Source organism: Haemaphysalis longicornis, unplaced genomic scaffold (genome assembly GCF_048455015.1).
Source record: "Haemaphysalis longicornis isolate Haplotype H1 unplaced genomic scaffold, Haemaphysalis longicornis Haplotype H1 scaffold_12, whole genome shotgun sequence".
Classification (NCBI taxonomy): domain Eukaryota; kingdom Metazoa; phylum Arthropoda; class Arachnida; order Ixodida; family Ixodidae; genus Haemaphysalis; species Haemaphysalis longicornis.
This window is the reverse complement of record NW_027526225.1, coordinates 67,850,238-67,922,326: the sequence shown is the minus strand read 5'-3', so window position 1 is coordinate 67,922,326 and position 72,089 is coordinate 67,850,238. Positions and strand designations below refer to the sequence as shown.

General features: G+C 47.7%; 1 long non-coding RNA gene across 1 annotated transcript; it reads right to left on the bottom strand.

The window, feature by feature from the left end:
* Positions 1-27,075: 27,075 nt before the first annotated feature.
* On the bottom strand, positions 27,076-71,128 carry LOC144162003 (uncharacterized). The gene is made up of 5 exons (XR_013320560.1): positions 70,924-71,128; positions 58,891-59,042; positions 39,718-39,827; positions 27,899-27,982; positions 27,076-27,236 (listed from the first exon to the last, which is right to left on the bottom strand). It is a non-coding gene; the product is annotated as an uncharacterized LOC144162003 (long non-coding RNA).
* Positions 71,129-72,089: the final 961 nt, after the last annotated feature.

Genomic DNA, 72,089 nt, shown 5'->3' with positions numbered 1-72,089 from the left:
TTCAAACTACTTGCTGCTCGGTGCTATCGAAACCCTTCGTCCGCTATCAGATACGAAATTTCCTAGAACTACTTCAGCCTGCTTACGTGATTTGAAGGCGAAAGCTTGGCGATTCTTAATAACAACTAATACATTGTACTTGCGATACTTATTAACAACTGATAATTGTACTTGCGGTAATTCTTAATTGATATATTTCACTTGCGTATTTTTCCTCGCTTTTATTTTTTTGTCTTTCAGCATGAATTTTGGCATTCGACGGGCTTCTTTTCTGCTATACCGCGTTTGCGTCAGTTTCTTCTCTTTCATTTCGTAGTGAACTCGCCAGCAAGAAGACTAGCACACAGCACAGCCTCCCTATAATCGTGGTTCTGCGCAGCTGGTGTGCACCTGTCATCGTCATGTGCCATCACGTTCACGTGTCACGCATTATTCTACAACTTTTATTTTCCAATTCACAGTTGTGTGAACTTTCAAAACGCAGTCCATTCGCTCCTCAAAGCTCTCAATTGCGGGTAAGTCACCCGTTTAGCCATGTGCTACTCAGAAAGGAATAGTAACAACCACAGCTCTTCAAATTTGTTTTCTTTATTTCACTTTGCTCTTCACAGCATTTGTTCGACGAAGCTCTCCACAGTCGTTGGTTTTTTTTATGGACTCTATACCTTCACTTTTCTTCTCAATCATCCCTTCACAAGGTTGTCATGATCCGCTTCTAGCCAGACGACAAAGAGGCTAGACAAAACCCGTTGAAATGCGTAAAGATCGCCTCCGATAATAGATGCACACGCCATTGATTATATACTGTCCTGCGAGTAAGAATGGTGTGACATGAAACACCTCAAGAAAACCATCGGCCGCGCTGGAGATAAATGAAGTGCATGGTCATGCAACCCCACATCGGAAAGTTTTGCTAGTAGACGATAACGGAAGTACGTGCGGCCACTCAATGTAAACCTTCGTTCCATCGAGCGGTCGTGACCGTGGTCACGAGTGAAGCGTACGCTCTGGCTGTAGACAGATAAACGCATGGTAGAACCTGCGGAAGCCATGTCCGGCCAACCACCTAAAAAGGGGGAAAAACTTGTCTGCAGTAATCCTGTAGCGCACACACCGGCTGACTGTCGACTGAGGGCGGTCGCTGGTGCGGTCACTACCAACGCTTCGTGGAAGGTGTCCATTGCGTAAACCCACAGTGCACGCAACACTTGCTCCTCGGCAGTTAATTCGTACAGTCATGTGCTGCGTATGGGTATGCGCACCTCTTACTGTACCATTTCAAAGGTACTAGTTATTTCTGGATTCTAAAAGGCAAAAAAATGGCGCATCTTGCAATAGTGGTGCAAGGCTGGAGAAACAGCATAGCTGGGAGAACACCTAGCTTGTTTCTCCCTTGGATCCCCTCGCAGTGGGGGGACACACACACTGGAACAGCGTTGTAAAATCCGGCTAAACTTGCCATCACCCCTCAGCGGTCATCCTAGCTTAGCAAGAACATTGCCAAGCTTAGCAAACATTACAAAACTTAGCAACACCAGCAGAAACTATGTCGACTCCCAGCTCCGCTCTTCTTTTTTTGCAACACAACACCTATTTCACAACGTTTCAACAATCTGCAGAAAGCCAGGCATGTTGCACTCGGTAAACACCTTTTTCGCCACATGACTATTGTCTTTTTAATTTTGAAGGTTCAATTTGGTGTTTCACGTGCCAAAGCTAAACTTGGGACATGAGGTGCACCGCATATGGAAACGACCGATCATTGCATACGAGCAATTATTTTTTTTCGCATTTGAAATTTTTTGCGAGTAGAGGAGTATATGATGGGATGTCTTGTTCTTTACATTGCTATTATGCATCCAAGCGTGGCCTTATTCAATGAACAGCTGAACACCTTTTCCACACCCTTTCAACACCCTAAGAAAAACGAAGGGTGTTGAAGTTGATCAACACCTTTTTTTCACACAAAAAGGGTGTATTGCTAGGAAAAGGGTGTTGAGATTCAAGATAAAGGGCGTAAAGGCCTCCCAACACCCTTTTTCCACTTAAGCTACATCCTTTTTGGCTAAAAGGGTGTAAAAAAAGTTTAGTGTGCTGAAGACTACCTAGCCACGCCACCTCTGCCCAACTGTTTCAGTGTTCTGCTCTTGCGGTGTGCTGTTTTGTCGCGTGCTGTTTTGTCGCCCTGCTCTTCATCCGCACGCGCTTTTTCACTGTGCTATTCTGTCACTGTGCGTTTCTGTCGCGAGCGCTTTTGACGCTGTGCTCTTATGTTACGTGCTGTTTTGTCGCATTCCCTATGAAAGCCGTGCTGTTAGGTCGGTGCTCTTTTGTCGCGTGCCCTTTCGTCGCGTGCTGTTCTGTCGGTATACCGGCCAGGCGACGCCCCAGCCAGCCGCCAGCTGCAGCAGCCTGTTGTCAACCAGGGATGTCCGCAGCAGCAGCAGCCTGCAGCTACCCAGAAACGCCAACAGCAGCCATGCCAGCCAGCCAGGCGACCATGTTCTCAGCCGTCTGCACAGCCAGCGGTGGAGCAGCTGCGGGCCCATCTGGGCCCGGACATTGTAGTGTGCGGAGATTTTAACGCACACAACCCGGCCTGGGGTAGCCCCCGCACCACCCGCAGGGGACGAGAGCTGCTGGATTCTGGCACAGCCTGTGGCCTGCTCGTGGCCAACACAGGCACCCTGGTCCCTCGGGCACTGTTCAGCTGTTCCATATTGACGTTACACTGGTGTCCCAGTGGTGTGTCTACACCTGGGAAACAGCCACGAGCAGCTGGCGGTCGGACCACTACCCCATTCTGTTCACGCCTAGTAGCAACCGCAGGTGAGCAGACACCAGGGTTTATGTCGTCCTCAACTGGAACAACTACCGTAAATAGGTGGCAAAGTGTCTGGAGGACTCAGAGACTGATTTCCTGGCAGCTGTCGGGCGGAGCGCCAACAAGGCCACGGTGCGGGGGGAGGTACCCCTCTGCACTGCACTACCGGACCTGGAGTTCCTGAGACTCCGGGTAAGGGGCAAACAGCTACTACGGCGGGCCATCCGGAGCAGGCGTCCGGAAGACTGGACGGCGTACCGGCAGGTGGATGCGCAGGGCAGGAGGACAGCCAAGTAGAAGCGGAGGCAGAGCTGGGAGATGCACTGCTCCTCTATGGACTCGCGTAGGGACCCAGCCAAAGCCTTGAGATTCTTCCGGGCCTTGCTCCAGCCTGCCGTCACAAACCGGTACCCTCTGCTGGCCTCCGCAATTTTCTTGGGCATCACCAAGGAGGCCTTGGAAGAGCGGCTAGACAACCAGTTCACCCCGGCTTCACCTGCCACTGCGGCCCAGCTGCACGTGCTGGCGTCCCCCTAGGACACGCAAGTGGTGGCCATTTGCGGTGCCGACATCACACTCCGGGAGCTGCGGGGAGCCCTGGGCCAATGCCCCAAGCGACGGAGCGCCCCTGGCATTGACGGGGTGACTTACCAGATGCTCCGGAACCTGGACTTCCACCCACCTGTGTGACGCTGTACTGGGGGTCGCATAATACTTCCCCATGGGCCGCCGATTTCGGAAGAGCAGGTTGCCGAGAAGATAACAAACACAGTCAGTGAGAATCGCAAGAAATATTTGTTTCGCAGACGTTGTATGCGGCTATTTTATGTTATGTGAATATTTAGCCTTCTTGCACACCCGCAGTGTTTATGGCAGGCCTGGATGACTGGAAAAAGTGGCAACAAGAAGCTGCCTCATCATTCGCAGCTGCAAGTTGCACCTCGTCGTATTGTGAGCTCCCAATTGGCGACCAGCCATCCAATGTTTCATCCGTGTAGCGGGGCTCTTGCAGATGGATGCAACGATGGCGCCCCATTTTTCCACTACGCGGATTGTAGCGCGCAGATGTAAAAGACATGACACCACGCAACGGGTGGAATAGAGTTTATTTGACGCACGCAGCTGTATGATTAAAATTCCTTGTGCTTCATAACCTTGCTTATCCAGCTCCTGCTAGCATTAAAACGGAAGCCGGGAACATTCATAGTACGTTTAATTTGAAGTGCCTTGACCGTAATATTAGACTTTACGGGTCATTGTTCATTTTTTGCTCATTTATGAGTTCCACCTAGAATTCTTTGAGTTCTCAAAAACATCCGTGATCAGGGCAAGTGATGCATTTTATGAAATAATGGCCCTATTTAGGAATGACACAGAAAGGGCCAACACAAGATGGGGTTGCCTTCCTACACAAGTCATGTGTGTTAGTGCTTGTGTGAGATAACGTTTTTGGGCCTTCTCTTTTTGGGGGGGATTTTCGATCCCACTTTTTGCTTAACTTACGTGTTTTCCTAATAAACCTTCAGTTGTTAGACAGCGCTAGTGCCTTTCCTACTCTTCATGTTCTTTATTCCTTTGCGCTGAGCATCATGAACGTGCAGCTTTCTTTTCTTCGCAAGTAATTTAAAATAAAAGTGTTCCCAGTGTGCCATGTTGCCGGACTTTCTGCGCACGCCAGCCGCTGGGTGCAAGAGCGAGTGTGTGGCAGTGAGCTATGAAATAGAAGAACAGCGCAACACAGACCACACAGAAGAAAAAGAAAGTGACAACCACGAGCTATTTGTAATCATGCACCAACTCGCCCAAGCCTTAACCCTTGCGAGCTATGAAAGCGCTTTTTGTTTCCGATAGGCTCCGGACAGTGAAGTTTGCCGGGCGACCGCAGCGCCAGCCGTGGAAGACCCGCGCAACCCTGGGTTTGTCCCGCCGCGCAGACCGCCTTCAGCGCCGTGAACGGAACTTTGCAAAAACGTTTGTCGTAACGTTATTTGCGTGTATACCTACTACACACTGCAACAAAATTATGCAGAAATGTATTATAGTAGGCGGAAGCCTCCAAATAAAACGGGGCGCCGATAAAGTGCTGTCGCCTTGCTGCCGAGCCTTACATAGGTTTACCCAACTGGAGACGTGTTGAAAGCTTAGGATTCTTTCACGGATTCTGCTTTCTTTTTTATCGCAGATACCAAGCGTGCTTATTGAATCTTGAAAAGCCCACACTAAGCGAAGGGATTACATGCTGCCGTGGTGTACGAGCAGCTTGTTAGTAGGGTGGCTAGCAGGCGGTAAATACACATAAGTGCGCATTAAATTTGGTAACAAAGAGGGCCCTCAAACACAGGTATACCAGCTTAGTTTATCACCAAGCAGTTCTACTCTGCTTCATCTATAATTTTACGTACTTATATCGCCGTAATAAATACATATAAACACATATAGGGTGGATACTAAAATGTTTGGCGAGCGATTGTATATCATAACATCACCACCTCTTCTTGCAAAAGAAACAATGAAATTGTTGTCTAAGACACTGAAAAGAAAAGAAAAAGAGAGATGATACGCGTCGCAATCAAAGTGCGAACTATATAAACGCAGGACGAAATTTTTGCGCTCGGGGAGTAGGAGGACGAGGACAAACTTTATTTATCTTATCCGTTGTGATTCCGGTCACTCAAAACCAATTAGGGGTGTCTTCAGGGAATTACATTTTTCTCCTGTGACTTTTGGTGCAAAGGTGTCAGCGGTAATGAAAGCGCTTTTATTTATTACTAAGAAAGGTCTCACGCCGGACCCGTTGCCGTGGAGAGAAAAAAATACCCGAATATGAATATTCTGTCATTTCTTCCGATGCGCCTATTATATGTTCTGCCTACCCCCCCCCCCCCCCCCCGCCCATTCCCCCTCCGTGCCCGATAGAATTTCTTGTGATAGCCTTCTCGTGAAGAGTTTCTTTTTGGGAGCGTGTTATTATGCAGCTGGCGTTGTGGGCTACACCTTGAAAGACCAAAAGTTTCTTGGCGGAGCGGGCACTTATCAGCGGCAGCACTTTCGCTATACACAAGCAAATGTGAATTTCATACTGTTACATGTATAGAGAATCACATTCGGATCAAATACCCATATGTAACACCGTGGTCCAGTTAATAGTTCTGCAGTCGCAAGTGCACTTGCATGGCTGGAATACCTCGCGCGGAAACTTCGCCCAACGTCTGATATAATTGCAGACAAACCCTCTTCTTTTGTGGATTGAACATATAAATCACGTTTTCTTTCAAAACAAAACATGCTGACCTTCAAAAAGTTTCGCCCGCAGGCAGGCTGTACAAGCGTTTCTCTTCTAGACATCACGCCTATATGCGGCCTTTATATGCCCCCCCATACGCGAATTCAACCGAATAAATTCTTCTTAATTCACCTGCACTATGTGGCAGGGTTACTGTGCAATCTCGTGCTTCAAAAGGAGCGACAATATGCTTTGTCCGCGCTGCAAAAAGAGGAGTACCCCCAGCCAGGGAGGTAACGGCTTCGCGGGGACCGACCCAGTGTTGCGCATATCTGCCGAAGGGGGCGCTGGGTGCATGGTGCATAAACATGCATGGTGGCAGATCACGGGAGAAATGGTTAGAGGTTCGCGGTCAACCAGAAAAAGAAAAAACTGAAGTATATGCCTTTACAGAAATTTTTCTTCGAGATTTAGAAGAGCCCCCAGCAATACATGAATATATATGGCAAGGCTGTAACAGAACGGTAAGTACTAGAAGGGGGGGAGGGGTCGGCATACCTATTCAACAAAGAGCCAATTGGCAAAGAGTAAACGAAAACTGCGAAGAACATATGTGATTTAAGGGCACGATAGCGGGAACAGAAACGCTGGTGGGAGTCGCCTATCTGTGGTCAGGTGATGACAGGAAGGTTAGAGAAAAGAATGAAAAACTGGTCGGATGCATTAAGCGGGACCTCGATCAGTTAAGACAATCGGGAGAAGTGATTCTAGTGGGAGACATGAATGCCCACAATGAGGACCTGGACGGATACACAGGCCCCAACGGCAAACTCGTACTAGATATGTGTGAAGAACATAATCTCATTGTAGTAAACAGAGAGAATAAATGTGAGGCACAAATTACTTGGGAACGAGGGGAAAAGCAGTCCAGTATAGACTACAGCCTCCTTTCAGAAGGGGTGTATGTAAGGTTGACTCTAATGGAAATAGATGAAATAGGTGCCCGCAGCTTAGGAAGTGACCATGAGCGGATAACATTGACTTTTGGAAAAATGGAAGGTCAAAACGAGAAAACGGTGGTACACTACTTGAAATTAAACGATCAGCAAATGGCTAATATTGCCAAAATCCTGGAGACGGAAATCGAGAGACAACCTACGAAATATTGAGAATACAGCGAACTGATTGGCTTCGTTCAAGGAAAGATAAGGAACGCGAAAGAACGCAACTACTGGAAAGGAAAAAGAAAACCTAGAAGCTGGTGGAACAAGGAAATCAAGGAAGCTATAACACAAAGGCAGCAAGCATCGAGAGAGCACAGGGAGGCCAAGCGAGTGGGAATGCAAACAGAGGAAATAACTTTGAAGTGGAATTGGTACCCCCTTAAAAAGCTGGAAGTACAAAAACTTGTACAGCAAAAACTTAAATGAGAAAGTGAGCGATGGGTCTCGAATATATGGGCGCACCTATAAAGGCACGTCGAGAATGTTTTGGAATCATGTAAAGGAACTAAGGAAAAAGACCGAAGGAGTACAACGTCGTGTCATAAACGGCGAAGGCGAGGTACTAAAAGGGGAAGAAGGGGTATTTCAGATACGCTCAATGATACAAGAGAAGTTCAGAAGAACGGAGAGAGGACTACTGCATGTATAGAGTGGGCAAACTGAGGTGCGTACAGATAGAGAGCTAAAGTTGGAGAATTTAAACTGGAAAAAAGCCGAAGAAAATGTTAAAGCTAATATGGCAACAGGGACGGATGAAATTCCTATACCGCTGGTCAACCTACTGTGTCCAAAAAGCAAGGCACAACTGATTCGAGCAACCGAAAAAGTGATAAATACTAAGCAAGTACCGGAAAATTGGCGTAAGCGCAGGATGAAGATGATATATGAAGGTAAAGGAGACAGGGCTGATGCCAATTCGTACAGGCCTATTACATTTACCTCAGTGGCATACAGGCTGTCAATGCAAGCCATAAAAGTGGAACTACAGGCGTGGATAGAGGGGAACAGCATACTGGGAGAACTACAAAATGGTTTCGGCCGGTACAGACGCTTAGAGAACAATTTATTTGTCCTAACCCAATGCATAGAGGTGTCAATGGCTCCAGAGAGACCACTATGGATAGCATTTCTCGATATAAAAGGAGCCTACGACAACGTAGATAGAGAACTTCTATGGAGCATACTTGAGCGGGAGGGATTATTCCAGGACTTTATACAGCTGTTGCAGGGAATTTACAATGAGAGCGAGGTGCAAATTACCTGGGAGGACCAAAAGTGCACGGAACCGGTAGTCACAAATAGAGTATTAAAGCTGGGTTGTCCTCTGTCGCCATTGCTGTTCATGCTGTACATGGCTAGACTAGAACGAAAGCTTGAAGGCAGTAAAATGGGTTTCAATGTATGTTATAGCCGCAAAGGACAGGAAGTGGAGCAACATATCCCGGTACTGATATATGCAGATGACATAGTACTACTAGTAGATAGCAAACAGTGTCTGCAACAGCTCACAGATATCTGCGGGGAAGAAGCCACTGAACTGGGGTTAGAGTTTAGCAAAGCAAAGTCGGGAGTTCTAGTTTTAATTGACAACACCCGTAACGAATCGGTATTCGTTCAAAAAGCAGCAATACCGTGGATAACGAAATACAAATATCTGGGCATATGGTTAAACGAAGGTCTGGCGTATCTAAAAACTCATGAGGAGCATTTAAGAATGAAAGGCAGAAGAAACGCCTCCTGCATGAAGCGCAGAGCACTGTGGGGATATAACAGATATAAAGTAGTGAGAGGAATCTGGAAGGGAGTAATGGTACCAGTACTCACCTTTTCAAATGCATGTGTGTGTCAAATCAGAGATTCAATCAGGGCTAGAAGTAAATCAGAGGGCCGTACGTCGATTGGAATTAGGAGCGCACAGTAAAACAACAAATGAGGCAGTGCAGGGAGACATGGGATGGGCATCCTTCTAAGTGAGAGAAGCACAGAGCAAAATATGTTTTGAAGAACGACTTAGAAATATGGATGATCGGAGATTGGCGGCCAAAGTGTTACGGTATCTTAACATGAAAAGCGTGGACACACAATGGAGGAAAAGAACCAGAAGGCTCAGGACAAAGTATATGAAACCTGCAAGTTCAGGGGAAGCTACCAAGGCAATAAAAAATGAAGTGAAATAAACAGAGACAACGACCTGGAAAAAGAAGATGGATGCGAAAAAGTCCTTAGATATCTACAGGATCGGGAAGCAGGGGATCACTAGGGAAAAATTATTCAATAATACCAAAGCCAGTGCATTGCTTTTGGAAGCCCGGGCGGGTAGCTTGCGGACAAAAACGCTTATCCGCGAGCCGGTACAGGAAGAACTATGCGCAGACTGCGGAAATGAGCCAGAAACCATGCGACATATTGAAACGGAGTGCAAAAGTATCCGTCCAGTCCTCAGTGATGGAGCCATCCAGCTTCCGGAAGCCCGTGGCTTTAAGGTTAGCAGAAACGTGAATTGGACAGCAGTAGAGGTTAGTAAAAGAAGGTTAGAATGTTGGTGGGAAAAGAGCAGAGAACAATCTGGAAAGACATGCGAACAATGAAGTCAGTCTAGCATAAAAATTTCGTAAAAGTATCTTATTTTTATTTTGACACAATTTTTCTTATTTAGGTCGCGGGTTCGATTCCCGGCCGCGGCGGCCGCTTTTCTGATGGAGGCGAAAAGCAAAAAGCCCGTGTGTACGAGATTTCGGCGCACGATAAAGATCCCCAGGTGGTCAAAATTAATCCGGAGCCCTCCACTACGGCGCGCCTCATCGCCTGCGTTGCGTCGGCGCGTTAAACCCCACAATCAATCAATCAATTTTTCTTATTTATTTTGTTTGTATCTTTTTTTTGGCGAGGTGATTATACAGTGGCGTTGCGACTAAGGCCGCTGTGCAACGCCACCCCGTTACAAAGGGGAAGCCACTAAGCATCATCATCATCATCCGTGTCGCCCTCTGGGCGCTGTCCGGCGCCTATAGACGGTTAGGATAGATGGAGGAGGTGTTCGCAGAGAAAGCCGAAGGGGGAGCTTTGTCGAGCATTTACAGTATGAGTGAGCTCCTACATGAACCGTTGTGCTTCCCTAGCCACCAACAGGCGCCGGCGGGGCGGTGTCGCCACCCCTGCCTTTACAACACCACGGCAGCCAGGCGTCTCGCGTCGGAGCTCGGAGAGGCAGCGATGAGGCCGCGGCGGCGATCCGCAGTTACCTTTCCGTCGGCTCTCCTGCTTCGGCTGGCCTCCCGAACTAATCACGACGATGCCTTCTAAAGTTTATTCTCTCTCATCTGTGTCTGAAGGGTGGTGGCGCACAGTTTATCCTGCACGACTGCGCGCTGCGAGCACGTGCACACCTCAGTAGACCGCCGACGGAGTCCCGGGAAAACGCGTCCGTGTGTCTAGAAAGGGGGAGTTGGGGGGTGGAGGATAGGGGGAAGAAAAGGCGGGGACAGACGGCCCGTCACCCCATATGCATAAGCAAGCGCTGTTTCGAATGTGCGTCCGCGTCGCCGACGGCGATACAAAAAAAACAAAAAAGTAAAGGGTGGGGGAAAGCAGGCGCCGTCATGTTGGCGTCACCGAGGTACAAAAAAAAAAGCTTTAAGAAGTGGTCGGATTCAGACGACGGATACCAATGGCATAGAACCGCGGTTACGCGGAGAATCGAGCCAAACTTCGGGCATAATTGTAGTAGGCGCGTTGGTCATAAATTTATCGTGCTTGTAATCAGTTGAGCCACGTTAATAACACTGTTCTGTTGTTAAATTCGAGTCCTTCATTTATGCAGGAAAAACAGCTCAAAAAAAGACAAGGACAGAGAGAGATACACGACAGAGACTGCGCTGGACTATCAACCGGTTTATTTCCAAAGAGAGACAATATATACGGCCGTCCAACCTAAGGTTTAACTGCGCCAAGGGCACAGCTTTGAGTGCGCCAACAAACCACTTCTGCCTTTCAGCTCGGCGCACTCAGAGATCGTTAAACAAGCTATAGCCTTGATGTGCTTCAAGAACGCTCTTGGCAAAACTTGCCCACACTGCCTCATGGACGCGTTCAGCCAACAAGCCCAAAGCCTGCTGAGTGCCTGATACCCTCAGCGCCTCCTGGTGTCCGGCGCAGCTGGCAAGAATTCGCGCCGAGCCACAAACCTGTATTTCCGCGCAGAGCGTAGACAGAGGATATCAGTGATGCCCTACGTACACACGATTTCACATAATTTGAAAAAAGTGGCCAGAAGTATGATTGGCACGTTGTCCTCTCTGCCCCTCACAAGCTTTCTAAGCTCTGCAAAATGACTGACCCGGAGGCAACACCACCAAAATGGCTGCGGGACAAAACGTCTGGGACATTTAGTTGAATGTGCAGAAGGGGTCATCTACCGAATTCTCTTAACATGCGGAAAAGTGTACTTCGGCCAGAGCAGAAGATGCGTCAACGATAGGCTAAGAGAGCACGCGAACAATTAAATATTTCGCGGGAGGGGAAAGAAAGAGGAGAAAAAGGGGAAAGAACACTGGCAAGCCAGTGTTCGAATTCCAAGGACTATTTGCCAAAATTAAAACACATTTCCATCATTACAAAGTGCAAATCACGGTTCTCATGGGAAATTATCGAATGAGAACGGAGCATCAACTCTATCACTTTGTCTAAGAAAGAACTAAAGCTTCTACGCATGCGCCGATAAACCGTAGGTTGGACGGCCATATTTTGTCTCTCTTTGGAAATAAAACCAGTTGATTGTTCAGCGCAGTCTCTGTCGTGTATCTTTCTCTGTCCTTGTCTTTTTTTTGCACTGTTTTGCCTAGATTATGTACCAACACGCCCAGTTTTCTACGTTAATTCTTCATTTATCTAGCCGGTGTAGCAGCTCACATGGGTTGTGTAGATATTTTATCTACAAAAGATGCGTCGCGTCCTATCTCGCGTGGTCATCAATAGGCCGTGATTTTATTTTTCGGTATGATGGTGTCGACGTTCGAGTGGGTTCTGATTTTTACAAGTACTAATGTATTGATTTTGTTATGAGCGGCGTTCATCGTTTTCCCTGTCTGCAGTACAAATAGAACAAATAATTTCGGCATGAATTGCGTACTTATATGAGCTAAATTTTACCTTTCTCATGAATGGTGTCTCACGTTTTCACTAGTATGTATTCAGTTAATATAAGCGCATTTCTTGATACGGCACTTTCAAGGCGGTAATCTTCGCTGGAGTATTTTACGAAAGGAACAAATTCTCGCAAATTCGCCTAAAACCATTAATCATAAATTTTCCTTATTGTCTACGCTATTTCGCTGAGAGCCTACAAAACATAAGAAACACTGAAAATTTTGACAGCGGTGGCAAGCATAAAAGAAATAATCCAGTTCGGAAGAAAAGCTCAGAAAAGTTGTTGCCATCTGTCAGAATTCTGGCTAGCGTGTCTAAATAATCATATCACGAAGGGCGCTATCCACGCCACTAAATTTGCGGAGTCACTTCGTTCCAGACGGCCCCCCAAACAGTTTATTGCAAGAGTAATCCCAGCTGAAAAGGGCACAGAGTCGATATGTCCAGCCAAACACCGCCACAAAAGGATAGAAAACGGCAGAGTGGAGGAAGGCTACTGGAAGGCTTGGCCTTGATTGCTTGGCAGAGACAAGGCGAGGGAGAGGGCCGTCGCCGTGCGGTCGCGCAAGGACGGAACCGCCTGACTTTAGCGCCGACGTCCTCATGGAGACGAGATGGCTCTCATCCGCCTCCTTCCTTCCTCCCCCGTCGTCCCCCTCCGTAAATGACGCCAGCCTTCCACAGAGCAAAGCCGCAGCTTGATCCTAAACTACACCGTCATGCGCCCTCACGGGCCCCGAGATGCGGTCATGTCGAAAGTTGATACGAAAGGGGCGAATGGGAGTCATCGGACACACACAGGCACACGTACGCGCACGCCCGAACACACTCGCATGCACTCACGCACGCACACAAATACGCACGCAGCGCCCACGAACAGACGCACGCACGCACGCACGCACAAAAACGAACATGCACGCACGCACACACACGAAAGCACACTAACGCGCGCGCTCGCACACACCTACAAACTCGCCCGTGCGTACGCACTCATTCACTCACTCACCCACGTACTCACACATTGCGCTATCCGATTGCTGAGAAAGCGTACTATTCCTCACACCACACTGTGGTCCGAGTACCTTTAGGCTAGTCTGTACGCCATTGGCATGCGCACGACGATCTACATACGGCGCACAAAATATGAGGAGCACTGACTGCGAAGAACTTTTCCGTGCATTAGCGCAGCAAGCATGACGGGGACTACAGTGTACGGGCTGACCACAACGTGTAATACGAAAATGAAGCAGCAGCAGTAATGTCGCGTTCATAGCTATAGTTGACGAGCCAGCTCGGCCAGAATGGAAAAGCATAATGCGGGAGCCCAGGTCACAATTTCAAGTTCGGCAGCAAATTCACAAGCGTATAGGAAAATGACCGTCGATTGCAAAATACCAGCGCGGACAGGGCCTATTTTATCTTTCGTGATCTGAAGATATGAAATATGTATTTCGCAAACTGCGCGGAACAGTAAAGATTCGAACTCTCCGATTCGATAAGGCGAATGAGGAGTCAGACATAAAGTACGATTCTTGTGAAACGTACGATTCTTGTGAACTGCATGAACGGATGCGCCACCTTCAGCGGGAGACAGGGAACTAAACGAAGGGTGCAGACGGTGAGTCATAATGACAAATGCTAGGTCAGGTCCTTGTGAAGGTGAGCTACTTTGCTTGCTGCACGTTGCGAAGGGTGAGCACATCGGCATGTATGAATCAATGCAACATTCATGCAGCAAAACCCAACGTAAAAGTTTTGGTGAGTTTTGCAACGAAACAGCAGCGATGAAGTTTTCAGGTGTGTCAAAAACAGGGACAAGCAGCAAATCGCATGCCTCAAGTAAACCACCATAACTGCCGTATAAAGGATGTGTGGCGTGAGGTGTGCGTGAAAGCGAAATATCATAACAGAGCGCCGCCGTTACAAGTAATGAAATTTAGTGATACGTAATACGCCAAAGCCTCGAAAATGGGCTACTTGTTCCACAACACGCAATTCGCCCATCCGAATCGCATCCCCATACTAATACACGAAGCTATGAAAATCTGCACATCTTTGTAAACGAGTATCGGTACTCACATTTTGTGCTCCATAATAGACTATGCATTGACTGCAGTAGCAAGCCGGACAAGTATGTACAGCAAGAACTACGACACTATACCTTCCATCCTAATGCTTCAATACTAATGCTTCCTAATGCTTCCATCGCAGCGCTAAGCGGTAGTAAAGTGCATTCGCTTTGTAGCGACGACGTTACCGACACCAATTCCAACACAAAACGCTGCGAGCCAGAAACATCATTCGGTGAGAGTGCGTGCAACAGCCCCTCAATGAGTCATCACAATGTAGAGTATCAGTGCATTATGGCGCCAGACGTCCAGCCAAATCGTATGCCTAAATCAACAGGTCACCCGAGAGTTGATTCCACGGTGGCCCATAACATGAGGGCAGTAGCGGCATATTTTCGAAGCTAAAGGCAATGGATCAATTAATTAGTGGCTGTGCGTACGAGCGAATATCGCCAGCAGCGATTACCACAGCGAGCGTCTCCTACTACGAATGACAACAGCCAGTGGGGCTCACCGCGGTAAGCTTCGCCCATCGCGCAAGAAGCGTAAGTGCACTCGCCTTACATGAGTGGTGTGCGGGGCTCACCACGAGTGTCGTTCGCACTAACTCGCACTCGCGCTCACCAGGCTGAAACGATGGCGAGGCTCACTCACCACTCACTCGTGAGTGGTGAGGGGGTTGTGAATGCACTCATGAGTGAGCCTGTCGACCTATGTAAGTGGGTATTCTTGGCTTGACGAACGTGCGCAGGGGAGGCTGGGCGGTCGCCGCGAGGCACAATTCAGGCACTTGCTTTCGTTTAAAGGCCGCGACAGTTTCATTGACGAATGGTAGTAGTAAATGGTGGGCCAGGTCAACGGAAGAGATGCGGAGATGGAGCTGCCGGGAATGCGTGAGAATAGGTTGGCTCGGGGTTATTTCTAAAAGGCTTTTTAGAAAACCTTCCTTGACGTTGTAGTTGGGATTGAGAGCTGTGGTTAAATAACAGCTGGAGGGCAGTAGGATGAGCATATAAGCATTGAAATTTTTTATGTAAAAGCTGACATTTTGGTCGCGCATTTTGAAATTTATAGAAATTTATAGGTGATGAAAGCAAACGGAGGGGCTAATTCCAAAAACATGCCGTGTTTTTTGCTGAAGTTGAGGGGGAGGGTGGAGCGCTCACCGTTGTTGATTCCTTGCGTTTCTTGTGTTTTTACTCGGTTGTTGAGTGTGCCTACTTAAGTATGTCTAAGCATGGCAGACGTCATGCTTTCAATGCGTTCTGTTGATTTGTTTGTTCTCATAGATGCTTAAATTCCACGCAAGAATCGGAGCGGAGAAAGGACGGACGGAAAGGCCGGGAAGCTAACCTGGTGTAGAGTGCGATTTGTTACCCTGCACTGGGGGAATGGGGTTCAGGGGTACCGTCGAATTTGAAGTAAAGAAGGGGGTGGAGGGGTAGAGTGAGAATGGCCGTGGCAGGCTCGTGCGGCCCAGCTTATATGTCAGTGACGGTCATGAATTCTCATCTGCATACCACCATAAAAAATTATATACCAAACCGAGAACTCCACTGCTGGAGAAAAGATTGACATAGCCTTGGCAATTGCACACACAGTGTACCCATCAACCATCATACATAGTGTGAATCAAAAACGGCCATATATAACTACAGTTCCAGTCGATATGTCCAGCTCCTTAAAGTGACACTCAAGTGATTTGTAAACATTGCGTGATTACTAGCGCAAATTGCAGCCTGCAATCTGTAGGCCATGTTTTGACCTCTGTTTTAGCGTTTACGCGACTTTATTTAGAAAAAAAAATAATTTGAAAGTGCTGTCCTCCTCTCCGCATCCTCGATGCCGATTGCCCCGTCCCTCAGACAGAATCAGTCGACTCGGCATTTAGTCGGCCGGCCGCCGACGGGTCGTCGACATTCGTTCGCTCTGTTAAAACGAAGCCACGAAACGTTTATTGTACCTGGAATAATGTGCCTTTGTGTGCTAGTTTGCAGACTGTACCAAAGCTCTAAGTCAAAGTAGCTCCGCACATGCGACGCCTCGCTGACTGGTACGATAGCATAAAAATCTAAGGCCAATAAAGGCTGGAAGAAGAGTCAGCGAAGTTAATATACGCACTAAGAAAATAAAATCAACCGAAACTTTTATTTACAGCGTAAAACAAAGGACCAGGAAGAACTTTTTGCGCTGGGTGAACTAGCACAGCCGTCAGCAGCACGCCCACGCATTTTGCGATCGCTTTTCGGCCTAAGGAAAGCAGTTTACAGAGATGACATACTTGTGAGAATTTGGGGAACGCTAATGGGGCGAGAGTTATTCAAGAAATATTCGTCTCATACGTGTGCTACACGAGCGTTTGGAAGGACATTTCAGTCGAATAACCTTCGAAATTTGAAATGCCATTCGAACTGGAAGCAGTTTCGCCGATCTGTACGAAAATTCTCAAAGGCGGTTGAAAGTTTCAGCATTCACCTGCCATGTTTCAGTGTCGTCATTGCTGCCCTGTTTCGTTATTGACAAAAAATTAGTTTTAGGGTTAAATTGAGCAAAAAACCATTAGCGCTCAAATCGACAACAATCTGCAAGCGCACACCAAACATGTGCTGATAGCCAGTTTTTTTTTTTTTTTTTTTTTGTTCCTTTGTTTCACAGCGATGGTGTTGAGTGTACATTTTTGCCTTGTGATCGTAGAGTGAGCGGTAGAACACAAACCAAGTGAGAAATTAGGAAGATTGTGCACTTTAAACCACAATTTTTACTCGTAAATATTATTTGTAATTATGGCATGCAGAAGCTTCTCCAGATAGTACGACTGTTCGCGTTTCAAAGCCCTTTGAGAACCTCAAAGGTCGTGGGTAGTGCTCGTTTGACTCAAATGGCATTTCAACTAAACGCCTTCGAAACGCTCGTGTAGCACGGGTATAAGCTGCTTGATATGCTAAAAGTAAATAAAAATGTAAACAGACTACACAGCATATACTTCACACAGCATATACTTTACTCCGCATATATATACTACGGCAAGAAGGCTTGGTTGAAGGCGAGAAGGCCCTTCATTCGGCAAGCACCAGCCCGAACCCGAGAACAGACCTCGAACGATGATGATGGTCATGAAGCGTCGCGCCTTCAAACGATGATGTACTGATGATGAACTGGTGAGGTAAGAAGACGAAGATGCCCTGATGGCATATAAAAGGAGGGAAAACCATGAAGGAAGCCCGGCGCTTACAATAGTAACTAGCCTTACAATAGTCACTGGCGCTTACAATCGTTTTATTACCTACAGTGCTGACTAATGGCCGCGTAAACGCGTACGTTTTCTTGAAATTGAACGTAACCACGTCCCTTATGCTGTATTCTTGCTCCTCGGTCTCCATGCTATAGGGCCTAGTAGAATGGCTGTAAGAAAGAGTGACGAGAACGCCAGGCCAGTGGTTTCTTACTTTGCAGAAATTGTTAGCAAACTTAGGGAAATGTACTAGTACGTCAAACAAGAATACAGCGATGATGTTTTGTCACTTATGAGTGTATTAAGAGTAATTCAGGCCCACAAATTTTAACTGCCAACTAAAAGTTCGGCAGCGTTGTAGCCAACCTTAATGATTTTTGTGGTGTGTGACGCCAAGCCACGCTGAAAATAGAAAACAGGAAGTAATGGTTGTGTACGACAATTGACTACACGTAGTAGTGAACAAATAACAAGGCCAAGCTGGTGTTACGGCTGGCCGCTTTATGTATTGGATGTTTTCTACCACGTTTAGTTGATGGTATTTTTTCTTGTATGTACCATGTGTTGTTTTCTGTCGTAGTCCGGAAATAAAAAAATGCGTATGGCCGAGTGGTGTGAAGTATTAAGTCCGTTGTTATGCCAGTTATGCAATATTTATGCAATATGTTGTTATGCAATATTTTTTGTACTGAAGTCACCATTTTTCGCTGTAAGATGCGCTGCTCCACGCGTGAGTTGCAGAACGCGTGCGGACTGAGGACTGGCAAGTTCTCGTTGGCGTGTGTTGCCATAAGCATCGACTTCTTGCGGGCACAGTCCTGAATCAGCTGACTCATGGCCTGGTCCGAACATGCCTCTCACGATACAGGCACGAGCAAGGAAAGCTCGAAAAATGGGGAACGTCCATCGCATTTAACCGTCTGCAGTCACGCGGAGGGCGCTCGTCTACTGCGTACGCCTCGGCTAGTGGTCGTTACGATTCCAAACCGTGCAGGCACGCTTACCTGGCGCATTTTACAGCCGACAACATGGCAGAAGCGCGTATGCCGATTACTGAGATATCAAAAATGTCCAGACAACGATAACGTCTGGTGCAAAGCATGTTGTTTCAGAGAAAGGAAAACGAAACTGGTTTGAATTCTAATCTTGGACATCATCCAATCACAGTAACACCTCGTATAGACGTCACAGCTTTAGTTGATGCGGCCGCCACAGAACGCGCATGGTATTTTTCTTCTTTCAGGTTTTATAAATTCAATACTGCTTTGTCGACCGAATAAACGATGAAAATCGTGTTTATATTAACTAATCTACGCAGTGCAACCAAACGCAGCTGCTTGAAAAAATTGCCTCGGTGTCCCTTTAAGGACCTCACTCAGGAAAAACAATTATCATCGAAAGGGTAACCGCTCACACTAAGCAGTCAGCAATGCGGGAGCACAGGAGTAGGATGAAGGTGCAGTCACCATGGGACTCAATGCTGACTCTAACTGGCACGAGGATCCCCCTCTCATGTCCAACAAACACAGCCTTCCCACCTACTCGTGTATCCTTGCCCATCATCGATATATAAGAGAGCATTGCCTTCCACCACGTGCCTCAATAGCACGCCAACAGCCACCACATACTGCAGACTGCAAACTCAGTGCCACCTCACTTCAAGACTTGCAGTAAAACACCACAACTCAGCCGTAATGCATTTTCATATTACACAATCTCAACTCCCTATTTCAACACATCCTATGGGAAGCCTATCCATCAAGTTGGAGCGCAAGCGCCTACACACCATCATCACCCTCATTACCTCGCCATCGCCATGGTAGACCCCTTTCTATAATACTGTGCCGCCTATTGCAGGACATCGCATTGTCCCGGAGTGATTCGCTGCGCACGTAGACTAGCATAGAGACCGTTGCAGAGCTTGGGGTATCACAAATAGAATTGTGTCACTTTCTTCCTCTTTCTCTTCTCTTTCTTTCTGCCTCTTGGGGCTCGCCAATGGGTCTACTCAATTACTCCTAGTCTTGTGAGCGGGTTGTCGACTTCCTTCGAGACTGGTTACGTTTCTGGTCAACTGCACTAAATTTTAGCTTAATTTTGACTCTGGTCTTCCAGCTGCTTCCGTTCCTGCTAGAGTGCCTAGACTTGCTTCTCTTACGTCGAGGTGGCATGTCGACCGATCCTCCGACCTGTGGGTTGGGTCCGGTCTCGCATGGACTACGCGTTGACTATCTATCTCGTTGCTGCTGCTTTCAATGCTTTGTGGCATGAGGTGTCATGCATTGTTCCGGACGTCCTTTGGCACCCGTGAAGAGGTATATACTCTCTACAGCGCCTCTCTTCGAGTGCCACACTCGTGGTGTCTGTACCAACTGCTGTTGCCATGCTGTCTAAAGGTCAAGAATATGGAGCATTTTTAGTTTCTTCCTGCTAAACAAGACTGGAACAGGCTTGGTACATTGAAATCTATTAGGGGTACTTCTCTGCGTGAGAGTTCCTCTTTTAACTCACAAGAAAAACTCAGCAGAAGCATGCGCCAATCTAGAAATAGCCGCTCCAAAAGGGCACGAGTGTGAGCTGGCGTGCCCACTATAAAAATTTAGAAATTTCGCATTTGAAGGGATGCCTACAAATTAGTTTTTAGAATTGAATGCAGGGTGATGGTGCCTCTTAAATCGTCCGCTTATGCTTACATCACCGTGCAATACCTGCCCAATTGTATCATAACGAGACAATAAATCGAAAAAAACTGTTGTCATGCGAGCTGCTTCCTTTTGGGTATTCACAAGTTGATTCGTGAGTAGAAACAGCGGAACAGCAGTACCCAGCGAAAGCAGAACAAGAGCGCGCCACGCAGAGAAAAGTCAATCAAGGAAAGAAAACACCGCTGTACGCTCAAGGAAGTTTTCGTGCATTACACTACAGTTGCAATAGTGCAAGAGTGTGCAGGGCTAATGCGTTACGAAGTGTTCAGGCCGACATTGCTCTCTTGTCTTATTCCATTCGTGTGCTCTCAAATATTCAGGTAAAAGGTGCTCTCAGGTGCTCTCAAATATTCTGGTTTGATCTCAAATATTCTACTATGCCTTATGAGGTGCAGCAAAAAATAGTCCTCGATGGCATGCAACCCTTTAATGCCGACAAATGGCGGAGAACTAGGCCTACAGGGACCTCAAGGTGGAGTATTTTCCGCTTTTTACAGAAAAAAAGGCCTCGACTGTCTGCCCTCACAGTTCGTACATCGTGCCTGGTACTCGAATGAAGGTGGCACCGGATGGCTCGAACTAAAGTCCCGTCATCGGCTTCTTGGCAAAAAGCCGATGGAAGGATTTACCCCAAGCGTAGTCATTCTGTACGGGATTATTGTTTCCGCTTGGCTGTTTCCCTATCTTATCGGGCAGCCAACAAGCATTATTCAGCGCTACCTTGACAAACCTGGGGTTTCTTCCACTACACCACGCCATACGTGATATTTGTAACCAGCACCATGTAGTATAAATTTCCGAATAGTTCTCGCCGCCGGATATGCTACCCGCGGGCGCCCCGGGGCTGGTAGGTCCACCACTTGGGTCGCGTGTCGGCGTGACACACGGGACTGGACGTGGTGAGTTAGGCCTACCGTCCATACCCGCGGCCCCAGTTGGATACTCCCTGCCACCACCAGCAGGCTTCTCGTCACCTGTGCTGCCTGTGTCCCCTCACGTAATGCCTCCTGTAACTACTCCTAGCGCTCTACCGGCCGTACCCGCGGCCCCATGCTGGATACTCCCTGCAGCCGCCAGCAAGCTTGTCGCCATCTGTGCTGCCTCTGTCGCCTCACGTTATGCCTCGTGCAACTACCCCTGGTGCGGTGAGCGTTTTTCCCACGGCTGAACTCCCAAAGGGGTACTCCTCCCACTGACTGGTGGGAACACCGACTGTAGCTAACGTGTTGCAGACACAGCCCAAAGATGTTCGGGAGGCCGTTACCCAGGAAGATCCTATGATTGACTCTGAGTCAATCTCCTCTGACACTTCTGGAACCATTATTTATTCATACTCCGAAGGTGAAGCAATGGAAGCTGAAGGGCGTAATAAATTTCAGCTCGTGAAAGGCAAGCGATGTCGACGAGGGTCGAAAGGTTCTCTGTCAACCGCGGACGACAACACCCGAGGGAACATGCCGAGACACGGCCTTACTCGGATTCTAAAACCCAACGATCTCGCCAAGATCATCAGACGCTTCAATCCACTATCGCTAAAGGCTTCCTTTGAACTCTTAGCTCCTGATGGCCTGTTGCAGCTGCGGCTTAACTATAGGCTGAATCTTCTGGAGGTCGACACGAGAAATGTTGACGCTAGCATGTCTATTGAAAATCACTGCTGAGGCCTATGAGCCGTGTCCGGACACCTGCACCGCTGGTGTCATCAGAGGGGTGCCAGTGGATATTTCCGACGCTGAAATAAGAGAACCTACTTCAGAGAACACCTGTGAAAACTGCACGTCGTCTAGGAAGGACATCCCAGGCCATACTCGTCGTCTTCAACACCGACACAAAGCCTGAGCATGTGATCCTTGGCTATACGCGGTACACAGTGTACGACTACACTGAAAAACCAAAATATTGTTTTCGATGCCAGCGGTTCGGGCGCATCGCTGGAACATGCAACCGGAAAGTCCGCTGCGCTCACGGGGAAGGTGATCACGATCGTGCTGATTGCAAGGCTGAAGAACTTCGATGCCCCAACTGTCGACAGACACATGAGGCTGCTTCCGCCTCTTGTCCGACTCTCTGTCAAGAGGAGAACATATACAGGTTCAGAAACCTAAATAAAGTTTATTACAAGGTGGAAAAAGCGGCTGTCATTCATAGCAAAAGTTCCACGCACCATGGTACCAAGAAGTCCCAGCTCAAGAAACAGGATCAAACACCTAAGGTGTTTACAGTTGATGACTTTTCCGACTTCCCATCGCTTCCATATCAGCTATCACACGCCAGTGGAGCCGCAATCCCATCATCTGCCTCTAGTTCAGATCCTGCTTCGCAGGCCTCAACACCGCCCCGAATGGTGTGGAGAGGTCCTCGCCGAGCCCAAGCGAGCCAGAAGCAACAGCTCCCCACTCATACCTCAAGCTCTTCATGGCAAGTGCTGCAGGACGCTGTGCGGTCGTTCCTGGATACTTTCACGTGTCCCGTAGTCCGCGCGATCATAACATTACTCGATGTCGTTGCTCCCCTCATACAACACTGGCATTGAGCACCGACACGACATTGCGCCTACCAAATATCCGGAATCAGGCGACCACACTTCAGTGGAATGCCTGTGGGCTACACTCACAATTATCTGACCTCCGACAATTCATCAGCAAGCACCGTTTCCCTTTAATCGCCATATCGGAATCTAACCTGCGCTCCAAGGTTAGAATTTCTGGCTGTTCGCTTGGAATTTCCAACCGAAATGAACCGAAGCAGGGTCCTACTAGCAATTCGCAATGACCTCTCATTTGTTGTGCACGGTGTGCCCCAGGACTGTTCTAATGAGTACGTCGTGGCTACGGAGCAACACAAGGCGTTAAATTCATCGTCATCAACGGCTACATACCTCCTCGAGAGCGCTTTGGCACCAGATGTTTGCATTCTATTCTGGCCAACACGCCACCACCTTATGTGCTGACGTGTGACTTCAATGCACATCAGCCGGCTTAGGGCAGCAGATGCATATTATTTCGGGGAAACCGACTTCTAAACGTCGCTACCAACGCTGGATTGGACGTCTTAAACACTGGCAGCGCCATATTTGTCCGCGGTAAAACTTCGCGTGCCTTGGATTTGACGCTGATTTCTACATCTCTACGGTTATCTGCATCCTGGTTTGCTGACGGAGAATGCTTTGAGAGTGACCGTTTCTCCACATATACAATCATCAAGGGAATCTGTGGAGGTCTACAAAACCTGAGGGTGCACGGCACAAATTGGGAGAAGTTCAGAGATTTTCTGGAGGACAGCTGTGCCCGAGAAGTTTGCTCGGCTGTTTGCTCGGCCGAGAAGCCACGCACGAGAAGTTTGCTGACGCTGTTTCGAACGCGAGGGCTGCATCCGAAAGACGCTGTTTGCTCCCCCAGGAAGCGTCAGCAGTAGACATCGAGTACGAGCGACTTTGGGCAATTCGCAGGAGAGCAGAGCGGCGAGCACGAGAAGCGACATCTCCGGATGATATTCGAGACGCTAGACAGGCGCAGAAATACGTCCAAAACACATTCGCAAGCTCGCTAAACAGTGCTGGAGTCAGTTCTGCTCTCGACTGCATCCACGCAAAGCACTCACGCGTATCTGGAAAACGTTGCGCACCTTGAGAACACCACCAAACACACTTCACCAGTTCTGAGCCGTGGCTCTCCAGAAGGGCGTCAGTGAAGTGAGCATTGCCGCGCAATTCTGCACTAAAAGCACCACCCCACCCAGCAACGAGGTAATTTCGGTTGTGTCCGCGTTCTGCTACTCCACCGCGAACGCAACGCTGATGAATGAACCCTTCACCATTGTAGAGCTTAGCACGGCGTTGGAAAATCTCAACTTGTCTTCCTCTCTAGGCGCTGATGGATCACGTATTTGGCTTTACGCCATTTGGGCCCCAAGGCTGTCCAGCAGTTGCTCTCCCTCTACAACCAATCCTGGCAGATCGGGCGTCTTGAGGCCTGCTGGAAGTTTTCCCGGATCGTGGCGATTCTCAAACCAGGGAACCCGGCAACGGATATACACTCTTATCGGCCAGTTGCACTACTAAGTTGTATTGGCAAGGTAATAGAGAAGATGGTGATGGAAAGGCTTGTTTGGGACCTGGAGATTCGCGACATTTATTCATTGCAAATATCTGGATTCAGGAGAGGACGTAGTAGCATAGATACCATCCTTTCCTTGGTGTCAGATATGACCCGGCAAAAATAAACCGGAAACATCACTACAGCTGTCTTCTTTGACCTCAAATCAGTATTAGACAGCGTCGCCCACGAAGCCATCCGAAGAGAGATGACATGCAGAAGGCTCCGAGGACGCATCTTCCAGTGGCTATGTGACTACTTCCAAGACCGGTACGTCTACATGGCCACCAGTGATGGCGAAACGGCCAAACATCCCGTCACGCAAGGAGTTCCTCAGGGCGGCGTCGTGAGCCCGACGCTTTTAAGCATGTGTCTCATACGCCTCCCAACAGTCCAGCCCAAAGATGTTAAATTTATTTCTACGCAGACGACATCTGCATCTGGGCTTCAGGCAGGAACCGTCGAAATATTCGCGCTGCACTTCAGTAGGCAATTCTTAAGATGAGAAAATATCTCAGATGCTGTTGTGTCATATTTTCCCCTGAGAAGTGTGCTGCGATGGCATTCATGCGGCGCGATGTTGCACGTTATAGACTCAACGTACAAGGTACTCCAATACCTTATGTCAAGTCCCACAAGTTTCTCGGAGTGACGTTTTACTGCTCGATGTCATGGGCCCCACATTTTCAGCTACTGAAGGAGCGGCTTCTTAGTTTTGTGCGCATTCTGCATTTTCTCGGTTGAAATTTGTGGGGCTGCCTTGTATCCTCCCTCTTTTGCCTATATATACCCATTTTTCTCGGCCTCTTGCGTTACAGCCTGCTGGCCCTACATCAACTATCACCTACAAGCCTGAAGGTCATAGACTAAGTGCTGGCAAAAGCTATGCGCACCTGCCTGGGTCTTCCTAAATGCACATCGACGGTTGGAGTTATGTGCGAAGGTCTGTGCTTTTCCGCCACAGTGCTACAACACCAAGAGGTGCTTCGAACGTCTTTGCGCCATTTGACTCGGTGTCATACGCATCTTTTGGTAGACATTCAGCACACCATGTTAGACACCTGCTTCCGGCGAATTTTCAGACCTCAAAATTCGATAGTAGCACCGTGGATAGTGGCGCCATGGAAAATTTGCACAATACCCGGAATCAGCAAAACGTCTGCCATGCCCGCGGCCGCGCTCACGTTCTTCACACTCGAGTATATCTCCAGTACCTACAAAGGCTACACACGTGTTTATGCGGATGGCTCGGTTCGCCTGGGCTCATCCGCCATCGGCGTGTGGATCCCATCAGCCCGCTGCACTATCGCAAGAAAACTTAGCAACGAAACATCCTCGACTGCTACCGAACTGGAAGCTGTAAGGGCTGCACTTCACTACATCAGCGGACATCATTCCCAGCAATGGGTAATATTCCTCGACTCGTGCAGCGCCTTACAAGCCCTCTGAAAGCGTCACAACACCCACAGTCAGCTTGTATGTGAAATTGGCGAAATTCACACAATACCAGTGCGCGAAGGTCACGACATCATTCTTCAGTAGCTGCCTGGTCACTCGGGCATACAAGGCAATATTAGACCTGATGCAGCCGCCAGTGCAGGCCACTTTATGAGCAACACGACCCAGCTTCCTTTCTTCCGAGAGGACAGCAACGCCCTTATCCTCGCAAATGGATGGACTGCGCAAATTTCGGAGTGGCAGGACCCTCACTGCAAGGTATCCACCACTGCAGGCTATTGACCCGCACTGTAACTTTCGCTTTCCATGCGGCATCAACAAGTGGGGTGAAGTAGTATTACACCGACTGCGCCTGAATGTAGCATTTACTCGGAGTTGGAAGTTCAAGATAGGTTGGGACGACTTCACCCTGGGCCGTACTTGCGCTATGCGTGAGACTGTAGATCACTTGCTGTGCGTCTGCCCTCTATTCGCTGCTGCGCGAAAAACTGCAGCGAGCTCCCTCTCTCGTGTACGCCATGGAGGCAGTCTGTAACTTCGTCATGTTCTTGATCCCCGGGCCAATAATGCTGACAGTACCTTAGGTACAAAAGTTCCTACGAGACACTGAACTAGACAAATTTCTCTAGATCACAGACAGAGCAAGTGTGTCACGATATCTACTCTTTCGCACTGTGGCGTTCATATATTTATTTTTCTTGTGTTGGTGTCACTGTGACGTTCATCTATTTATTTTTGTTGGGTTGGTGTTGCTACTCATTTTTTGTCGCGTCGTTTACTTTTCATTTTTTTTTCAGCGTTTCCATTAACGATTTTCTTTTCAACTGTATTTTTATGTCCGGACTCTGCTGGCAGCATTCCCTTGTTTGTTCTTTTCTTTTTTTTAATGCTTCTTGTTTGTCTTCTTCCTGCTGTACCCCTAATGTATAATATTCACCACTCATCAACGTAGTCACCCCTCCATATGGTGATGCAAGCTTTGTCCCTAGCAGGGCTGACCTCACCAGTTCAAATTAAAGAGCATTCTCTCTCTCCCTGACCGTATCCTATTAGAAGACACTGAACGATGGGTTCACACACAAACGTCTAATATCAACCTCCGCTACCTTAAGCTTCCTTAAAAGGAATGTTCTTCACCTCATTTTGTGTATTTTGGTGTTATCTCCAGTCCCCTTTCCTTAGCTCCATGTTCATCGCATTTCGCTAACGCGACAACCTCACTCACGTATTTAAAATTGAAGGTAATAACTCAAGCATGCAACGTTTTCTTTGAAAATATTCCAATCTGCGCAATAAAACAAAAATACATGTGTTAGCTCATGTCATCCTTTAATTTAGCATTCTCAGTTAAGCTTACACATCTGCTGTCATAAAATACCCGTATCGGGTTTCCTGCGCCACAACTGCTGTTATACATACTCCGGCAAAATAGAGGCATCGTACCGTTTGCAGCATCACTGATGAAAATGATGCACCCCACACCTGAAAAAAGTAGTAAAACTTTAATGTTGATCAAAGATGAGAATCGTAAAATAGTAGTACGTGTAAAAGATGAGAATATAGGCTATTGCCTCAACTACTAACAACATGATTTCTTTAAAATACTTCATGTGACCTCGTAGTGACACAAAAATTATATTGGGTCGGCGTCAGCTGTAGGTATCGAGAGCTTTTAAAAATATCTCTTGCTCTGCGACTCTTTTGCTCGTAGCTACTTTGAATTTTTAAAATATTTAGGGGCTCAATTTGTCTAACAATTTTTAACATCGTGATACCCCTTTTTACTGCACTTTTACCGGCTAGATATTATTAACGTAATGATATACGTGTACTTTAATTCGAACATTTTCTTAGGGCGACAAACTTTCCTGATCCCGAGACACGTTTTTTTTTTTTTTTCTGTCCTGTATACTAGAAAAAAACCCGTAAATTTTTTAAAAGCTCACACGATTCCCAGGAATCGTGAAAGGCGGTGTAGAGCTTTTTCCGGACAGAAAAAGGTGATTTTTCAGTTCTGCAAGCTTCTTGCGGGCTTTTTTTGTTCGTAGTGATAGAACGCACAGTACGGTGTTTTATAAAATATTACGGGCAATACTTCTGTCTTCCTAGTATTGTAACCGAAGCTGCAAATGGCTTGGACCAACCTGCGTATCCGTATAGGAGGCGAAAAAGTCAACAGTTCCCATAGTCTGAGTAGATAAGGGTAACATTTCTTCCGTCGCCCACTCCTAAAGAAGTAAGAAACCATTTGTTAAACTATGCCCCGAAAAGGCAAGAAGAACACATCATCTCATCACGAAATTCAACAAAAACTTAAAGCAAAAAATTAGAAAGAAAAAAAGTCAGAGCGTTTCTTCCCTGTGAGGAGGAAAGTCTAGCGAAGCTGGCTCTCGTATGGAAATTTCTATGGTGGGTTACAGCTACATAGGGAATTTGTTATATTTATTGTAGTGGCAGTGGCGCAAGCCCTACGTCACAGGCTTGGGACACATGCGATTGGTGGGCAGAGACAATGAAGCTTTATTACAGCGTGGCTAAGCCAATCACAACGCACGCTTTATTGCGCCGCACAGGTGTCCAGCGAAGAGCGCGCGGCCATGCGCAATGCATCTTGCTCCGTGGCGCAATGTCAGGGCGGGGGGGTAGGCGCTGCACATGGCCAGGATTATACACGACTCTAGAAAGAGGCTGTGGTGCTGTAGAGGATAATAAAGTAATGTTGTAACCAATCTCCCTCCGCAGATGCCCATGCTTTACAGCGGAAGACAATATGCGCAACACAATATGTTAGAAAAATCAAGTTTGCCGATCTCCTAAACGCAGGCTCAACCTCAAAACACTAAAGCTTTCCTGGGAAGACATTTTTCCTGGGGCAGTATAAGGCATGTTACATGATAAAATGGAGTCCATCGTACCTTTTTAAACACGATAATTCTCTTGGGGTACTTGCACCTGATATTTTTGGTCTGTCTGCCTATCTGTTTGTCTGCCCCTCGATTCAGTCACCCGGCCAAACGATAAAAGAATTCGGAAATGGGAAGTTTATGTGTGCAACACCATTCTAAACCTCTAAATCTGGTACCATCCCTCACACTTGTGAACAGTGTTGAGCAAAAAGAAAACACCAGGCAGATTTGAAGCAAGCCATCTACAGATAAACGGGACTAGACAGTGCTATTTCAATGGGAAATCGTTTTTCGATCTTATTTGCCATAGGAAACCCAAACATACGTGTTGAGAACGATATTTGTATCCAAAAATACTAAAATAGCTTACGCCTGTACCTAGACTTTGTTGCCGAATTCAAAGTCTAACTGTAAGAACAGGTTCCAACAGATGGCGCGCGCGCAGCGGAACGCAGAAAAATTCATTTGACTTGAGCAAACCAGCGAACATGCGATTTAGGCTTGGGGGAGAAGTAAGCGGGCCATATACATGGCTTCGGCAGCGGCAATACTATATCCTTTTGAAGACATTTGCAGCGAAGTGGAAACATACGTGGTCATTTTTTTGTATGTTTGTTTTTATTACTTGTTCCGCGCGCTGCCAAGACCCCGAGTTTTCTTTGCACACGGGAGCGATAACTAGGGGTTAGGCATATGCCGCTTTACTGAAACACAATTCTTTCATAAAAGGTTTGTTATCTCGCAGGCCAACAACATAAAGTACGGCTACATTCTTAGCATTTTGATTAAACGTCTCGTGGGCGTTCTGTTTGGCAATTCCGCCCTAAGGAAACTCCGTTTCGATTCTGTGCATTTTTTTAATGGGCCACTGTAGTTATAATTGTCAAACTTGTGTTTTTGTTTGCATTTCATACAGTGAGATAGTGAGAAAGTTTACTTCAACAAGCTTTAGGTGCTGATCGTTGGGCGCCCGCCCGAAGTGTGGCCTTGTCTAGTACGGGATTCGTGCTGGCTGCCCTGGCCCTATCCTCCAGTTTGCCACATGGCCCTCCCACTCCTCGTACGTTGGGTGAGGATTGGGCGTATGGAAAAGGTTTCTCTGACTCTCCCAGAGCATGTGGTACAAGGTGCCAGGTTTGGGATAGAAATTACATATAGCTTATGCAAGGGTAGGGTACTTGGCCTGGAGGAGATTACCGTGGATATAGGAGTCTATCTAAAGTAGACGTAAAGGCAGTCGCCTCGGCTCTGGATAGAAGGGGGTGGGTTGGAGGGAATTTTCGTAGATTATGATGGTACTGCGATTGAATTACCATGCTCGATGAAACAGGAATACGCTTGTGAGACCGAATAGACTACATGTTTTCGCATTGAGAAACATCGCGGTGGGCATACAAGCAAGCTGCTTGGTGTGGCTCCGCGTTTCCCTCGAAGGACATGTGTGCCGGATTCCACATGACGTAATTTCCGGCAGATGGCACACAGTTTCCCCAATTGTGAGGGCTGCGGGTGATATGCGGCGTAGCAGGAAGTTGGGGTAGGTGTCTTGGGAGAGTATCATTAGAGTAAGGTAAACAAATTCCACGTGGTAGCAGCCAAAGCGAGTTGAAGTTCTTCTGTGCCTCAATAGAAGTTGTGCGTACTAGGGGCCATCTGTTCTGTTTCTTTGGCGTCGGTGACGCACACGGTATGGGCAGTTTGTTGGGGGTACGGAGAGGCATCCGTGTACTGAGTAAAGGGGCACTTCGGAAAGCGTTCTGTAAGGGTTCGTATCCGGGCTTCTTGGCGTACTTTTTGTATATGGGTTCTTATTTCTAAGGATGGGTGCGACTTTGATGGAGCGTCGGAAGTCTAGACGGAGTAAGTGTTGCCCTGCCGGTTGCGTGATTATGAAGGTAGGTGAGGGGTGGGGGGGGTGGGGGGGGGGGGGTGCGATGAGCTTTTTCTAGTTCCTTCCACGTAATAAGGACGCGGATCTGTAAAATATTTTCGTCGCTGTTTTTGGAGCTAGTCTAAGGGCGACTTTTTATGCGTTACATGATTAGGTTTACTTTTCCTTCTCCACTGGATTCAGGGCCACGTACGGTGTCCCGTACGGAACCGGCTAATCAAGTTGGCGCGAATAATGCGCCGGGTGTCAGTCTCGCGTACCCGGGTGTCAGTCTCGCGTCAGTCTCGCCTGAGGATGAAGTGCGTGAGGTGGCTGAGCGTCCATTGCAAGGGACCTCAGCAATCTAGGCAGTCTAGGCACCTGAGCAATCTTTTGGTATGCTGAGACCTAGGATCCGTAGGTGTGGCAAATTGAGGACGGTTTGGTCACTAATGATAAGTGCTGATCTGATACGTCATCTGGACGTTTCCAATACCTAAGTTTGAACATGGCGGATTTTTTGAGGGCGCACTCCAGTCTTCAGGCTTGCGGGTACTGTTGGGTCACCTGGATGGCTGCTTACAGTTTGTCTCACTGATCGCCCAAGGGATCCAATGGTGATACAGAGTGTTATGCAGTCGCGTAAATAGCATGATGTAGGATCAGGATGGCTTTTAGTATGGAGCGTAAGTCTTCCATGGTGATGTCGAAGAGTAGAGGGATACTACCCACTCCTGCGGAGTGCCCTTTTTTCTGCTTGGAACATGTCGGATGTAAAATGTCCGATGACCACTGCCACCGTGCGCTTGGTGAGAAATGAGGAACAGTATCTGTATGTGCGCTCGCCACAGTTCGTAGATGCGACGCCTTGAAGAATAGGTTTGTGCAAACTGTTCTCGAAGGCCCCTAATGTCGACGGTCAAGACAGGCCGCTTACTGTGGTTGTTAAGGTTGTCCAGTAGTTAATATTTAATCTGTAATACTGCGTTTTGGGTTGATAGATGTGAGTGGAACCGTATCGTTTCAGGGCAGGCGCCGTTTTCTTCAACGTACGGCGACAGCCGGTTGTTGACAATGTGGTCAAACAGTTTAGGACACACGATATAGAGATCGGCTTAAGGTTCCTGGGGTTCAGGTTTGGGGATGAGAGTGACATCCGCGTGTTTCCACTGCGGGGCAAGGAACCCGCCAGCCCGCACGGATTCATGTAGTTTAGGAGATTTTCCGAGACAGCAAGATCGAAGTTTCGCAGCGGTTTAGTGGGGGACATAGTCTCGACCTGTAGTGGTGTCGCGGGTGAGGTTGTGAGTTATCCGCCTCGATTTAAATGCATGATTTATTGATTGATTGGGTGGTTTATATTTATTTATTTATTTATTTATTTATTTATTTATTTATTTATTTATTTTTGTTTGTTTGTTTGTTTGTTTGTTTGTTTGTTTGTTTGTTTGTTTATTTATTTATTTATTTATTTATTTATTTATTTATTTATTGGCTGATTCCTTCCTTCCTTCCTTCATTCATTCATTCATTCATTCATTCATTCATTCATTTATTCATTCATTCATTCGTTGAATAATTGGTTAATTCGGTGATTGTGAGGTTGAAGGAATTGACGCAGCCCAGGCGATGAGGCGTGCCGTAGTGGAGGGCTCCAGAATAATGGTGACCACTTATGGGTTTTTAAACAGCTACAAAAGCAACCCCCAGAACACGTGCTCTCGGGGCTTCGAACTTGCTAATTGCGAAACAGTGCACCCGGTGCTTCAGACCTCTCTCTCTGCCCTAAGCACAGCGCGGACGGAGGGGGGGGAGGGGGGGGAGGGGCGAGAGGAGGATATCAAATACCCTCGGTATTCAATTGCGTGAGATGCATGCAGGCAACCAAGTGGGCGCCGCCATATCTGTGGCCAAGCGTCTGTTGCTAGGCGACGTTGTGCGCGCGGCCCGCAGATCAGGCACCCCTCTTCTCCTCCATGCAACCGTGTGAGTGCGCCCGTAGTACACTACCCGTAGTCCATGGCCCGTAGCCTCCGCGATGGGGCCATGGAGGAAGAAAAAAGTTAGGAGGGAGCATGACGTCAGGCGGCAAAGCTTTGGCAAGCCAACCTCCTCTGACGCCGCATTCTCCTCTCCTCGGGCTCCTCCCGCGCAATGCATTATGGAAGAAGCACCACTCTCAGGCCCGCGGTAGCATTTAGTGGCTCCGGCTGGCTGCTGGTGGAGGAGGAGGCGAGTGGCGTTGCCGAAGGCGCCGTACGCGATTTTTCGCCAGCGTTGCTGCGCTGCCACCCTTGTATCCCTCGTATCGCGGAAGTACTGTCGCTGTTCAAAGCGACACGATACGTAGATCCCATGCTCACGGAGCACCTTCACGAGCTGCGAGCCGAATTTGACGCTTACCGCTGGAACCACGACCGCCTTTGCTCGAACGCGCCGCTGTAAACTTTCACAAGCACGGAGCGGCCTACGGGTGCGTGGTGTTTGCCAGGTGTGCTTTGACGATTGCGTTTCCAATTTTGCTGGGAGTTATCGCGCCACCTTTCCTTTACATCATAGAGCTGTAACGAGTGTCCCATCAGCTGAGAGGTTGTGCGAGAAGCTTTGGTTTCGCTCGCGTGCGCATTTGCATACATTCGCCTTATCGGTGCTCCGGCATGGTGGCACGTTGTACATGCCACAATTGTCGTAACGATGTCTGTTTTGCGTTGCTGTCTCCTTCAGTGCATTAGAAAAGAAAAGGTGCAGAACCACTGACGTTGGGTGCGGGCGCGGGAAAAACAAATAATTTTCCGCCTCGCGTCGCAGGCAGAACGCGGGCTGGTTGTCCGAGTACTGCTCAATCCGTGCGATAGGTATATGGCTAACGAACGCTAAATTACGCCTGGGAGGTGAAAATATAAAATTACCAGAATCAAGGAAGTGAGGTGTGTTTGTGAAATAAAATGTGAGGCACGGATGTCGTACTCTGACATCTCCGCTTTTGCACTGCGGCGGAACACGACACTTCGACTGCGGCGCACTTCGACGGATCCCAGAGCTCAATAAATAAAGATGTTTTCTGTCTCTCCCGTCCGAACACTTTGCCTGTACGATCAGCCCGCTGCGCGTTTAGGGTTGCAGGCAGCGCTGCGCGCAACGACTCGTCGCCGAAACTCGAATACGCGGACGGCCCGGCAACCAAACGGATAGACGCACGCACGCAGCGTCGGCGAAGGGCCACATGAGGCGCAAAGAACTACCGCTTGAAAAGTTGAAAAGATCATCTCCACTTCTGCACGCGGCGGCGGCACACAACTCTCCGACTGCGGCGTGAACTTCGACGGGTCCGAAAGCTCAGTAAACAAAGATGTTTACTGCCTCTCCCGTCCGACCACTTTGCCCGCACGATCAGGCCGCTGCGCGTTTCGGGTTGCAGGCAGAGCTGCGCGCAACGACTCGTCGCCGAAACTCGAATACGCGGACGGCCCGGCAACCAAATGGATAGACGCACGCACGCAGCGTCGGCGAAGGGCCACATGAGGCGCAAAGAACTACCGCTTGCCTGTCACGTGAATAGAACACCTCCCATCAGTCTTTCCTTTTTATTTTTTATGACTAGGGGCCCTATTCTCGACTGCACAAATTGCCGGCAATTCAGGCAATTTTCCGGAAGTCTTTTCTGATTGGCTTTCAATTTTGGTCACGTGCTTCCGGTTGACAAAGCGGTTGTGTGCGCTGCCGTCATTTTGACGTTTCATGTCGTCTACGGACACCAGTTCTAAAGTTTGCCTTATTTCTCGTTACTAAAGGCGCATAATTCTTGGCCGGGAATGAAAAACCAGACTAAATGCAGCGGACATGACAACGTAAGCCTGTCTTTGCTATTCAACAACAATACTGCTTGTAATACACACCCCCTCTGTGATTGGCTGAGAAGGCGTGGCGTAATTTAAACAGTTGGCGGGAACAATTACGTCATGCATTGGCAACTTCAGCCTGCGTAAAAGTGACGTAATTCTGCGTAACAGCTTGAAAATGGCGGCTGTTTTTGTCGCAAAATACAAGCAGAATGGGGCAAAATATTGCCCCGGCTTACGGCGCCGCGAAATGTGCGGCAATTTGCAGCAGGCGCAGTTTCGCATGCGCGCTGTTTAAAGCATGTTTCCTACCGAAACAAATTATAGTTTCAACTGCTTCCAAGTCAGCGATCATGGAACATACAAATAAAATGCAGTATTTTGTTCTTATGTTTGGCAATGAAATGAAAATTATTTGTTTGGCGTAACCGCAACATAAGAGGGCAGTACAGGCCTCTCCATGACAAAGAGAACCCAATGCATGACATTTGTCCATACTTGCCCTAGTGAGCTGTTGGGTCACATGATCGAACTCAAGAGATAAATAACAATGAAAAGTGACTATTTAGTTCATTACAGCGCTGATTGCAGTCGAGCTTGACGAATGAGTGAATCGGCGACATCGGTGCGCTCCGCGGTTATCAGGCGTAGCGCTTCGCTGCTCTTCTGTGTCATAGAAGCGATGGTCGCGGCCGTCTTTTTCTGTGATCACGCCATAAACTTGTAACATAGCAGCAGACGATGGCGTGGCGGCGGTGGCGGCAGGGAAGGTGATAATGCAATAAAGCTTGCATTGAAGCAGAGAGCCCAGCTATGTTAAAAAATCGATTGAAAGAAATAAATAGATACGGTAAAAAAATTGTGTGATGTTCTTTAGCTCGACATCCGCCTTTAGCTAGCTTTTGGATCAACGTTACTCGATCGCCTTGTGGTGTTGGCGCCAAATTTGACCTCCAGAAATGTGTTTTTCTTGTCAGCCTCAGCTACCGTCTTAATTTTTATAGTACATGCCAAGTGTTTTTATATCTTTCTTGCACAATATTTGATACCTTGGTAGCGATCTTTATGAGTGACTCGTCAAATTACACTGCATGTCGTCATAGCTATAGGTGCAGCACGTCACTGATTGCTTACGTCGTGCTTACGCAAAAAAACATGGGCGAAATGCCAGCAATTTGTGCAGTCGAGAATAGGGCCCTAGGCTTCACGATTGTCACGTGATGCTCCCTCCTAAACTTTTCTTTCCTCCATGGATGGGGCTGCCGGCGGCGCGCCGCCGACAGTCGATCGCGGAGGACACGGTGCGCCGTCACTCGTTACGTCGGGCTCCGCGGAATGGCGGCACTTGCCCAGCTAAGCGCGACTGTGAAACACATGACTGTGTTTCACGTTACGAACTCTTCGCCGACCACAAAGTATTGCGTCGAGTTCACTGTGAGTGCGACTAATAACACCTCTGTTGGGGCCACAGTTTACAATCGGATTGGAACGGAGCAGATGACGCATGCCGGTGTCTTTTTTTAAGTGCAAATGCACTTCTTAAAGGGACACTGAAGTGAATTTGTCAAGCTCCCGTTTTTGCTTGCACTGCGTAGACTGACTCAAATTAGCACACTTTTCATCGTTTATCCGGTTGACAAATCGCTAATTATTTTACAAAGCGCGAAAGAAGAAAAACTACCATGCGCGGTTTGCGGCGGCCGCACAAACTAAGGCTGTGACGTTGGGAGGAGGGGCGCCGTGATTGGACGATGCCCAAGGTTAGCAATCACACAAGTTTCGGTTTCGGTTTCGGTTCTGTAAAACATAACCAATGGCTTTGTTGGATGGGCATTCTCAATATCTCAGTAATCATCGTACCGCGCTTCTGCCATGTTGTCGGCTGTAAAATGCACAAGATAAGCCTCCCAGGACGGCTTGTAGTCGTAGCATTCACTAGCCGAGACCTACGTAGTGCATGAACGCCCTCCGCGTACCCGCAGACGCCCAAATGTCATGCGCTTTTCCCCCATATTTGGAGCTTGCCTCCCTCATGCCTGTATCGTAAAAAGCGTGTTCGCACCAGGCCAAGGGTCTGTTCATTCTGGCCTGTGCCCACAGACTGCAAGCAGTCGGTGCTTATGGCAACAGCAAGCCAACGAGAACTCGCTAGCGCGCCAGTGCCAGCCTGCGCGCGTTTTGTGAACTAGTTCGTGTAGCCATGAACGTTGCGGTCCAAAAAAAGGTGAACTCAATATAGAAAACATCGGCGGAAAACAAAAAAGTTAACTTACAAAAAAAAAGCACGTACCCGCGGAGATTCGAACTCGTGACTCGCAAAACATTTGCAGTGAGTTCCTAGCACCCGAGACCGCTAAGCCACGAAGCGGGACGCGAATGCCTTGCTAATATAGGGTATATATTGTATAACCGGTTTACACTTTTATTTAGTTTTGGCATTTCAAGCCGCTTAGGTGACTATTTGTTGTACTGCGATCGTGCAGTAAGCGTCGCCCGAGTTTCCACAGTAGCTCACGTCTAGCAATTGCATTTCGTAGACGGAAAAGCGTTCGCAGATGCGTAGTCGTGCTGCTGACCGCTGTGCTTGTTCGCCCAGCGCAAAAAAGTGCTTCCCGCGCCCTAGTTTTACGCTGTACGGTAAAAATATCAGTTGATTTTATTTGCTTAGTACCTATATTGACTTCGCTGACTCTTCTCCCGCCTTCAAGAGGCCTTATATTTTCCTACTGGCGTACCAGTCAGCGAAGCGTCGCATGTGCAGCGCTTGTGTGAAGCGACCTTGACTTGGAGCTAGATACAGTGTACAAACAAACCAAGTAAAGAAATGCACATTCTTCCATTCACAAAGGTGTCCTGGCTTCGTTTCAACTAAGCGAACGAATTGCGACCAAGCAATTTTTTTTTAACCCCCTTGATTGCGACGACCCGCCGGCGGCCGGCGGACGAAACGCTGGGCCGACTGACTCTGTCGGCCGGGGAGCCGTGCAGTAGCGCAGCCGTGGCGCAGCCAATTGCCAGCTCATCCCCTCCTGACGTCACACGAAAACGCCACAGAAAATGGGCGAGCGTAAAGAGAGGAGGACAGCGTTTTCGAATTAGTTTTTCTACTAAATAAAATCGCGTAAACGCGCCTAGAGTGGTCGAAACATGGCCTGGGGACTCCGGACTACAATTTGCGCTAGTAATCCCGCAATGTTTACATATCACTTCAGTGTCCCTTTAATCACTCGTCCACCGTCCGTCCACCGCAGCTCAGCAACAGGTGTTATCGCGTCCTCCTCGCCCCTAGCAACGGCGCGGAGCGGAGGGAGAGCGTGTGTAGCAACGGCGCGATGACGTAGTGCGCTCGCCTGATGTCGCGCGCTCTCGCATTTCACCGCGCGAGGTGCGGCGCAGTTCAGTCTAGCCGCCTCCGTCGAGGTCGGTCGCCGGTTCCGCAGTCTAGATGGATTCTTGTGAATGCCACAGTTGATCACAAGGGGGTGATAATGTAACTAAGAGGCGAATGCCAACACAGTTCAACATAGCCCCCCTCATAGCATCAACCGTGCGTTCGCACTTCCCCATGCTCCCCCTCGGGGAAATGCGGGTGAATTTTTCTTCAGGGTGCGGCCACAGTGGCCCAGGCTGCGCCGTGTCCGTGGCGCATCGGCCATGTCTGTGGCCGTTTCCAGTGTGGCCAAGCGAAGAAATTGACCGCTAAACTTTTCAACGAATACCGTCTATAGCCGATTTATTTTGTCCAGTTTCGGCATTCCCAGCACCTAAGATAACATTTCTTCAATAACGCTTGTGCAATAAGTATTCCCTAATTTCCGAAAAATATTACGTCTAGCGACTGCATTTTTTAGGCAGCAGAGCGAACTAAAATGTGTGGTCATGCTGCTGACCGCCCTGCTAGCTCACCTGGTGCAAAAGTGCTTTCCGCACCTTGGTTTCACGCTTTACTGTAAAGTTTAGGAATGGTTTTAATTCCTTGGTACTATATTCACATCGCTGACTCTTCTCCCTCCTTTCATTAGCCTTAGGTATTCTATCGCGTTTCAGTCAGCGAAGCTTAAGTGGAGCTGCTTTGATTTCATAGAATTTACTAAGCTTGACATAGTCTTCAAACTAACAAACTAAAAGAGCATTCTTTCAAGCACAAATTGGTCCCACTGAATTTCCAAGTGAGCTAACGAATTCCGACGGCCCGCTGTTAGCCGCCAGATTGTGGGAGAGCCGCGCCGTACCGCAGTGAAGCCAAGCCACTCGAGTAAGCGTAATACTAAACGTCATAAAAAAATCGGCAAGACTAATGCAGAGAGGAGGACAGCACTTTAGAGTTCATGTTTCTAATAAATAAAGTAGCATACGCACTGAGAGTGCTCGAAACTTCCCATAAAAAAAATTTTACAAATTCCTTCAAAACGAGTGTGTCTCATACAAATGTTTTTTTAAAGGAGTACTAACACAAATATTATGCTTTCCTTTAGTTGCTTTTGTCGATGCTTAAGTGCTCGTCAACCCCGAAACAGAAATTTAAATTCTTGAACGCACGGTAATTATTGTGTAGAACGACCTGCAAATCACCAATTTCGGTTTCCATAACTTGCATCTCTTAGGGTGCGTATAACAGAACGAGAGCACCACGCTATCACCTCACCGTTTTGTGCAGGCTTCCGCAGGCTGTTGTTTTGACGTCCCCGCCACCTGAGGTGAGCCGCTGAGCTGTCTGCAGGTGTTCTATCGCGAATCATCGCGGCGGATATCTGATCACCGCTTTGAAATTCCTGATGCTCACTTCTCTTGCGATTACAGGCTTATTATCGGCTCTTCATCCGCGTGAGGAACTTTGTTTTTGGCAAATGTGCCTTTCTGGTCATCGGCTACGCCTGTTGGTCTGGATACGTGCATGAGCTTGTTTCTGCCGCAGGTCGGAGAGACCCGGCTACGCCACCTTCGTTTCCCTACCACACAGTGATGTCGCGCTTATGTTTATTTGCTGCACCCGGTTCCGCCGATGCGATAAAAGAGGTCAAATCAAAGTATGTTCCACGCTTCGCATAGCACTCGTATTCCAGGCAGGGTATTCTGTTGAGTAAAGGAAGCGAATTGTGCAATAACATTACTTCAAAGATTTGGGGCAGTGCCCCTTCAACAATGCCAGTATAAAATATTTGAGGCCTGAATGTTTTACATCCCACAAGCTCCCACGGCGTTTATATAGTTCAGTTGCACTTAACCAGCGTATAATCTCTTTTACTATGTACAAACCTAAAGTGGAATTAGCCAAGGTGCAAACACAAACTATACTTGGAAACAAAGAAGGGGGCGTGTCGTTTCACTGAGAATTGGAAATTGCGTACCTGGTTTGCTCCGCAGAGTGACAGAGTTCGGCACCGTACGAGGCTTGTCCGCACTGTATGGAACATCACCAGGGGCAGTATAGAACGTTCCATACTTCGGCACCTTCATTCTATGTAAGAAAAAAAGTCATAACTTTATTGTTACTGCGAACGTCAGCTCAATACTAAGGACAATTAGCAGGGCAGTAAACCAAGCGTGTATGGCAAAGTAAATAAGGGTTTGGGTGCCCATGTAGAATTGTAATTCGAAACGTATGGGACTACGCTTTGTCTAATTTTTGCTGTTTGATATTCTAAAGCCATAGTCCGCTCTTTTAACACGGCGAACTGTAAATAAAAATTGAGAGACACATAACAAAAGTCATGTTTTGTAAGGCGGAAGCATCATATTTCATCTTAAAGGGGTACGGACACAAAATTTTGAAGGCGAGATAACTTCGGAGATAGATTGTGAACACATATACATCATCTGCAAAATATCAGCGGCGAATACAGCCTAGAACCTATTTAAAATCAATTTTAAAGTTTGCGAAACCAAAACGAGCAGCCAGCAGAGGACCACGCGCAATCGACATCCCTTGGATATTGTGTAAATATTAACATCCGAACACGTCACGAGTTTGTGTTTGCCGCTTCCGCACTGCCGGTGTTTTTCGCCGGCTCGCCCGGCTCTCCGCTACAATCGGAGGGCCGGAGGGCGGAGCTTCTGCTCTCGAGAACGAACGACCCGATCGTTCGCGGCGGAGGCGCCGTAATTTCGTCGGCTCATCGCGCAGCTGGCCGCGACGAAAGTTCTACAGCGATTCCAGGCGCTCTGTTTTTATTACTTTTTATTTACATTAGATGCGAAAACGCGCCGGAGACACGACAAGCCCACTGAGCGAGCCGCACGGTCGCTGTGCAGGGGGCGGCCACGGCCGCGAAGAGGCCCAGGCCGGCGCAGGTAGCCCGAGTGATAGCTTGTAACCGCTGCCAAGTCCCAACCATGGCAGCTTATACGAGAAAGGAGTTAGTGATGCGAAGGAGTGTTGCATTAAAAATTGTCATCTGTACTGCTTATGAGAGCGGCAATCTAATATCCGCCGCAGGCGCGTAGCCAGGATTTTTATTCGGGGGGGGCTAAGGTTGTTCTCGATCGCCCCCCCCCCCCCCCCCCCCCACCGAAAGAAAAAAAAAAGCGCGGCAGTTTGCAAGCGCCCTTAAAGGCTACGAAGATAAAATACATGTTGGGTTCATTAAAAAGACTATCGTTCATTAAAAAGACTGTCTTGTCCCAATAACAACGATACCAGTTCTATCTCAAACTAATCAAAGGAATAATCGACATAATAAATTAAACATTGGGCGTTCTGCTGCAGAGCAAGAGGACGCGGGTTCGATTCCCGGGCGCAGCGGCCGCTTTTCTGATGAAGGTGAAAAGCAAAAACGCCCGTATGTACAAGATTTCGGAGCACGTTAAAGATCCCCAGGTGGTCAAAATTAATCAGGAGCCCCTCCACTACGGCGCGTTAAACCCTACAATCCATCAATGAGTCAATTAAACATTTGAAGCAGTGGCGAATCCCCGCCCACTTCCCGGTAGCGATTTCACTATGACATCACAGTATCTTGTATGTACGATTGGCCCAACGACCTAAGTCACCGCCAAGGAACATTGCGCGATTGTAGAGGGGCCTCCATTGATCTTATCACTTGAATTCTAACGTGCAGTTAACATACTCATAACTACGTTTTAGTGCTGGCCTATATACATCACTCCTGCCCATATTACTTTACTGCAGCGCACAATTTGAAAATTTATGACATTGCATTGCTTCGATTGAAAAAACGTCTGTGATTGAAATGGAGCTGTGCGAGTTACCAGTGCTATTAAATTGAACTAGGTTGTATTTTGTCTTCAAATAGGCCCTTTAAGGTTCTCTCATGATATTGGTGTTGATTGTGATTGTATTTGTGCCAGGTGAAGTTGTAAACTGGGCGAAAATCCGCAGACCGCGTGGTGCAAATCTGCGCCCGTGATACGGGACGTACATTGCACGCACGGGCACATTGTGCAGGCATTGCACTAAATGGTCACAGTTTCACGTGATTACTTGCTTTATTTCAACATGTGCAGTATGGTGTCTGTGACATCCGAAATAACATTACGTAGGCCATAAAAATGAGATCTTTTTATTTAGTTGATGTTTAAATGCAGAAATTGTTTTGATTATAAGCCTTCTGCGCCCGTACAGAATCTTCCAGTGTAAGGCCAATGAAGCAAAGTTTGTGCAGAATACACCGAGTCTATGCACTTACGTTATATGTAGCGCAGGTTTTATCTTAAGAAAAAAAACGACAGGCTATGAATTATGCATACAAGAAGCGTTACACAGACATCACGCGCGAGAACTGCGCTGTTAACGGCGAAAATTACACGAACATGGTAGGATTAGCCCTCACGCAAAGCGGAATAATTCAGCCATCGGTACTGTCAAGCCATGTCAATTGAAATTTCGGCTTCTGTTTTGATTCTGTGACGCAGTCCACCTCATAGCTTCTAAGGACGCCAGGTAGATATGAGAAGCTGGTGCTTTGTAACATCGCCAATCTGGTTAATGTTTCGGTACGCCCAAATGTCGACTCTGTTGTAAAAAGCTCGGCCTTGGTGTTCTGAAATACTTGCATTATTCTCTGTCAAGTTTTCAATTCTTCGTGCGTAAATTCCCTACAGTCTGCCTGAAGGAGTGTACTATTCAGCAACTTTTGTGGGGCGGCAATCCCCTTTAGGTGTAAGTACCACTCTTGGATGAGGTAGAGCAAATCACTGCAAAGTTCACTATTCAATGCAATAACGAACTTTAAATTCATCAAGAACAAATATTAACGCAAAGACGGCGTTGTTTGACCATACTCTTGCGGTTAGGCATGCAAGTTGAGCAAAACCTTGCTGCATTTGGAATTTTGTCGTGAGATCTCAGGAAAGAATTATAATGAGGTCCTACCATTCTGGTTTCAAATATTAATGAAATGACATACTGTTTAGTGGACGCATGCGCTGCCATTGTTGAGCCGAGCACACACGGGCGGTTTTAAAGGTAAACGATAAAACAGCATTGGAGGACGCACAGGAATCTTGCGGTTTTCGTTAGCGACTCGGGAAATGGAAATATATTATTATGTTGGGACGCTCCTTGGTCCACCAGAAAACAGGGTGCAGTGGGAAGCTGCACATGACCTTCAGGCTTGGGTCGATGCTCGAAATGAGTCAGCATTTTGTTGCCCGTAGCACCAAGAAAACATGCGTAATGGCATGGCCCTGCGTAGATAAATGCCACAGACTACAGTATTTCAGCATGAAATGGGCACTAATGGTACAGTTATTGTGGTACAGCGACCGTGATGTTTAAATTGAAGCATGGTTTCAGGCTACGACACAATACATTGGCAAAAAATTGCAAATGTGTTTGCAGTGATAATTCATCGGTCATTTGGGTTACTTAAGTATTGCTCGAAATTTACTTCATGCGATATTTTAGGACGTATAACAGTAGTGGATCCCGGCAAAATCACTTCAGCGCGCACCCGTATGTGGGGCGGGGGGCGGAAGTGTACTGGTGTTCTTGAGAGGGCCTGTGGTCTGTAGCCTGTTTTTTTTAATTACGACATTCGTTCATCATGCCAAATCGTTTGAGCATTGAAAGAACGATACTCTTGAGCCCACAAAACTTCAAAAAAAAAAAAAAAAAAAGGCCAGAAAGAGCTGAAGGAAAATTCTACTAGAAAGGCACGTTGGTTTCTTCGTCACCAGTACGAAGGTCCTTCACTTGCGCACACTGTTAAGATGATTTTAAAATTGGGTGTAGCAGTGAATGCGCGCGTCAGTGTGAAACGCGGCAACAAAAGTTCCGATAACGGGCACACCATGCGACAGCGCCTACCTCACATTGAGTTGCGTGAATGTAGATGAAGTTGCAGAGAACACAAATATATTTTTAACTCTTCATGTACTTCATAGACAGCGGTAACTTAACGCTGTCCCGATACGCTTTGAGTAACCCTCGTCAACTTTGTGCATCATAGGATAGTTAAGCATTTATATGAGTAGAATTTACGTTTTCCCTCTTTCAAAGGTACCTACCCGGTTCATAGCTGGCGCTCCTTTCAACAACCAATTCAAACGCAAAAATTGCATTAGAAATAAAAGTAGATATAACTTTTTTCGCTTGCAGACATAAAGGTACTGTGACGTCGTGTAAATATTAGGAAGCAATTATTTAAATATTAAAAGATACAGTGATCACGCAAGTCAGTGATCACGCAAGCATAAATCAGGGGTCAAGGGAAGAAAATGACTTACAATTGCGGCCTCTTTTGTGTGTTGCATGGCACTTCGAGTGTGAGCTTCCCAAAGCCAGGGCGCTTCTGCCCTTGCACCGTTCTCTCATGTCGGCGTTGTTGTGACTCAGGCCCCTGACTATACACAGCTCTGGGCAGCCGCCGCCCAGGCAAAAAGCGGCCGTGGACGCAATGGAGGGGCTTTAGTTGTGACCGAGGTCGAAGATGGCCATCGGGTATTGGTTACTGTCGCGACCGCCGTCTGCCCGTGGTAGGGCTGGTGACTGTCGGCCTTCGCGCTTGCAATAAAGCCGCGCCGGATTCGCCGAACCAATGCGATACGCTGCTGTCGCATTCATGTAAACCCGCTTTGGGGGCAGCGCGCCCTTTTTGTCAAGTGGGTGTTCCCCAGTTTCCTAGGTTAGCGAAAAATACCGCCGAACGAATCTGCCTAATCGCGGAGGAGAAAATGTCTGTCTGGAACACCGCTTTCAGGAGAGGACATGCAGTGCGCGCAAGCTGAGACCATACAATTATCCCACGCCAACACCCTCCCGGGCTCCACAGAAACGTGAAAAAGAATGAAGGGGTGACGTGCAGAAGAGGGGCATACTTTGCTGTGCGCCTCACCCACAAAGGCCCTCTGCTCCCCCCCACTTCCCCCGCCAGTCATCCAGCTAAAGCAGACGTTTCGCCCAATACGCAGACCCATCGTTTTCTTCAGAACCACCACCGTTTACACGTGGTTCTGCTTACGCATACAAAGATCGTCTTTTCCCTTTCGGGCCTTCATCGTGCCAGTCTTCACCCATCAATGACCGGCGGTCCCTCTTTTTTTTGCGCACCCCATGGTTCCCCGGCCATACCGTGACGAGTCAATCTACTCTGCTGAGAACGACTCAGCCGGGCAATTATTCTCTGTGGGGCGACATGCCACACACAAAGGGACACAACGCATGCCTTTGGCGTCCCGTGGGCTGAGGCTGCTGAGCTTACCCGAAGGCGCCATCGCTTTTGGAGCTGCACCCCTCCGCAATTATCCTGACCTGGGTGCTTCGTTTTGTGTAAGCACCAATGCGTCAGGACAGGCATTCAGTGGTGAATGTTTTTAATAGTAGCACGTCCGAAGGTTATGCCCCTTTGTTCACAGGCGACGTACCAGGCAGCACGGCGCTGGCCGGAAAAATTTCGGGGGGGGGCTTGAGCCCGGTCAGCCCCCCCCCCTGGCTACGCCACTGAATTCCGCCGCAGTGCTAAGCCGAACACATCTGTAGGCGGACCTGTAGGCAGACCGGCCGGCTGCTCCCAGCGCGCGTCTTGCCACCCACTGTCTCGGGAGTAGCGCGTCGTTCATTAGCCGCGGTAGCATTTGCACTCGAAGCTCCTGCGTCACGTCCACGGTCGCTTTTTAATTAAGTGGCTCACGAGATCAGTACGTGGGGGCATTCGCAGAAACTGCCGGCGATGCGGATTCGACAAGCTATGGCGGCTCAGCTCTGCGATATCCCTCCGACGGTCACGTAGTCAGCTTTGTTCACACAAAATCTATCGTTTCGCGGCACCCGCTGAAACCGAAACTGGGACTGACCGCATTGAAAATGCCTCTAATTAAACAACCGTCGCACGCTGAAGCAAATCAGGTTCCTGCAGGTTATAAGTAGGGCACTAGCTACTTATCGCAACAAAAAAAAAAGATGAAAAATTTTTGTGTCAGTGCCCCTTTAAAAGGACACTGAAGTTAAACATTACGGGATTACTTGAGGAAATTGTAGTCCGGAGTCCCCAAGCCATGTTTCGACCACCCTGGGCGCGTTTACGCGATTTTATTTAGTAGAAAAATTAATTCGAAAATGCTTTGCTCCTCTCTTTACGCTCGCCCATTTTCTGCAGCGTTTTCGTGTGACGTCAGGAGGGGATAAACTGGCAATTGGCTGCGCTACTGCACGGCTCCCCGGCCTTCAGACAGAGTCAGTCGGCCCAGCGTTTCGTCTGCCGGCCGCCGACGGGTCGTCGCAATTCGTTCGCTCAGTTGAAACGAAGCCAGGACACGTTTGTGAATGGTAGAATTTGCCTTTCTTTACTTGGTTAGTTTGTACACTGTATCTAGCTCCAAGTCAAGGTCGCTTCACACAAGCGCTGCACAAGCGCACATGCGACGCTTCGCTGACTGGTATGCCAGTAGGAAAATATAAGGCCTCTTGAAGGCTGGAGAAGAGTCAGCGAAGTCAATATAGTTACTAAGGAAATAAAAACAAATGATATTTTTACCGTACAGCGTAAAACTAGGGTGCGGGAAGCACTTTTTTGCGCTGGGCGAACAAGCACAGCGGTCACCAGCATGACTACGCATCTGCGAACGCTTTTCCGTCTACGAAATGCAATTGCTAGACGTGAGCTATTGTGGAAACTCGGGCGACGCTTACTGCACGAGCGCAATACAACAAATAGTCACCTAAGCTGCTTGAAATATCAAAACTAAAGAAAGTGTAAACTGGTTGTACAATATATACCCTATATTACCGACGCCAGCCGAGCCCGCTTTGTGGCCGATCGGTTTGGGTTGCTAGGTGTGCTACCGCAAGTATTTTGCAAGTCATGAGTTCGAATCCCCGCGGGTCCGTGCTTTTTTTTTTAGTAAGTGAACTTTTTCGTTTTCTGCCGATGTTTTCTATATTGAGTTCACCTTTTTTGGGCCGCAACGTTCATGGCTCCACGAACTAGTTCACAAAACGCGCGCAGGCTGGCACTGGCGCGCTAGCGAGTTCTCGTTGGCGTGCTGTTGCCATAAGCACCGACTGCTTGCAGGCAGTGGGCACAGGCCAGAATGAACAGACCCTTAGCCTGGTGCGAACACGCTTTTTACGACACAGGCATGAGGGGGGCAAGCTCCAAATATGGGGGAAAAGCGCATGACATTTGGGCGTCTGCGGGTACGCGGAGGGCGTTCATGCACTGCGTAGGTTTCGGCTAGTGAATGCTACGATTCCAATCCGTTCTAGGAGGCTTTTCTTTATGCATTTTTACAGCTGACAACATGGAAGAAGCGCGGTACGATGATTACTGAGTTATTGAGAATGCCCATCCAACAACGCCAACGGTTGTGTTTTACAGAACCGAAACCGAAACTTGTTTGGTTGCTCACCTTGGGCATCGTCCAATCACGGTGCCCGCTCCTCCTAACGTCACAGCTTTAGTTGGTGCTGCCGCCGCAAACCGCGCATGGTAGTTTTTCTTCTTTCGCGCTTTGTAAAATAATTACCGATTTGTCAACCGAATAAACGATGAAAAGTGTGCTAATTTGAGCCAGTCTACGCAGTGCAAGCAAAAACGGGAGCTTGACAAATTCACTTCAGTGTCCCTTTAAGCAATGCGATTACGAAAATATTCTTCCCTTGTACAAGATGGACGTATCGTCCGAAGTACACACCAGAGGACACAGCACCGATAGTATTGGGTTCTGAAATTATGATGTCATAACCCTTTTCCCTTTGCATTGTATTCTACTCCTCTCTGGTAAATAAATGAGAAATATCGTAGATCGCCCTAGTTAACCCTACACATACAATGTTAGCGTAAGCGTGATATTTTACTTGTGCAAACAGGAAGCACATATTATTCCTGTAGGATTGTGCACATGTATCTCTAGCATGCTTCTGGAACAAAGGCCACAACACATTTACGAGGGTGACCTTTTATCAGGTGTTATTAGTGATCGGCGGCGTTGCATTAAATGCGTATTCTCACCTTGTGGTCCTCGGGTTTTAATCCCAGAGAACTAAATTTTCTTTCTCTTAATTTTATTTTCCGTGCACTGAGGGCCATTCCTAGGTTCAATTTCCATCACGCATTCACCCGACGCCGGTGTATCGTGTAATGAGGCATTCATCGGTGTTTCAAAGATTTCTGGTATCCATGCTTTGCACTGTATTCCCCCCCCCCCCCCCCCAAACAACACCCTTTCAAAATTGGCATACAATTCGTGAAGCCGGGTAGCGACTTCGGCGACTGTGATTTTCGCTTACGCTATAGCTTTGCCAAGCGTCTCGTCAGCGGGAAGCACACTTTGCATGCTGCGACAATTGCGACAATTATGGGGATACTTCTGAGTTTTCACTTTGCTCCTCAGTCACTTTGCTGTGCTTACTATGGCAATCACAATAATGTCGATCATCATTGGCCATGGTTAACATTGTAATAATTTTATTTATCAGTAACTCTGCACCCTTGACTATGACGGTGATTGATATTTCGCCGGTTAAGAACACAATAGCGGAGACTATAATGGGCTGCAATTTATTTTGCTGTCTTTATCGAGCGTAGATTCCCACATCGAATACATCAAGCATTCACCTCTACCACCTTTCTCTGTCATCTTCTGCAATTTTTTTCAACAAAGCCTCGTGTAATTTTTGAAACTAATCTCTTGGGGCTTAGTAACCGCTGAAAGTTTCGTCCGTCGTTCTGTCTGTATACGTCTGCCTGTATACGTATGCCTGTGTCTGTCTGCCTGTCTACGTATGCCTGTGTCTGTCTGCCTGTCTGTCTGTCACCTGCATCAGCCTGAAAAACTACTGGTAGGTCACGACTCTCCAGTAAGCCATTAGCGGCGGCCCGTCGGTAACCCCTGAGTTGTCCCACATGATGGCCCACCGTCAACAGATCGGTGCATCTCACATGCAAGCTGTAACAGGTTGCTAGCTGCGAAGCATGAATGGGCGGTACACCAGCCCAGCACCCATATGGTGTTTTTTGCACGTTCTTTGTCTTGATTCCATTACTAACATAGGCACAGTTGGGCATATTGTATTGAGACCTACCCGGTGACCCTAATATTGGCTCTTTTACGCTGTTTGATTGTAGTACTTCAGTTTGTTTCTTACTTTCCGCCTGCAGAAAAGGTGCCAGCACGGTGCTTTTTTGACCACCGACCACCGAAATCGACCACAGGTTGCTCTAAACGAAGAACGTAGAAAATCAATTCTCGGGCGCTAAGCCCATGTTATGAGATCGTGAATCCGAAAGCACTATAGCGTATCTGGAAATATTGTGGGCGCCATCCTGTTTCACCGGTGCTGTAGATTCCGGCGGCTCAGTGGTCATTCCGGCTCACACATTGCACGGATCAAATGTGCAGAACAACAGTCATGTGGAAGGAACCGCGTTTATTTTATGCACGGTGGTGGTGGTGGCAAGATTTAATAAAGAATTGTAGCGGATCGTTTTTGACGGTCCGCTCCTCTTCAGGCTGCCCGCTCAGCGCGACCGGAGCGTCAGCAACAGGAAGTATCTTAGCTAACCATTAACCCTATCTTGGTTGAAGGAGAAACATTCGTGCTGCTGGTCGGGCCCGCCGGGTGTGTATACCAGAATTTCTCCCGAAAGTAATGATAAAAATTAGTAGTTTCATTTCCCCAGTAAACCAATATACTGTGTTTATGGGCATGTTTTATATAATATTTAGTCGCGGATGCGGTATAATTGTAATTATTTACTTGAAACAAGTCTGCCTTTCTGGATAAAAGGTTTCCGAGCGCGGGAGACGAGGACGACGAAGAACACAGGACAAGCGCTGTGTCCTGTGTTCTTTCTCGTCCCCGTCTCCCGCGCTCTGAAACCTTTTTCCAAAATGAATTACCAACACGCCCAAGTTTCCACTCTACTCTGCCTTTCTGGACCTGCATAAAAGTGAGCTCCCGCTTAGGGCGGCGATCTTTTCTTTCTTCGTAAACCTCGTTGAGGTGTGTGATATCTTGGCCTACTTGGAAGCGCTTTCGCAGTTCCACCGTTGATGTGTTAACTTAAAAAATTACGCCCACCTCCCCTCGCGGGAACCCTGATGTAATGCGACGCTGAGGGGGGTTCAAGCGCAAGCGAAGAGCAACCGTCGACCGAAAGGCCGCCGGAGAGCGGCACACCGGTTATATGCGCAGCGCGCCCGAAGGAGAGGAGACCGCGGAAAGAGAGAGTACTGCACATGCACAGCATCGCGCGCAGCGCCGCCCACCGGCGGAGTAAGAGCGCGCTGGGCCGCACAACCTCTCACCTGGGCACGCGCCGGCGCCAATGCGTCTGCCGGCTATGACGCAACACAATCCAACACAATCCACTTTAATCCAATCCAATCCAAATATAATCCAATCAAATCCAAGTCAAGCCAAGCCAATCCAATCGAATCCAATCCAATTCCCCTCGCGAGAGAGTGTTTGCTATCGGAGAGGAGAGCGGGAGAGTGGCTGCCGACAACGGACGCACGCGGACAACAACGGACGCACGCAGGAAGGATAGGGCCGCCGACAAGAGATGCTCTGAGCGTCGCATCTAAAAAAAATTCCCTCTCACTTCCCCGAGGGGGAGAGTGTGTAAGTGCGAATGCACGGTTGTTGATTGCGCGATTACGGTGGATATCGTGATCTTGGAGGGGGGAGAGAGAGAGAGAGAGAGAGAGAAACTTTAATCACAGTTGAAGTGAGCATATTTGTGGTCGGGGTCTTCAGTCCAAGACTCCGTTGGTACGACCGGCTGTCTTCGCCCTTTCCGCTAGCAAAAGCTGCGTTTCAGGAGAAGAGCTGGCCAGCGTACTCTCCCACTGCTCGCGTGAGGGGTTGGGGATGGGGGGAAGGTCTGGGTTCCGTTGACATTCCCAGACAATATGGTACAGCGTGCCTGGTGCTTGGCAGTGAGTACACAGGGGGTCGTAAAGAGTAGGGTGGATGGCATGTAGTCGTGTTGGGTGGGGGTAGGTATTAGTCTGTAGTTGTCTCAGGATGACTTCCTGTTCTTTCGTGGCCTGATCGGTGACTGGGGGATAGAGTTGTCTCGCTAGTCGATAGTGTTGGGTGATGTCGGCGTATGTGAGGAGCGGTTGCCAGGTTCGCTCCGACTCTTCTTGCGGTGCCCGGTGGGCGAGTTCTCGGGCCAGGACGTGTGCCGTCTGGTTGCCGCGAAGAGCAGAGTGGGCCGGGGTCCAAATGATTGTGACCTGCTTCTGCGGTGGCCGTTGAAGCAGAACCCGAAGCGCTTGTCTTGAAACCCTACCTGCTTGGTATGCTCGGCAGGCGGCTTGGCTATCCGTAATAATTACGCTAGCCTTTGTCTGGGAGAGGGCAAGGGCGATAGCCGTCTCTTCAGCCTGCTGGGTGTTTGACGACCGAAGCGTCAGACTGGAAAGGAGGTCGGTTGTGGAGGTAACTGCCGCCGATCTTACCCCGTACCTCGCGTATTCCGCCGCGTCTGTATATACGACGTAGTCTTGTCCTCCGTACTGTTTTTCTAGCGCAGTTGCTCTTGCTAGGCGTCTTCCCTCATGATGTTGAGGGGCCATGTTCCGGGGTATTGGACGGACAAGAATTCTGGTCCTTAGTTCAGGCGGGATGTCCACTGCGTTTTCCGTGATGTGCGGCGCCGTGTAACCAAGCGTAGCTAGCGTTTCCCTACCCGTTGGGCTTGCTCCGAGTCTTACTTTCTGCGCCGTTAGGTGGGCCTCCATGAGCTCTTCGATGGTGTTGTGCAGTCCCAAAGCCGTGAGTCGTACCGTAGAGGTGCTTGGAGGAAGTGCCAGGGCTTGCTTATATGCCTTTCTAAGAAGGACGTCTAGCTTTTCGCGCTCCGATGTCCCCAAAACCGCATAAGGAGCCACGTAAACGATTCTGGATACGACGAAGGCTTGCACAAGACGGACCATGTCGTTTTCTTTTAGTCCATGGCTCCTGTTCGCCACCCTACGCAGCATCCGAATAATTTGAGCCGTGGTTTCTTGGAGCCTGTTGAGAAGCAGGGTGTTTTTGCAGTTTTCCTGGTATGTCATCCCTAATATCTTGATTGAGGGTTTCGGTTTGATGAGTATGCCATCGAGCCAAATTTTGATGTCTGAAACGTCCCTGCGGCATTTTTGTACTATTATAAGTTCCGACTTCTGCGGGGCACAAGTTAAACCACATCGGCTGGCGTAGGTGCGGACGACGTCCGCTGCCATTTGTAGGCTGTCTTGCATAACGCCTGGAGAGCCTTTGGCAATCCAGATCGTTATATCGTCCGCATACAGGGCATGCTTAATGTTGGGGATTTTCTCTAATTGTCGGGGAAGGCCTATCATGGCTATGTTGAAAAGTAGAGGCGATAGCACTGCCCCTTGTGGTGTACCACGACTGCCACACTTTATGGGAGACGACTGGATGTCGCCAATCTTAATGATCGCAGTCCTATCAGACAGAAAATTCTTGATAAATGAGTACGTCTTTTCCCCGCAACCCAGGTTGCCAAGATTTGTGAGGATTGCTTCGTGCGTTACATTGTCGAACGCACCCTTCAAGTCTAAAGCCAGGATCGCTTTGGGTGTAGTGCGACTGGCTGCCTCAAATATGTCCTTCTTCAGCTGCAGCAGTACGTCCTGAGCTGAGAGGTGCGGGCGGAAACCGAACATCGAGTGAGGCATTTGGTCCGTCGTTTCAAGAAACCTTTGTACACGGTTAAGAACGACGTGTTCCATCAGCTTTCCGATGCACGAAGTGAGGGAGATGGGGCGAAGATTATCCGTGCAAGGTGTTTTGCCTGGTTTTGGAAGGAGACGAATCTCTGCTTCTTTCCAGGCCGGTGGCACCACCCCCTTCTCCCAACACTCGTTCATGTAGGTAGTCAAAGCCTCCACGGAGCCGTCATCCAGGTTTCTTAGGGCCTTGTTCGACACGCGGTCCATGCCAGGGGACGTGTTCCGGCGGATCTTCAGCAAAGCCGCCCTCACTTCAGCTGATGTTATTGGGCTATCGAGATCTGAATTGGGGCATCCCGCGTACTCTGGCAACTGCACCCTGGGTGTAGGCGGAAAATATCTTGCCTGTAGCTCCCGTAAGAGGTCTTCTTGCGTGCCAGGAAATTGGTGAATGATGGCTTGCATCGTCTTACTTGTTTCACTCCGACTTTTAGTACGGTCGATTAGGTAGCGGAGGATGTTCCACGTCTTGGATGTACTTAGTCTTCCTTGAAGAGCATCGCACATCTGAAGCCAGTTCTGCCTACAGAGCTCGGCCGCGTACGCTGACGCCTCTTTGTTGAGCAAAGATATTCGTTTGCGGAGTCTCTTGTTGTGCCTTTGCACCTTCCATCTGCGAAGAAGGCTGCGCCTTGCCTCCCATAAATGAAGCAGGTGTGGGTCGACCGCTGGAATGTCATCGGAGAGGCTGAGTTTCTTCGTGTAGTGCGTGATTTCTTCCACGAGCGTCTTCGCCCAGTGACTTATGTCTTCTATCTTTTCTTCTGTTTTACCTCTTCTATGGGAGCGTAGTGCTTGCCAATCAGTAAGTTTTGCTACCCCGATGACCCTACGGAACTGAGGCCCTGGGATTTTCATCTGTAGTATCATATGATCACTCCCGAGGTTGTCCTCCGTATTGCTCCAGGTGGCATTTGGGGCGTGTGCAACGAGCGTAAGGTCAGGGCTAGTATCCCGGGCTGTGCTCGTGCCTATACGAGTTGGGGCACTTGGCTCCGTGAGGAGAGTGAGGTTCTCCTCATCTATTATTTTCAACAGTTCTTTGCCCCGTTTGTTGACGTACGTGTATCCCCATTCAGAGTGAGCAGCGTTAAAGTCACCCACAACGATGAATGGGTTGGAACCCGCCAGGCACTTTGCTTGTCGGATAATGTCTGCCAATCCCGGCGCTTTGTTTTTGGGGCGACAATAAATGTTAAGGATGAACAGACTGCTCGTACATTTGAGTTTCTGCGAAACCAGCTCTGTAAGGACGCAATCATGGGGGTTACTAGAGAGCTGGTGGTGGATGGCAGTAATGTTTTTCTTAATTAAAGTGCACACGTCTCTGCCTTCTTTCGTTGTCTGTGTAATATAGCCCGGGAGCTTGGCAACCACCGTTGATTCTTGAATCGCTATTACGTCGGGGGGTTCTTGTTGATGAGCAATATGCTGTTGAAGGTCACCTTTCTTATTTTTGAATCCCCTGCAATTCCACTGCCAAACGACAGTGGGACAGCACGCATTATATTTTGCACTAGTGGTCATTATGGTTGATGGGGAGGTCAGTAGCCGTGTCATTTAATACCGGGCGATGATATGGCTTCTCTCTGCGCGCAAGACGGCCAGGGAGGGTTGTAGTCTGGGTTTCGAGACTCTCCACTCTATGTTGAGTATTCTGTACCTGCGCCGAAAGCTGATTAAGTTGGGAGGCGATGGCTTGGAGTTGGGTTAGTATCGGGGCTGTAACATCACCAAGGCTGGCATTTAATGTTTCTCTGGTGACATACTGGGGGTTTGTCTCCATGGTGTCTTCTTCTTGGTTCTCTATTTTGGAGGGGAGACGAGGCGCCCAACACCCGCAGTCACTGAGCGGAGAGAGGAGGAGGAGAGTAGCGCCCGCCATTACGGCGAGGGCTACACGAGCGCCCTCACGCGTCGGAATGCGGAGCGCCCGCTACGCGAGCGAGAGCTCTCCCGCCCGAAGTGGAGAGGAGGCGCCCAACACCCGCAGTCACTGAGCGGAGAGAGGAGGAGGAGAGTAGCGCGCGCCCATCTCCCCCCGTTGCTAGGGAAGACGAGGAGGAAGACGAGCAGCGCGCGCACCCGCAGCTGTTGCTATGCGGACGACGGCGGCGGACGATTCAGGCTCGCTTAAGAAGTGCATTCGCACTTAAAAACGGAGTTCGCAGTAGCAGTCGCTTCGCTTGGGGCAGCCATCTTGGAATTGAGTGTGAGAGCGCCAGCTGCATCGGCGGTCTGCTCAGCGAGCCTGGCGAGCGAAGCGGACCGTCGCGGGGGCCACGCAGCCGTAATGCCCCTCGCGGCCAGGCGCGTCAGGCATGCGTAATGGCACCGCCGCTTTCTATCGTAGCATACGTGACCTTTAAAAACGGTCACCTAAACCTCTCTATTGAGAAGAAAGGCCAGTGGTCAGCAGGGGCCAGAAAGAAACGTAGGGGACGTTCAGTCCGCTGTGTTTCAGTCCGCATGTGGTTTTATTGAGTGGTGAAACATTTCATAAGTCCTTCGTAAAAAAGGGAAAGAGAGGCACAGTTTGTGACGCACACCACGGCTACCACACTACACCACACCACACCCCTAATCATGTTGAATACGGTGTCGGTTGATAGTGTTGTGGGATCTATGTATCTTGTGTTAAGCGGGACTCGCCTGCTCACATTCCTATGGGCTTCCTAATTGATCACCCACGGGCTTAAAAAGCATCGTGTTCCGGCACGAAAGCCTTTTACAAATTGGTAGAAATGTTCCTAACGTCCTAGTTTGCTTCTTTCAGAAATAAATCGCTTCTTTGCTGCGATAAAAAATAAACATGAAACGCTTTTTGTTTATGCAGTTTTCGCAAGATGGCGCTAGCTGTCTAGCAAGGGAGAATTTTTTTATTTCAGTACAGAAGTGACATATCTCTAAAATAGGCAAACTACACCATTGCGGGTACTGATATTTATTCGTAAAGCTTTTTAAAGACGATAGTCTTGCTTGGGCTGCTTAAACCCAGAAATTTTGGTCTGTCTGCATGTCTGTCTGTATGTCTGTCCGTCTGTCTGTCTGTGACTCGATTCAGCCACCCGGCCAAAGTAAAATAATGCCTGCGCAATAGTCTTATATAGTCACACCTAATTCTACCCGTCTAAGTCCGGTGTAATGTTGATATTTGTCAACATTGTTGGAGAAGAACAAGACATTACGCAAATATAATACAACAAATTAATGCAGAAGTGACATTTGCAGTGTTTCTTCATAAAAATCATACATGCTTGGCTTTTGCGAAATGAAATACTTCATCAACTGCAGAAAAAATCCCTCCGCCGTCGCCTGCTGTCGCCCGCGCCCATGGAGGAAAGAATAGATGCCCGCGCCACTGTAGCTTCTGGCGCCATTTTAAGAAATCAACCGGCAACAGTTACGAAAGGTTCCACTAGATAGGTTCCACGTTCTGCTTGCAACGCACGTGGAGTAGGGAAACGCGGTTCTATAAACGTTGAAGTAGGCCGCCTCGATTCACGCGCGTCTTCGCCGTACGGCAGCGTTGGCGTCGAGACACCCGGTTTGGAGCAGTGAAACGCAGTAAATTTAAAATAATTAAAAAAAAACTGTGGCGTCTTTACCTTGGGAGGAGCGCGACGCAAGAGGAACAACATGAGAGGTGAGCGGGAAAGCGAAGGGAGGCATTTACTTGGCAAAAGTCGGTAAAGACTATCGTCTTTTGACGACATTTGCAACGAAAGGAGCAAATACGCGGCCAATTTTTTTATTGGTGCACGATGGTTTTTAAGTCCGTGGGCCATGATCTAGGAAGTCCCATAGGAACGTTAAAAGGTGAGACCCCCTATGAATGTGCAAATGTGAGAAAATTTGCGGCAGTGCCATATAAGCTGTTTGAGATCACTGTGAAGGAGTGCTGGTAGCCACAATGGAGGGGGGGGGGTTCGTTTATGGGTTATACCATTTTACTTTAAAGCTTCAATCTAAGCCCATCTTTTGCTTTCGGTAAACTTTCTTCTCTATGTCTGTCTTTGGTGGAACAGGAGGGTCTTCTAAAAGAAGACCTGTTGTGACTGGGTTAGGCTGGGAAAGAAAGGGAGGTGACCTTAAAGTAATAAAGTACCCGCCGCGGTGGCTCAGTGGCTAAGGCGTTGCGCTGCTGAGCACGAGGTCGCGGGTTCGATTCCCGGCCGCGGCGGCCGCTTTTCAGATGGAGGCGAGAAGCAAAAACGCCCGTGTGTTCGAGATTTCGGCGCACGTTAAAGATCTCCATGTGGTCAAAATTAATCCGGAGCCCTCCACTCTGGCGCGCCTCATCGCCTGCGCTGCGTCGGCGCGTTAAACCCTACAATCAATCAATCAAAGTAATAAAGTAATGACGTGGTGCCTGTAGTTGCACGTGTTCAGTAGTACGACCGTGTCCTTGCATTATTTTCACCATCCTTTTCCTTCGCGACGTTTTCTTCCTCTTTTGGCTACTGTGACTGATAGGCTTGGCCAAACGTATTTTTAAGTTCTAAATATACTGCAATACCGGTAACCTTATTTTCTAATTACCGAGTCGTTACTTGTGTAATTACCATGCTCACATTTACTTTGGAGTACGCGTGCCAAACACATGTTTGTAAGTCGCAGCCCACGACCCCTTTTCTATAGTTCATTCCACAAGCTAGGTGCACCACTCCGGAGGCTACATTGTTTGCAAGAGTCCACCCACTGAGCGCGCCTAACTCACCCTGAAGGAAGTGACAAAAGACACTGGGGCCCTGTGGCTCCCCCTGCCGAGAAGGTAGAAGGAAATGTCCTTTCAAGGACCCTTTCGTGGCCAATTAGGCACCCTCAGTGGGCGGACTCTTGCAAACAATGTAGCCTCCGCAGTGGTGCACCTAGTTCTTGGAATGAACTATCGGTTCTTCGTTATAACCTACAATCATGGAAAGGTGGTGCTTTATGAATTCCATGAGTGTCTAGCATTCCTGAAGGCCCTGGTTTGAATCAAACCCAGCCCAAAATTTACCTTACTTCCCACTCAGCTTAATTATACAGTCTATTTATAGTAGCTCCTTCGAGAAATGCTGCGTCATTTCGAGGTTTTATGTTGTTTGGGCATTAAGTTGTTTTTTTTAGTGGTTAAGCGGTCGGCTTTTTCGTTTTACACGCCAATTTGTGTGTCATAAACGGCAAATTTTTCGCCAGCATAGTTAACTAATACATTGGGATTATAACAAGCCCTTAGGCCTCCTTGTGTAAAATTGCACCTGTATACTCAACAATGTCTGTTTTAAGAATGTAATCAATGAACAGAACCTGCAATGTGAGCGCTATAAGGCGTGGACCAGCAACACCTCCTCAGCCCGCTTTGTAGCTTCAATCCTGTTGCACGCATATGGTGAGGCAAAGTACAGTGCATCATCAGCAAAGCCACCGGTCAATACTGAGAAGTACAGCATTGGCCAAAAAGTTTGCTGCACCACGTCCAGATCAGCCGTGGTTGCACGTACGCCTGGCCGTGTTCGGTGTCCCGACAGTGCTCGCGCAACGGTTTCAGTAATTATGAAATATCGCGTAATTTGTAGAATATAAGCAACGAAGCCGAATGCGGGAATATGCGTTTGAGGACTAGCTGGGAGTAAATCTTTTTAGGTCATTTGAAGCGACACCATACCCGCCAAGCTTTGTTATAACATCATATTTCATCAACTGCTTTCTACGTACGCCGCTGTGATCTACACAAAGGGGGTTGCTACGCATAATGAAGACATGTGATGAGTTACGAGGAAAGTGTCGGAAAATCTGCAGAAATTCAGACAATTTTCTTCTAATGCGAAAGCGTTCATGTGTCGCATTGTTAGTGTGTGTCCTTTACAGCAAGTTTTGGCTATTAGTATCGAAAGACGTTGGTTTACCTTACTCTTTTGAAGTTTCTTTAGATGCGACGCTCAGAGAATCTCTTGTCGGCGGCCCTGTCCTTTGCGTGCGTCCGTTGTTGTCCGCAGCCACTCTCCCCCTCTCCTCTCCGATAGCGAACACTCTCTCGCGAGGGGCATTGGATTGGATTCGATTGGCTTGGCTTGGCTTGGCTTGGCTTGGCTTGGATTGGATTTGGATTGGATTGGATTGGAATAAAGCGGATTGTGTTGGATTGTGTTGCGTCATAGCCGCGGCACTCTCTCCGCGGTCTCCTTTCCTTTTTTTCTATTTTTCTTATATTTTTGGTTTTTCCTAATGTTGTTCGACCAGTTATCTATTTTTACGCTATTATAGGGATTGAATGTGTTACTTTCACCAGTTATGCCTTTTGGGGAGAATGCAGGGTGCTACATTGCACTGGCGCCCCGCAATGAGTCTTAAGCTGTATTAAATTTAGTGAGCGCGATGATACTTACGGTTTGCTGTTGTTCAAGTAGTGCATGGTGAAGTTGACCTGGGAATTGGTGATATCGTTTTTTTGAATCCACACACAGTTTCCTCGGACAGGCGTTGTGTCTACTTTGTAACTGAGCCCGTAGAGCCACCGTCGGGCGCTCGTGTTAAAATCCTGAAAGCATATGTTTGCAACCGCCAGAAAACAATTTTAGGCTCATTGTTTCAGTTAAAACCACGACCGGCTTTATAACTATAGCGACCTGTTCGCGCGCAGCGATTTCGCGTGATGAAATTGTTATGTCTTTTTTGTTTTTTGTAGTCCTCTCCGACGTCACTGACCGAATTGCGCTGCATTTGATCCCCATTTCTCTCCTGTATACGTGTTTGCATGGCCGGCCGTCGTTGTTTTTAGGAGCGAAGCTCCTCTTGCTCGGCGCAAGTCCCTCGGCGCGCCGTGTGCACTAGCTCTCGAGGCGACCGTTAGAGGCGCAGTTGTGCAATAGTTCATAGGTCGCCCGCTCGATGGCGCGCCGCTGCTCAAGGCGGTAAAGCCAGGGGCTTTACAAGGCGGCGCAGCACACACCTGTACTCCTCCGTATCCGCTGCTCCGCTGCATACTCGGGCGCGCGCGCTGGTGTATATAAGTGTATATACAATCACCCCTATAACAACTGTCGAGTCTTTATATGATGTGTGGGCGAATGTTTCACGGTTTTACCTATAAGCATTGGAGCTTCGCCTCACGCATCATCATTCACTTTTTCGTCTTTCCCTCGGTCGTCTGTGCTCAGTTCCTCCTGCAGGTAACACTCGAGGAAGTGCACAACTTCTGTGGCAAGGATGGTGTGCTTAAATAAGAGTTTTTTACGCGCAAAAAGCACGCAGCCGGCTGTCGTCCACGGAATGCGCGTCCAGCCAGATATCGTCTGCGAAAGGCGTCCACACCTGCTAACCAATTGATAACGCGTTCCATAGCTTTCTAGGCGTTTCATAGCAGCGTACGTCTGAAAGAATAAAACACAAAGATTCAACGCGTTTTGTACGGGTTTAAAAAAAGCACAAAGAAGCGCACCCCACTACCTCTTTTATATAATTCACGAGAAAATAGACGGTAAGAAATACGCGGGACGCTGTGAGTTTTCATTGTATTGCGACGCGGTACATAGCACAATTGTAACCGAAAACGCATACACAAAAAAAAAATCTCGGACATCACAAATTTCGCCCGCGGTCTTGTTTGTCCTTCATCTGCTGTGGAGGCAGTGTTGCCGCAGCATGGATAGTGATTGTTGAAAAAGTAGCTGCAGTCAGTATGATGTCGACTTTCTAGGCTGCACTCGACAATGGCCGAAGGCTCGACGACAAGGCGAGCTAAAAGAACCGCGTTCGCGAAAGAATTTACTCAAAGATCTTGTGCTACTTTTTTGCATCGTACTTTCAGTGAACATGCCGTGTGCGATGGTAACCGGCAGCCGCACGGTAAAAGCAAGTTATTTGCACCACCTTCCCTGGCTCAAAAAATATTCCCATAAAAACTGCGGTTATGACTCGGTGGGGGGGGGGGGGGGGGAGGAGGGGGTGGCTGTCATACGAACATTTCCGATTAGTGGGGCTTGTGAGCGACCTCTAGGGAGCCCCTAGAAGCGTGTCTGCAGCTATAGTAAAAATGGCGCAGCCGGTAAAATGGCTGCCGTGGATTAGTGTTCCCTTCACTGGAAAAACATTTTGTTTTCGCCGAAGGATCATGGCGCTCCCACGCACCGAATGGCTGTGTTGGATCTGCTTTATCCAAATAAAAGCCTTCCCTGCGAACTTTTGGGCCTGCATAGACAAGTGTCACGTAAAAAGGTTCCCGGCGCATAGAAGGAAACGTCGATGGAGTTTCCAAATGCATAAGTGAACACAAGTTCTAGAAAATGAACATCGCTGCCATTCAAGGAGAAATAGATACAACACGGAACCCACAACATCCAATCAGAACTTCTGGAAGCCCAATGCACGGCGCGACTCAACCACCCGTTCCTAACTTCAGCAAGCATTAGAGTACTTCAACTCATGGGGAGGGAACCCTCAATTTTAGGAACGCTCTGCAGCCGATTCCGTCGAACATTTGGTACAATATCTGGGTAGCCCTCATACCCGCCAAAAGCACTCGAGTTTCAACCAGGCTCGGAGGAAAGCGATTGCGTTCACCAACTAGTTGAAAAATGCTTAGGAGACCGCCAAGTTCGGCAGACTGGAATTACACAGCAGCACCGATTACCAGGAACCACAGTTGTTTTCCTGACTCCGCAGGGTGAGGCGGCCGCTGCAGAACCATGCTGTAATCATCACCCACAGCAGCAGAGGCCATCGCAATAGCACATGCTGCAACTACCCACCGGGACCAACTTCAAGTCACAGTTTTCTTCAACAGGCCTGCCGGATTTATCAGTGCGGCAAGGTACAGGAAAAATCTGCACTCCAGAAGGATTTATCCCAAGCCCCACCCTAAGTAATCCACAGGCTAATATCTGGCGCCGGCAACAGAGAGGTACTTACTACAGCCACGCGGTTCTCTCCCACATTTCTACATTTCTTCATCACTCTTCCAACACGACTTCCGCAAATGCAACGTCCGTCTCACTACCTACACCTTCGCACACTTATGCCCAGATAACCCTAAAGTGCTCCACAACCCATCATTTGAGCAAGGGGGAGTCTGGGCTGACAAGCTCAGCTCGAGATCAACAAGCTCTGGTCGAGCGGGCATTCAAATTGGCGTGGGCTCGCGGCCTCCTATATTAGGGAATCTGACCTCCCCTACTATTACGCCTCCTTTTTTTGAGATCAAACATACGTTTATTACAACTACACCTGACTGAGCACGCCATCCCTACCGAGCAATTTTTCGGCACGCTTGCTCGCACTGTCGCCGGCTTGTAAGAGCAGGTCGCTCTCTATAAAGCCGGTTGTGATGCAACCATAGGAGGGTATTGAGACCTACGTCCAGCCAGCCAAATTTGGAAATGATCTGCAGCCTCATCCGACGTAGGTAATCATTTTGTTATGGTGAAAGGCGGTGAAATGAGCGAGAGAAGTCACCTCCGCAGAACGAAATTACCAGCGCATCCGTCGTCTGCAAGATTTCATTTCATTTCCTTTTACTCTCAAAGCCAGAGGCTTTACAAAGGGGAGTGAGTAAAATTACACAAAATATATAGGGATGGCAAAATTATTTCTAAGACGTAATTAAATTATATTACTTATTAATTACATAAAATTTTCTAAAATGTTAATAAATTAAATTACAAATTACACGTGACCGGAATTAATGACGTTACATAACTATTACTTTTCAAAAGTAATAAAATTACTTTCAAATCACTTTAACGAAGATTCATCACTCATACACTACCAACTCATATACACTTTATTTACACTCATAGCACTGTGTCTAACATAATGAACTTTTTTTTTTCATTTTGGGGTACCCTTAGAATACAATAAGATCAAAAACGCTGCTGCTCCTCCAGCGCCTGAGTTCACCGCATGACAACTGAATGGGCCCGGCCCTCGTGATCTTGAAGAAGTCATTGTAATTGGAAAAGTATTTATGAATGTAATGAGTAATTTCCATGAAATTACTGCCCTGAAGTAATATATTACATTACTAAATTACCAACACTTAAAAGTAATGAATTACATTACTCATTACAGTGAAACATAAATTAATTCCTGTAATTTCATTACTGCCAAGTCTGAAAATATACAACAAAAGCATCATGAGTGATGTTATACATTATTAGATAGTGGCGGAAAAACCGTTCCAACTAAGTTTCTTCGGAATTTTAAAGGCTCTGTGGTGGCAGCTGTTGGCCCGGGAAGGGGGTTCCAGTCCTGCGATGTCCTGGGTATAAATGACTGCGAACATGTCTTAGTGTGAAAATGCATTACTACGACTTTATTTCGATGATCAATGCGTGAAGAGACATAGGATGGTGAAGGAATGAAGGATGTGCGGAGAACCGCAGTATGGTAAAAAACGTTGTGGAAGAAACACAGACGGATGTACCGCCGAAGAGCGGCTAGTTCTGGTAAACAAAGCGAGTTTTTCATGGCAGTGACACTCAATGTAGGACTATAGATGCGGTAAATGAAACGGGCGGTGTTGTTTTGAACACATCCAAGAGAGTTAGTCAAAATTTCACAGCCGGGGACCCAAATCGGAGAAGCATATTCAAGTTTTGAGTCGAGTAATGTTTATTACAGCCGTGTTTTTATGGCAACAGTAGCAGTAGAAAAGCTACGGCAGTGCCATCCTAGCGTTCGGTTGGCATTGTTAATTTAGCTATCAATGGGAATCGACCCGGGGTCTGAGGATGTGTACCCCTAAATAACGGTTCGATGTTAGGAACTCAAGAATGGAACTGTTAAAATGATAAGAAGGTACAGCAGAAGATTTAACTATTGAAACCCGTAAAACTTTGCACTTATCCATCTTCCATGTGTTGAACCAGGACGGTATTGCGTTAATATCTGTTTGCAAACGTTTAATATTATTGTCGTCAGTAATTTCACAGACAATAACGCAATCATCCGCGAACGAGTAGATGTTAGAATAAACACTGTCAGGTAGATCATTAACAAAAATTAACAATATCAGGGGTCCTAGAACAGAGCCTTGTGGGATGCCAGAATAAACGGGACTGGGCGATGACTACTGATTATTGGCGACTACATACTGTGACCTATTCAGGAGGAATAACTCAGGCCAAGAAAGAAATTAGCATGTAGGTTTAGTTTACTCAGCTTTAAATGAAGTAGATTGTTAGATTTTATCGAACGCTTTAGCGAAATCAAGGAATGCACAGTCTGTGCATGAGCGGAGGTCCAAAATCAAGTGAAGCTTATGAGGGAATGATAGCCGTAGCGTTTCGCACAAGAACGTTTTGCGGAAGCCGTGTGGAGCCGAGGTAAAAAAAAAAGCTCGATTCAAGGAAATTTATGAGACTAGAAAAGATAACATGTTCAAGAATGTTGCATGGGATGCTTGTTATTGATATGGGGCGATAATTACTGGGCGAATGTCTATTACCGGTTTTGTGCAGTGGGACCACCTTCCCTATCATGAAATCAGCAGGTATTTTGTAGGTGTCCAGGGACTGCTGAAATATTTTATTTAGGCCAACAGAACCAGAGGCAAGAGTGCTTCACAATAATTTTGCTGAAATGAATCCGGACCTGGACTGAAAGACAGTTTTAATTATTCGATTATTGTTGCTATGCCACGAAATTCAATTACAATAGGAGTCATTAAGGGGTAATAAACGTTGGTCGTGCATGTCAGAGCTGAGCTAACTGTACAAACAAAGTTTTTGCAGAATTCGGTGCTGAGGACAAAAGGGCACTCGCTGTCGGGTACAGACTGGTCATTGTGCTCTATTAGTTGAATACAGTTACTTTTGGCCGGATTATCGAAGCTCCAAAATTTGCGTGGGTTACTAGTGAGTAATGACGTTAACGTGTTCTGAAAAAAAATCGTTTTAGTGTTTTCTACCGCTGAAATATACTCGGTGTTAGCGGCTTTCTACGCGTCCCAACTGGCAGTCTAAATTTGACATTTATTTGCAGCTCGGTATAATCTTTTTTGCGATTTGACAGTATCTTTGGATAAGTGTTATACCATGGCGTTTTAGTGTTTGTTTTGAGACTGCGTAATGGGATATACTTACGACCTAGTTCATGTACGTTATTTTATACATGCATGCCTTTTATGGTCGTAATGCTCGCGCATACCTGTGTTACGAAACAAAAAAAAAGAAAAATTTGCCGTAGACGAGATGCGCACGATGCACGTCGTGTGCTCTTGCCGTGAGCATGTTAACCAAATACCCTTTATCTAGTAATCAGCTGTCTCCATTCATGGCCTCACACTGATGCACGTGCTCGCGCGCAGGTGCATCACTTTTCGCCGATGAATAGAGACAGCTGATAACCAGCTGACGGGTATATGCTTACAATGCTTGCACGCTTGCGGGAATAGCCTGACAAATGACGCTTCCAATAGCTTGGTTTTCTCTTCGCAGTATCTAGAGTGCTGTACGACGGCAATCGAGCTCGGCACTACAGGCAGGGCTAGAGCGCCTTCCGACATCTGGGCTGACACAGGCCAGCGTGTCTGTGCTTGTGGTGTAATGTTCCGTCTTACTTCCGGTTACTAAGGGCTGTGGTTCTATACTCGGGGACAACTTTCTGTGGCAACGGAGAGAAAGCTACCGGGAGGGGGGGGGGGGGGCGCGAAGTGGCCGGCCGAACCACGACATTTCGCTGCGCAGTTGGAAGTAGTTCTACAAACATTATTCAATGCGCATAACCTATGCAATACAAAAATATATTTTTATTTTTTTGTAGCCTTGCTTTGACAATGCGAATAAATCGCCAGAATATAATCGCCAGTTAAGGTTACTTTTTTTAAATTATCGGTTTTGTTGGTTGCGGAAATTGCCACTGGTGGCACGACGGTTCTCTTAAAAAAAATGGCGTCTTCATCGATAGCAGGTACTTTTCCGTCCGGTAGCCCGCCAGTTAATTCGCCTCAAAAGATTTTCAAAAAGCTTCACAACCGAAGCTGTCAAACCAGACCAAGCAAGTTGTCTGCAACGTGTACGCCCAAGTGAGACTGAAGCAACCAGGACTCTCCGTCGTTTCCGCATTTCGTTCGGTTAGCCAGCTTACCGGCGTAAGCGAGCGTACGGTCGCACGGCTCAAGAATGAGGTTTTGCGTGGCACCCTGGAGTCCCCAAAGCGCAAAAGGCTTCGTTTGTCGACTGGGAAACCGCCTGCAGTTACAGGACAGACAAGAGTACAGCGGTACGACAGCTTTACCCTTGCTGCTCTCCGACGGAAAGTGCATCAGTACTTCATTCGCAACGAGGCGCCAACTGCAGAAAAGGTCCTCAGCGATGTGACCAGCGACCCCGACATGGGGCTGCCGAAGCTGAGTGTCAGAACGATGCGTCGGCTTCTGAATGACATTGGATTTGCTTTTCGGAAGCGAAAACGTAACTGCGCTTTTCTGGAAAGGGATGACATCATCGCGTGGCGGTGGAAATGTCTGCGGACTCTTCGAGAAATGTGAAAGCAGAAACGGTACGTGTTTTCGATTTGGCGGACGGATAGATAAACGTCAGTTACTGCGATTAAAATAAAAATTTCGTATGTAACATTATTTGACAGTTGAAATGTAACAAGAAAAAATAACGATGGAAGTTCTCGTACAGCCAAATATTTCATTGCTGACAGGTACTTATCAACACCGCTCCACATGCATACTGGCGTTCACTTTATATTTTTTTGGCGTTTTTCTGTATCCCTGCCTCTTCTTCGTATTTTGCATGCTATTCTGATTCGGCAAGTGAAGGAACAAGTATGCATCGACATGTTATAATAATGTATGGATAGCACTCAGTGAGTGGATTTCGTTAGCCATGTGGGTGGTGTACGTTCTGAGAACATTTTTTATTTTGGTGTTTTGCGGTGCTACCAAAAACTAAACATACCTGCCTGCGTAGTAGAATGATGTTAGGTGCAAGCAATAAGTGCCTTCTCTGTCTTTACTAATCCTTCTCCCCAAACAAAAACTGACACGTATTCCCTTCATTTTCGCAGGACTATATACTACCTCGACGAGACTTGGGTCAATGCTGGGCACACCAAGGGCACGGTGTGGGAGGACACCACTGTGTCATCCCGTGAAGATGCCTTTCGCAAGGGTCTAACTACTGGGCTTCGTGCACCAACAGGCAAAGGTGGTCGGCTCATCGTCCTTCATGCTGGAAGTGAGAAGGGCTTTGTGGACGGGGCATGTCTCATTTTCCGTGCGTCAAAGAGTGCTTCCACTGACTACCACAGTGAAATGGATGGCCCACGCTTTGAGAAGCGGTTCGCAGAACAACTTCTACCCAACATTGAGCCACGCAGTGTTATTGTCATGGACAATGCTCCGTACCACAGTGTTCGGACCGAAAAGCTGCCCTCGATGTCGTGGCGCAAGGCCGACATTCAGTCTTGGTTGACTGCAAAAACCATCCCGTGGCGTGATGACCAGTTGAAACCCGGGCTCCTTCGGCTGGTTAATGAGAACAAACACAAGTTTTTTGGATACCGGATTGAAGCCCTGGCAAGAGTTGCTGGTCATGACATTGGGAGCCAGATTAAGGGGTATATTGCTGCCAACAACACTTCATTCACTCTCGCTGACGTTGATCAACTACTCAACGAAGCCATCGCCCTCGTGACACGCGAAAACTGGGCCCGGGACTGCGCTCATGTGGAGCGTCTTGAGAAAGAGGCCTGGGAGAGGGATGGTGCAATCGACACCAGAATCGACAACGTCGTGATTCCGCTAGGTTCCGACTCCAGCAGCTCTAGTGACTGCAGTGACAGCGAAATGAGCGGCGTAGAGGAACTGTGATGAAACTGGTGTGCGCTGACTTATGTGGTGCTGGTCGTGTGTGGCGAGTGACAAGGTGCTTTGTTTACGGTTGTGGTGACCGGAAGCTTGGAAGTACGCTCGGTTGGTGCTGCTTTTTCGTGGCAACTTACAGAGCCTCCTGTTTAACTTTCCGATGCCCAGTAGCTTGGAAGTACGCTTTGTAGGTTATGTGGTGCTGGCCTTGTGTGGCATGTGACGAGGTACTTTGTTTTCCTTTCTGTTGGCCAGAAGCTTGGAAGTACGCTCTGTTGGTTTATGTGGTGCTGCTTGTGTGCAACAACTTACAGGACACCTTGTTTACTTTTCTGATGCCCCGCAACTTAGGAGGTAGCTGCTCATACAGTGGTGGATTTGTGCAGCACCAGGCAATCATTTGGAGTGGTTATTGCTTGTTGTCAGTGTGCGAATTAGGCTTAAGGTTGTCGGTTGTGGGTGGCAGCTAAGAGGCACTTGCTGTACCTTTGTAAAATGAAACCTGACGACGAACGCTGGTAGCAAGCAGTGAGGAGTGGCACGTCAAATATCCTGTTTCACCCAGAAGAAATGCAATGGGAAAATTTGATTACAACCCAAGAGGTTGTAAACAGCCTCTGCAAACAGCAGTTACCTGTGCATGACATGACAAGACTGGAAGAATTATTTTATAAGAACTGCGAGATGGTAGTGATATCCAGAAATGCATTGTTGAGTTGTCTATCATTTGTAATTATTTCAGTCATCTGAAAAAAATATACTACCATCAGTTGCACATTGTAAGTGAGGTAATCATTTGTACTCACTTGCTCATGTTTTGTTGGTCTTTTCGAGTACAGAGGATAGATTGCTGAAGTAAAAGACCATGTCCGGCTCAAATAATGTCTTTTAAATGCGTATTTACAGGGTTACATGGCGAGGAGTAATACGAATCGTCAATGCCTCACTTCCAAATGTCGAAACGCTGTGGGTTTCCTTGCTACCAGCCTTAGCTTTTGTAAAAATACTACCTTCTCGAGGCCCTGGGATATGAGGTCGAACACCCGAAAGGTAACGGCACGCTCTCATGAAACAGAATTTACAGAAATGTTCACTGCCATGGGGATGGGCAGTGTCACTTTGTCATGTTTGTGGTGAAATGTCTGGTACATCTATGTTGTTTTCGCATTTATCATGAAGAAATTACTGCACACCGTACTCAGTGACTGCGAATAACTGCTAACAGAGCCAGAAATGTTTGTTTCGAAATACGTGGCTGCGTGCCTTTGAGTGCTCAAGTGGGCTTGAAAGATGGGGCCATGGTTTTAAAGGTTTACTCCTGTGACTGGCGTTCGTGTGCATGTTTGTGGTTGTGTGACTACTTGAAGTGGCTTCCAGATTTTGTCCAGCTGATTATGCAGGAAATAAATAAATGAAACGAAACACATTCTTTCTTCTGCTTCAATTTTGCACGTAGCACATATTATTCCTGCTGAATAATGCTCACGGTGTACCAATGTCAAACGGTTTGCAATTGGCGGTGGCAGCCCTGAGTGTCGGAGTGTTTCTGCTGGTTCTGGAATTGTGTGGGCAAATCCTGGCCACAGCCACAAAATCGTACATTTTTGCGAAATTTTGGAGAACTTTAGCGATGGTGGGGTGTCAAGTCGCCGCTAAATGAAAATTGGTGAATTGGACGGGCAGGACCATCACTGGTGAACCCACGTGTTGGGCTTGGAAACAAGTAAGAGCACGGTGAGGCCAACATCAAATTTACAACCATGAATACCAGTCAGCTATTTTTAATGTAGAGCCAGCCATGCTACCACAACATTGATGTAAGTGACAAAGAAAGGAGGCTGTTGCAGCCAATTGGAATGTTGATGAAGAGTTAGCAGCTACACTCAGCCAACGCGAATTCTGTTGCCTGGTTTGGAAGCCAATTGAAATTCTGCTGACAGGCCCAGTTGCGGTGTTCTGGATACGGTGATTTTTTCGGCAAGTGACCCAAGAAGTATGCGAGTGACCACACATTAAAAAATGGGAAGGGGTGGCTTAACCACCAATCTGAGAACGGCTCGATATATTGGCGTTTTGCAAAGTTAGCTGATGCAATGTACTTTACGATGTCAGTGACACATTACTGGCAAAATGTTCAGTGACCAATTGTTTTTAAACTTTACGACCAGCGCTAACTGTGCAGGTGTTTAGACAGCGTTACATTTTTCATCCGTCCAAGTGCTGACACGCCTTTACGCTGTAAATAGGCAAATCAGCCAGTGAAGTACGACTGCTATCCTAAGGTATGAAATCTGCGCCACGTAGTATAGCGAGACACGCCCGAAAGCCCGCTGTTCATCAAAGATATTGGAATAAGAAGGCGTGGGGATTGAGCGCAAGATTCATGGGTCTGCAACGCGAGCTTCCCCTATACGCTTTACGAGTTGCGGGTCACCGAAACTTCTTGGGGCCTGCCTAACTCAGCGCGATCCAAATGGGATTTCACTTCGCGCCGTAGTGCCGTGTGCTGCCCTAACGGTATAGCGAGCCTGCGCTATGTAAGCACGCTACACGTGCGCGTTGTGCTGCCCAGTTTTCGGCTAAAGAAGAGTTTAAATATCAGTGCCTGCCCTCAAAACTGCAGCGCTGACAAAATTAACGGCGTTTCTGGGCGGCTCAGAGTTCGACGGTACCGTCCACGCTATAATATATTAAGTCGGTCTAAGTTCTCCAGTGAATGCGTTTGCTTTTGCTTAGAATCAAATGAAACGTAGACAAGGATACGCCAATATGCCTGCATGATTGGTGATTGCGGTTCAGCGCACTCAACCAAAGAGCTCATGCGAAGAAACGAACTGTAGCAAATGGGTATGCCTCACGCCGAAACCGAAACTAGTTTATTGAGAACTACTTTGGCGCAGTAACACAAAGCAGTCCCCCCCCCCCCCGCGTAGCTTTGTCTCCATTGCCACAGAAAGTTGTCCCCGAGGATAGTCATGCTGTTGCATTCTTTTTTGTATCAGTTTTAATAATACTTTTAGTCGCTTGTTATTTTTCGGTGTTTTCAATGTTTTTTTTCTGTTCGTTAAGTTTCATAAAGATATTTATTTGCAGTACGTTAACGAAATACGAATTGCAAGACGCGACATTTTTTTCGAAACGTTGGTGGACGTCACTTTAGTGGAGTGCTTACAGTACCATACGCCACTCTAAACTTTTCTTTTGGATAGCCAGTTCTTTTTTTTCGGCGGTGATTTTGACAATTTGTTAGCACAGAGTAAGTCATCAGCAGTTCAGCAGCGCTGAAGCACAGTTTTCTTACGTGCTTACGTGCTTTAGTTGCTTACGTGCGGCGCCGCCATAAGCTATCAATGAATTTCGTTAACAGTGTGTAAAAACAGAAAAAGAATCCCAAACATTTACAAAACCGCGAGCTCCTTTCAGGGCCATGCTCATGTGAGTTCTTTCATTAAACTGACTACAACGGGCTGGCATTACAGTTACACCGCAGACATGCAGGTATATATAACGAAAGTTCTGGGAACGGGTAAATTTTATTTGACTCTTTCCAAAATTCCAAAAGCAGCCATTACAAAGAAACGTTTTGAAAGGAACACGTGTTTACCTTTACGATGTCTTGATATTCGAAGTAGTGGTAGTTTTTATCGATACGAGTTTCTTGGTCGTACCCACACTCACAAAAATTGTGCAGAGCATAGAGAACGCCTGCAACTATAACAGCATAGATTCGCATAGCAGAATTATGAATGTTCGATGACGGCTGTAAATGTCGGTTTGTAGGCACCCCTTTATTGTGTGTGGGTTGTGTGGCCCTGAAAGCCGAGTGTAGGCGCCGGTGGCTGCGATGTGTATATATACACAGATCACACTCAAAAAGGGCAGCACAACGCAGAATCTCTAAATTGACTTGGCCTTTTTTGGAAGACTGATGGCGGTTCTAAAATTTCATCTCCCGACATGTTGCAAAAATTAACGAGGTCCAAATCTATTAATACCTCTGTTTGTTTGTGGATGCTTTTCGGCATGTCCTCTGTGTTTGCTCATCCCTTGTATCTGAGAACATTTTTTTGCCTAATATTTTATGCCAGTAGCAGAAATAGCGTGTGCATGAACGACCCGTGCGAAAACACAAAGAACAAAACAGAGAAATTGTTAACCAGCGATATGGCTCATCTCCGCTTGTTTTCACAGATTCCATGCACCACGGCCACTTTGATTATTATGCACATCCTATTGAAAAATCTTTTGCAGAGTTTGCTGACAAAAATATTAGACAAAAATGTCTGAACTGGCACAAATTCAGTAAGCGCTTTTTTAAGCGATTTTTATGGTTTCTGCGTGGCTTTCAGAAAAATCAGGAAGTCAAATGGTATTGCGTATTAATGATTTCGCTCCATAGAAACTCACAACTCCCCCTAACGGCATTTTTAAAAAAAGCACGATATTACGCGCCTAAAGAGACCCTGAAGTATGATTTCTATCTGCGATAGGCACACTTTGGTCTGCGATAATCAAAGGACAGTGAAGTAATTTCTAACCATCATGAGATTACTTGCGCTAAATTCCAGAGTCCCTACGCCGTGTTTCGACCACTTTGGGTGGGTTTACGCGACTTTATGCTGCCTTCTACTTGCCGATTTCTAATGATGTTTCGTATAAGGCTTACTCTTGCAGTCTTGACTTGACGGCGCCTATTGCGTGGCTCGCCGACCCTGCGACAGAATCAGTCAGCCGGCCACCGGCGGATCATCGCAATGGCAAAAATGTTTG